The sequence below is a fragment of the Protopterus annectens genome, chromosome 3.part0 (genome assembly GCF_019279795.1).
Source record: "Protopterus annectens isolate FY-2018-M chromosome 3.part0, PAN1.0, whole genome shotgun sequence".
In the NCBI taxonomy this organism is placed as follows: Eukaryota; Metazoa; Chordata; order Ceratodontiformes; family Protopteridae; genus Protopterus; species Protopterus annectens.
The window spans coordinates 1,550,761,239-1,550,833,327 of record NC_056731.1 but is presented as its reverse complement, the minus strand read 5'-3'; positions in this window follow the sequence as shown (position 1 = coordinate 1,550,833,327).

The following is a 72,089-nucleotide window of genomic DNA, read 5'->3' as shown; positions in this document are numbered from 1 at the left end:
TGTATACAAACATGAAGGTACCTGCCTTGGCAGTTCCAGAAAGGGGAAAAAAGAGCTTATCATACAGATTGGTCATAATGGAGAGATTATGATGGGTATTGTGCTGCAAAATAAGTGGATCCTGTTATCAGGTTCTGGGTTATTACTATGAGCCTTAAGCCCAGTAGTGAACATTGTTTGGGGAAGCTCATCAAGAACATGGAACCTTCCCAAACCCCTTTGTGGTGGCTTAAATGCCAGGCTGAATGCTAGATAGCTTAGATGGAAATTAAGACTAAGGTGGTATTTGTAGTCCTTGAACTTATGTTTAGCAGGAATTTAGGTGAGTTGTGCCTAAGCTCAGCTTCATTGAAATTCATAAAGGCAAGCTATGCTTAGGCACAGCCAGTTTAGTCAGAGTAAGAAAAACATATGCAGAGGAGAAACTAATAAGATGCAGATGAGGAATGGCTTAAATTTATGTGACTAACTTATGTAAATTAGTTTTTCCTTCTTATGCGCATCTTGTACAGTGCATACACACTGATAAAAGGCAACATTGTGCCTTTTTTATCTGCTTTCCAGCCAGCAAACATGATTGTTGCAGATGCCAGTCTGGCTATTTCTCATTATGAGTTGCTTGTCTCAGCTACACCAAAATCACAGGCACCCAGTGGCACTCACCAACCTTGAAGGAGCAGGCATAGGCAAAGACTGAAATCCTTGACAGATTCAGAAAGGAGAGGGATATTGTAAAGACTTTAGTAAGTTTGTATTGCCCACAGAAAAGGGCTGGAGAATGTGGTTTTCCTATATATATGAACTCAAGGGTATGTATAGCCCCCACTATGCTTGCCATAGAGACTTTCCAGAGATAAACGGTGCACACTGGTATTTCTCTGGATTCTGTCTCAAGAATATTTCAGCAGTTTAAAGGCATACTCTTGATACATGTGGATCAATATATTTATCTGCCAGTGTCACCTCAGGACCGATCCAGAAACATGAGTGACTTCTATAGGATGGCACATTTTCAGACATTCTTTGTGTGATAGATTGCACCCATGTTGCCATTAGGGTCCCCTCTGAACCACTGGGGGAGTGGTATGGAACAGGAAGGTATATGATTCTATCAACTGACAGGTAGTATGTGATATACACAGGGGTGCATCACCATATTGGCTCAACATCCTAGCAGTACCTACAAGTCTTACATCTGGCACACAAGCTCACTGTACTGGCTGTTTTTGCATGGCTTGATACCCCATGGTCACATTATTGGTAAGTGCAAAATGTTCTAGTTATGCTATTTTCTGTAGATATAATTTGGTAAATGTTTTGCTTACTAGTATCCCCCTTTTTATGTCTCCCCCTTTTTTCTTTTGCAGGTGAAACAGGCTACCCAGTAGAACCCTGCCTGATGGCACCAGTCTAGAGGAGCTAATAAAGAACGCTTTAACATCACCCTGTCTCAGACATGGATTGCCATTGAGCAAATATTTGACTTTTGAAAGCCTGTTTACATTGCCTGGATGAGCCTGCAGGTGCCATTCACTATGATCATATTACTGAATGCAGGACGTATGTCAAATGCTGCATTCTGCGCAACATGATTATGTGATGGTTGGGTACTCAACTGCTCCGTGATGGCATTGCAGCTTCCTGTTATTGTTCCTTCAACCAGTTATGACAGTTTTGACAGCCAACAGCAATAATCATAAGATCCCATGCAGCAGGCTTGTGCATGATAAAGCTCCATGGGCAAAGAGGCAGCATCTAGTCCATTGCTATGGACAATGACATTCTAGTAGTGTTACTTTTAATATTACATAGCTTAAACTTGATGGAGGCAGCGTTAGCTGTGAGCTAGGCTGTATGGTGCATGGACTTTTGTCACTGTACATCAAACCATTCCATTATTATTTAAAGAATTTTTTATCCACAACATATCGATTACTGTATGTATTTTGTTTGCCATAAAAAATGAACAAGCACAAGAATCTGTCTAGTTCCAACCTAACCACCGCTATTGTTAAGTTAAAAATAAAAAAAAAACAGAGAAACTAGTGGTCTTAAACTTTCTAGAAGAGCTCAGTCACAATAATTTCCGAAAATTATGAAACCCAGGTAGTGTTCCAAAGCATTAAGCCTTTATTTGTCACAGTGATCCTCGGTAACAAAAAATCTGAAATATTTGCCATCATTATGTTGATTGTATGAGCCAGTATCACTATTTATGGAGTTGTGTATCTGCTGTGGGGTGGGGGTCCTGCCAATATGCTTTGCGATTGTGTGACAGTGTCCTTAGGCTGTGTGATGAATATGAGAGTTATGACATCACTGTTAATAGCCATTTTCTTCTCATGTTCAGTCAGTTGTGCTGGTGTACTGGAAGTGGTTGGCTCTGATGCTGAGCTTTGGAAGGAATAAGTGATGACATGCTGAGACCTCTGAGGACCAAAAAATTATTTATGTAGAAACATATTATACAGGCACTTACCATGCAAACAGTGTGAACTTTCTTGCATACTTGATGTTGATGGGGAACCTGGTGATGGAAAATATAATGAGTTATAATACTTGGGTATCCTGGGCAGTATATGACAGCATGAACTATTGCCATTACCCATGCACAAACATTCTTGTGTGCTATACTGTGGCTGCTACAGTGGTCTGAGAATAATTGTGTCTAATCTCCTCTCTATAATTCCTGTGACATTGTCATCTGCATCATAGTCATCACACTTTATGGAGAGAAGGTATTCCTCATCAGGTGTTAATGGCTGGATTGTGGAAGGGCCCTCAGTAATGCTGCTGCTGCTACAGGCAACTGTATTCTGCCAAGCTTTTGTCCTTGGATGTTCCACTAGTTCATTTGTTGTCTTCCTACACTGTGCAAATGTGTGGTTCCTTCCCCATGTAACATTAATGTTAGCCATTATTTGATCAATGCCTTAGTTCTCTCTGCCTACTTTGGTCCCCCTTTTCCAAACAGACATTTCCCATATATCTTGAGAGCATCCATTAGGATGTGGTTCTCTTCAGGTGTGAAGTTGTCTCTCCAATGTCACCTCCCCTTTCATCAACACCCCAACTGGTGTTCCCCAAGGATCTATACTGGGTCCCCTTCTTTTCAATATATTCATAAACGATTTCCACAACTCTATCCCTTTAACTAAAATTATCCAATATGCAGATGATTCAACTATTATCTGTTCTGCTACCTCTATCCCTACACTGCTAAAGCTTACTCAAGATGCATTCTCAACCACCGAACAATGGATGAAAACAAATCACCTTGTACTCAATGCCTCCAAAACCAAAGTAATGGTATTCACCCCCTCTAAAGCAACCTTTTTCAATCCAAGTAATTTCACTATTACTAGTCACAGCAATACACCCCTAGAACTGGTATCTGAGGCCAAATTACTTGTGGTCCAAATTGATAATCAGCTTAAATTCAATTCCCATCTTCAACTAAATATAAAAAAAAAAAAACACCAAAAACTTGGCATGCTCTACAGACAGAATCGTTATCTTGCATCCTCCACCAAACTCACCCTATCTACCACATTTCTCATCTCATCCCGCCTCTATGGAGCCCCACTTCTAACTAACCTACAATCTTCTCTCAAAACACAACTCTCCTGTTGCTATAACAAAATTGCCAAGTTTGCTACCTCCAATAGGTCCTCCTCACACCACTGTTCGGCTCTCCACAAACTAAAATGGTTAGAACTACACAATTACCTCACCTACATCCAACTGATTCTTGCACACAAGCTCATCTTCAATCCCTCCCTCTGCCCATCCCTTTCCTCTACCTTCAAAATGCACCTCCCTGATAGAATTCTAAGATCTACCAACCAAAACGTAATTGAACTGTATAAACCAATTTGTCCCCCTGGAAAAAATCTCTTATCCTACAGTCTTGCTCGTCTCTGGAACTCCTTACCCCCATCCATTTGTACCATCACAAATCACTTCTCATTTAAAAAATCCCTTCACTCACACCTAATTTCCCAGTGGGAATGCTCCTGCTCCCACCCAACATAATCTCCTCATACTGGGAATTTCCACTTCTCCTCCCCCATTCATAATGGGAATTTCTACCTACTCTCCTAAACTCATAGATCTTGCTCTTGCTTGTATTAAGCTTTTTCTGAATACTTAAAGATACCAAAGTGTAAATATACCCTAAGATGTAAAAGATTCTCTGTTTCTATATTGAAAAAGTTTATGTCAACTCATATACCTTTCTCTTGCTTGTATTAAGCTACTCATCCTGAATGTATGAAAGATACCTCCAGTGTAACCCACCCTAAGTTGCAAAAGCTTCTCAGTTTCTATATTGTAAATTGTTTGCAGCTATACAAGATTGTAATATTTGTATATATTTGTACACTAGTCTACTGTATTTCCAAGTCCATAGTAATTGTATAATTGAAACTAAATACCTTATTGTAACCTTGCTAATTGTTTTTGGAGCTTTTCTCCCCAGGAGTCCATTGAAAACGGGTTCTTTTGGCCCAATGGACTATCCTGGTAAACCAACTGCCAATAAAATAAATAAATAAATGATCCCAGCTTTTGCAGCATGCTGTAACCTGAAAACATTAATCGGGGGCCACAATTTAACCAGACTCACACACTGCACCTGCACTGAAAAGGTTTAGCAGATGATATTACAAAAGTGTACTGAGTCTTATTTTAATTTTCACAGTTATTTCAAAAGTGTATTGAATCTTATTTTAATTTTCCAGTTACTATTTGCAATGAGTAATTATACATGTAGTGTTACCATAATCATGCTAAGTCATTTTATGCTGCTGCCCTACTTCTCTATAACCTTTATAAAGGCCACAAGGTACCAACATCCATAAGCACAGCTATCAAAATGGCACCTTACACTTCCCACTCCAGTAGTTCTTAACATTGCAAAAAATCATAGTGGTCATATCTCACTGGCAAATACATGCTTCTGGTAAATTGATCTTAGTGAATTTTACCAATTTTGGTGATTTTGCTAATAATTTACAACTATTAACCCTTTTAATAATTCCTTTTAATTTGTTCCATCTTTCTTCGGACTGTCAGTGACAACCCCATCTCAGTGCAGTGTAATATGAAGGACTTAAGCCTTTTGACATAAAACTGAGGCCAATTTAGAAAGTTTCTATGCAAATGAAACTCCGCCAAGCTGAGCTGTATGAATTGCACCATAGTACAAGTGTATATCCATTTCAATAGACATAAAATGCGTTTGGCTTTTTATCAACAGGCTTTGCTGAAAGGCATTGAGTGTAGGAAAATGCATCAGTGCATAGCATTTCTTAAGCACAGTAAACTATGCCATACATTTTGGATATATATGTAATATATTAACAGTTAGTAGAACTTTATTCTAACTTGCTTCTACTGTATCCCTAATACCCATATAATACCTTACAAAGCACTATCAATGACTTGCTTGAAAGTGGACACAAAAAAATGTAAACGTCTGGTAATGAACTTTTATTGACTGCAGCACAAAAATATAGGTTATGTCACCAACCTTAAGGTCATACAATCGTAACTGCTTATATTACTCAAAAAATACATTCTGTCAGGTTTTTCAACAGATTCTCGTGTATTGAAATGCCGCCATCCCAACACATCTGTAGGTATTACAGTACTAAAAGTTTTACAAGCGTATAACTTATTTTATTTATTTTGACATTTGTTAACCAGGCACGTCTGATTGAGCAAAAGCTAATTTTCAGTGGAGGCCGGGGGGAAAAGCCCCAAATAAATAATGATTACAAATAAAATGACAGTAACAGTTGCAATAAAGATTAACAACAATTACATAAGATGTTTAAAAAGATAGAACACAAAACAAAAATCATTAGAGCAATGCAGTTTGATATAAGGTGAATCATGAAGGAGAAGAGCAAAAAGAAAAAGATAAAAGAAGCGAAGTGGGGGTTACAAGATTGAAATGGAAGGCAGAGAAACAGGGTGTAGAGAATAGTGAATAAGTAGCCAGAGAAAAGAGAAGAATTAAGGTGACTGAAGTAGGAGAACTTATGCCTATTGGCATAAAACTGAGGAGTAAGAAGACAGAAACAGTAGTAGATGTAAGATGTTAAGCTGGGTTTTTAGCAGGAACCGATCTGTGAATTTTGTAGGTATTCCTTTAATAGTTTTTTGAAGCTATGAGTATGGGTTAGATTTCTAATGTTCAGTGGTAGTTTGTTCCATGCTAATGCAACTGAGTAGCTATATAAGTGTTGTCCGATGGATGTTTTAGGCTTATAGATAGTTAAGAGAGACTGATCAGAGCTCTGAAGAGAGCTGGTGGGGGAGCAAAGGGATATAAGGGAAGAGATGGCAGGGCAGGAGGAGGGATTGTTAAGAACGGAGTGAATCAAGGTCACTTGGGGGAGTAAAAGTAGATAAGGAAGTTCTAGCCAGTGAAGAGAAAGGCAGTGGTGAGTGTTGCATGGTTGGTTAGTTGGTTAGTTAACTTAAGAAGCAATAACACTGAAAAAAAAGTGGAAGTCCATGTGACTGGTTCATTTCACTTAATAAAGCAACATTGACACTGCTATTAGTTTCATAGGTACTACCCTATATGGTTACATTATTAGGGCATGCTCATGTCACACCTCTGACTATGTGGTTCACACCCTTTTATCTCTTGTCCTGCACTTACATCTTTCACTGTTTTACTGGCAGTTCATTGTATGGCATCTGTGAAAGCCCAGGGTTGATCACCAAGCTGGTATGAAAAAAACACTAAGAGCCATCCCTGCCTGTTCCAGAAGGCATACCTGCAGAAGTTGGATCAGGCTGTGGCCATCAAAGAATGGAAAAAACTGATATCTTACAGGAGTCTGGGGAGCACCTGTCATATCTGACAGGGACTCCCCAGTCTAGGCAGTAGTGCTGGCACAGCTATAATTACTTTCAGAGATGGAAAGGGGGACCACCTAGCCTAGTGGATAGCTCAGGTGCAGCAGAAAAAGACAGAATTCTATAGTAAGTATTTTTACTTGTCTCTGTAATGTAAAAAGGGTAATGAATATGTAAGGATAAGCAAAATGTTGCATGTATGCAGGAATACATAGTTTCACAGGTTCGTAGGTGCATACCAGGTTATTGACCAATAGGGGCTTTTTAAGCCTAGCCTTGCTTCCAAAATCTTTGACAAGTTCTGGTATCCTTGATAAGTGCAAGCAAGGGCTTGGGATATGAAGCATTTACAAGCAGGAGCCTGGGAGATGAACCATTTGCAAGCCACCTATGTCCATTGGAGACATAGATGCCAAACCAGGGACAAATTTCTTGTTCCCCATCTCATTGTCCAAGTTACACTTGAATTGGGTTATGAAGGAAGTCTGCATCACATGGATGGGGATCATGTTCCAGAGAAGGAGTAGTGTCTGGGATACATACCTGTTTCTCAGGCAGGTCCTTTTTATATTACAGGCAATGTTTAACTCTTTAGAATGGGTAATTCTGGTGCCATTTGTTTTGAGGATATGCAGGAGGCCCATGAGGGCAGGGTCTGACAATGCATTGTATGCCAGGCAAAGATCTCCCCTTTACAGCCTGTAAGAGACAGAATACAGGGACAGGGATTTGATGTGGTCTGTCTAATGCCCTATATTCTTTTACTGAGGAACCTCTGTGGACATTCCAGTTTTTGGATGTGCCTGGTTAGGTTATATGCACAATGTACTAAATGATAGGCCTAATGAATGCTGAATATGGTGGAGCAATGACCTTCTTGAATCTATATGTCATAACTTTGTTTATAAGTTGCACAACATTGAATGATTTTTTCACTACTGTAAATAAGTGATGGTCAAAGGCTAGATTATTGTCTATGTGCGTCCTGAAGTCCCTGACTACTGGGTTGACTCTTAAGGGTGTGTTGTCAATATGATAGTTATCAAGACTGGATGACTTCCTGAAGGATAGTGTTATGCACTTAATTTTAAGCCATGGCTTTGACACAAGTTATTTGTCCATGTCAGTCCTTCCTGGAGAACATTAGTGTCAGTGGAGGATTCTATGACTGCTCCTAATTTGCAATTATCTGCAAATTCAGTCAGTCAGAGGCCCTTGACATTGGCCTTAGCTTTAGGGAAATAAATACCAAAAAGGAGCAGTCCTACGACCGATCCCTGAGGAACTCCGCTTGTGACTGGTCTCTTTGTAGAGTTGGACTTCTTCCCTAGTCTAACTTCCTGGGTCCTGTTGGTGAGCCAGCTGGCTATCCACCGGGTGACATAAAGGTTTATATCTAAACTCTTGAGTTTATCGACAATGCCCAAGTGGGGTATTGTGCCAAATGCCTTGGCCAGGTCAAGGTAGGCAGTATGAACCATTTTTTCCTCATCCATTGCTTTGGTGACCTTCTCAAAGTTGAGTAGGCATGACCTGCCCTTGATGAAACCAAATTAGGTTGGCTCTAATTTTGGGAGGTTTCTTATAGCATTATTGATCATTTCCATTATGTATGAAACTACTCAACATATGGGTCTGTAGCTTCCAGGGTCTGTAGATGGTCCACCTTTGTACAAAAGGATGACTGTTGCTGTTCTCTATTCGTGAGGGGCAAAGCCTGTTTGGAGGCTACTGTTAAATAGCAATTCCAGAGGGCCTGATAGGTCATGTTTCATGCTATTTAGATGGCATTCTGAAATACTGTCTGGGCCCACTGATGCAACATTCTTGGCCTTAGACAGAGCATTAAAGACCCATTCCCTAGTGATAATAGGGGGAGTTATATTTGATTGTATTTCCTCAGGAGAGTTTGGGGGGAGAGAAAGGTAACGTTAGAGCCAAATTTGTCTGCCAGTAGGTTTGCAATATCTTCTTGCTCAGTATAGTAGCCTCCTTTAACAATGGGCTCTTCATACAATTGTGTATTGCCTTTGAGGTTCTGGGGGTTGTCCTTAGCCTGGGAGGCTAAATGTACTTCAGACTTGGCTTTGGTAAACGTCATGTTTCCTCAAAGTTGTTTATTTGTTTTGGTGAGAGTGCTTTAATCCTCCTAGGTGCTAAACCTCCTAATTTTTGCCATGATTTTCTTTCTTCTGTTATTAATGTTATGATTCCACCAGGGTGGCTTGTTTTTTGAATTAGTTCTATACTTGTTCCTGGTGGATACAGCTGCCTCTATGCAGCTATTAATGTGCTTGTATAGGATTTCTCTGAACAGTTTCGCATCAGCAGCAGTGTTCTCAAAGTTTATGGGGTTTGAAATTTTGCCAGGTTATTACTTCATTTTAGGAGATTAGCATTAGAATAGCTCCTGAACATTTCAGGGTTAGCTGCAGTTCTGGGTTTTATTTTTGCTTCTAAGGAAAGGTTAAGAAAGTGCAGGCCAATATATGTATGTATGTATGAATGACTGTACTGAATTTTCTATTTATGTGTGCATATAGTAACTTGCTTACAAACTTCAGAAGCAATCATTGTCCCCCAAGACATACTCCCAGTAATCAAAACTATTAGCTATTAGCTCACGGATCCTATAAATGCTGATTAAATCCTGTCAAACCTGACCCATGACAGAAATAGTTTTAGGCATATTTGAAGCACAGGACAAACTAAAGGGAGTCAGGCTACATGCTGTCTTAACAAACTGTAACTCATCTTTTATCAATCTTCTGTGCAATCTGTTGGGTGATAAAGTACTCTCTGTGTTGTTACTGATCATAAATGTCATCCGCAGCTGAGTATAAAGCAGGTTGTTAGCCAAGTGATTACCATTCTGAGCAAGTAGACAAGCTGGACAGTAATGCTCACACTTTCTCCTTATAGTATAGTGTGATACCCCTGCACTAGCCCAGTAATGAACGAGCCTCAATCCTCAACACTAACACCATTGAGGGACGTGCACATTGGGAGAATGACAGGTACACACACAGTAAAGTATAATTTCCCTTAAGAGCACACAGAGATCACAGTCAGTCTGGGGCTGGTTTCTCCCTCTCTCCAGATCCCCAATAAGACTTCCCACTGGCACAGCTATAGGGTTAAGATCTCAGCCGAATGGTCAAGCCAAAACATCCAGCACCCTCTCTGTTCAACCAGTGCTTTGTGTCCCTGCCGAAGTAGCTGACACACACACACACACACACACACACACACACACACACACACACACACACACACACACACACACACACACACACACAAACTTTGAGATTTGATTTATAAACAAACACACATACACTCTTGGGGAAGGCTGGCACAGGTTCACTATCTATGCTGCCTAGACTATAAGGTAGAAATCCCTGCCACCAACCACACTTTATCAGCTACTTAAGGCCCATACAAATGGTGACTAGTTCTTTACAACATTATAATTTAGATAGTCATTATCAGACAGTTTGGACAGAACAGTTACAGCTTTACCATGGAGTAAGGGGGTCAGGAACCGTACCCAGAGCCCTAGGTCAACATTATACTGTTTACATACCTTCTCAAACATAGGAATGTAACTATCAAAATTATCCCTCTCTGTAAATTGTGGAAGAAATTTACTGACCTTTGTTGCTTCTGGAGTTTGGTTACTCCCATCCCCATTACCTCCATGACTCTGGCAAAGAGTCAGCATCTTCTTTTTGTGCTGCCTCTGCCTCTCATTCTCCTCAGCTTCCAAATGTCTCAGCCTCTCTGCTGCTTCCATTTCCAAATGCTTGGCCTCCAACTCAAGTCTCTTTAGCTCAAGACGGATTTTTAAGTTCTCTGTGGAAAGGTTGAGTTGTCCATTTCCTGTGACTTTTACATCTCCACTTCCAGTCTGATCATCCTTCTGGTTGCTATTCTCTGATGCAGCTGTGACCAAAGCTGCCATCATGTCTGCTTTAGTCAGGTTTCCATCCACCAGTCCTTTAGCCTGGCACATCTCAGCCAACTGGCTCCTTGTCAGCTTGCCATACTCCTCTGATGACATGCTTACCTGCTCTCACTGACTAACTAAGCTAACAAAATAAATAAAACAATTGTGATATGAACTCTGAATGTTCACTGCATGGCTGATTTAGAGTACAATCACTGTCAGTGATCACTGTACACAAGCTACAGGAATTCAATATCCACACCACTACAAGCCAATTAATATGCAATGTGGCTATCTCACCACTATCAACCAATTAATATTTGATGTTGATATCCCACCACTGCCAAAAAATTAATATGTGACACCCCTGGACTGGCTCAGTAATCAAGGAGCCTCAATCCTCACCACTAACACCAATGAGGGATGTGCACAATGGGAGGATGACAGGTACACACACAGTAAAGTACAATTTCAAGAGCACACAGAGATCACAATCAGTCTGGGGCTGGTTTCTCCTTCTATCCAGATCCCCAATAAGACTCCCCACTGGCACAGCTATAGGGTTAAGATCTCAGCCGAGTGGTCAAGATCCAATCACAACCCATCTCCATTAACATAATTAATTAACATAAAGAGTTAAAAAATAAGGTTGTGATTGGATCTTTTCAATTCAAATTATTATAAATTAGCACTTCAGAGACATCAGCCCACATCTGAGGAAGTTTTTAAATGAAAACGTAATTGTTTTGAGCGTTAATGGTTTCTTGTTGATGGATTTGATTTTATATTAAAGTACATTAACTCGACTGTTTGCGAGCTTCATTGTGCACCTTCAGGGATCCAGTTTCTAGTTTATTAAATTAAGAGATAGTTCTTAAATTAATAATACACATTACTGCTGAGTTAACTAGATGACATCACTATTTGACATCTGCGTCTAGTTCCCAGGCTAAACATATACAAGCAGAATTTAACGTGTCTCTATGAGAAATACTTATCTCTTAGAAGGTAACACTTATCTCTTAGAAGCTTGCCTGAAACTGGAAGTTGTAAAACAATTAACACTTTTGCATTTTAAACCTAGTAATTATTTATGTCTCAAACAATAGAAAGAGTTTCCAGCTGTAGACATTCTGTCTTCTAGTTCTGGTAAACACACTCATAAAATTCTTTATTTTCTCCGAGTTTGCAAGTTAACTCTGTATGTCCTAACTTCTGCTATGAAAACATAAATTTGCACAGGCATATAGTCAATATACATGTTTGCTCTTTTCCAGCAGAGTGCACTGTGGTTACATTTTTGAAACTCTGCACATACCATATAGTTTAATCATAACATATAGTTCACTTACATTTGTAAGGCAAGCCTGTAGAATCAGATCATATTAATATTTACAAATGACATAGGATTATTTACAAAATTCTAACTAGCTGGGCTGGCAGCCTTCATATATAGCATTAGTTAAAAATGAGAGAACATGACAACTGAGATAATCTAACAGCTGTTTAAGACAAGAAATTCCTTCTTCCTTCTATGCTCATAGTAACCCGAGCTTGATTCTGCAGAGTATCTTTTATGTTCAAGTTCTAGACTACATCAAAGAGCCAGAACAGTATGGTTTCCTACATGGATATATGACAATTATAACCTTGCTTGCTTATTTATTTATTTATTTATTTTATTGCTAGTTATCACTTGTTATAAAGGAAAGCAGCTTTGTCCATGCAGTTCTTTTAGCCACAATCCAGGCTACTGTATATAAATATACTGAGAAAACTGATGCTAATAACTAACTTCCAGGAATTGCAGGAATGCACCAGTTTATGTATGTTAAATCATACAGAACATGTCTTAGTTAGGGACACGCAACAAAGTGAGTTTTTGAGAGGAATTAAAACTCAGATTACTTTCAGGTGAGCACTTCAAAAAAAATGTAAGTAGCTTAATTTCAGTTTAATATACCATTAATTCAAACAGCTTTTTATCAGCATAACTGATAAGAAAAAAAACAAAGTTCTACTTGGTGTAGCCCTGCTGATCCAGCGTTACAGTCTATAGAGTGAGAAAACGGCAAAGTCTCTTGTTTGCCTTTAACAATTATTGCAACATTTACACTGTCTAATCAGGCTTTTTTAAGCTTCAGCACAGTACCATGTAGTCAGGAAATATTACCAGAAATAGTTTTAGTCACTTATACAGGTTTCAGACACTGCTGACACTTACATATGAAAGTACGCTGAAGATTTTTATAATTTAACAGCTTCGTCCAAAGGCACCTTTAGTTTTATCTTACAGCAAACAGTTGTAAAGAGCACATTGTTTTCAGAGCTCATGATTTCACCACTGTTGCTACTAGCTTCTGATTTGGAAACTTATATGTCACCTTTCTTTCATTATGCTCTCTATTTACTTCTGTTTGCAAAGCTAGGCTAACTTGGACTTTTGGCATGACAGGAATGAGCTACAGATGGAGGATACAGCACTCCTAGCTTGGTCACTGAGATTTATGGATGATGCATCTGCTTCTGATAAGCAGAAGACTCTTTCACAAAACTTTCTCCTTAAATAATCATCTGGAGTTGTACTGGATGTCAAAAAAGACAAGAAAAGGGAGGACAAAGAAGAGAGAGCAAAAAGGATCTTTGGAGGTGGAAAATTTAAGACGTGTGGCAAGCAGAGCCCTTGAACAGAAGGAACAGAGTGTTCACTGTGTGGTTTTGCTGCAGGAGAAAACTGATTGGACATTTGAAGAAGTTTTGAAATCAAATGGAGCATCAGGAGATTATATTAAAACAATGAAAAAAAATGGGAGGAAATTGGAAGACACTTTTCTGTTACTCAGATGAGCTCCCAGCACTTCAGAAGATGGACTCAGATTCTAAAAAAATGGATAGCAGACCAGGAGGCAAAAAAACAGGAGGTTGGCATAATGGTTAAGGTATTTACCTTACATTTACAAGGTACCGGGTTTGATTCTCACATGGGGTAATTGGCTAGGCTTAAAATTGCCTAGAAGGGCTGCTAGCCTAGTACTAATCTAGGAACCTACTATGAACAAAGAGACTAACAGAAATGTTTCTGAGTTGGGGGACAGGGTTCCTAGGAAAATGTTGTTTTTTTTGCAATCATCCTTAGACAGTAGAAAGGTCAAATTGCATTGACGTTATGAAAAAAATAATTACTATTTGGGCTGAAATGCCAGAAGAGGAAATCTTAATTGACAGGTTCCATAGAGGTTTTCCAGGACATCTCTTGGGCTGATCCAAGTGAGCCTTCAAGCATATGCTCTACAAGGAAGAATTTTGTCAGCATTGTAGAAAAATGGAAAAAAATGTTGGTTTGAGGTATCAGATCTTTGTGGACAATAACTATTCCCATGAAACAAGGCAGGGAAGGAATAAGTTCCTCCCTGCTATTTGGTAATGCAAACAGAGACATCTTTGAAGTTTAAACCTGTTCACCCAGCAATAATAACATATTTTTTTCTGAGTAGATATAAGACATTTATGGCCTCAGAGTAAGCGTTGTAGGTCCTCATTAAGACCATAGCAGTGGTCAAGATGCCATAAGGTAATAGTCAGGAGAACAAGTGGAAGGAAAATACTATACAATAATCAAACTCAGCCTGAGCAGAATACTTGTCAAATATTATTCACTGTTCAAATGAAAGATGAAAGAAAAACAAAGAGAAATGTGGGACCTTCTCAGTAAAGAAAGACTTTAGATGCAGAAGGACTCACAGGCAATATTTAGTGGAGGACGACAGGGCAGAGGCGATGGAGAGAGTGCTAAAGGGTAATTTATCTTTGTCTATCTCTGGGATCAATGCATGGTATGCATCAACACATTTAACAATCATCCTGTAATAGTGGACAATAAATGGACATCAATAGCCTTTAAAAATTCTTATAAGTGTGTCTGACTGATGTTTGCTTAGATTTGTATGCGGGGTAATTTATGTGTGGAATCTGTAACTTAATTAATGAGACAGTTATTTATATAATGAACCAGTACTGAAGGTCATCTTAAGTAATGGAGTTTATAAGTCAAGCTTAGCTTGTAGAGGGTGGGCTGGGGACTTCTTATTCAAATTCTGGCCAATCTGACTAATGAAAATGATTGAAAGGATAAAAGGGGAGGTAATAAAATGAATGGAAGGGTGATGACTGGTTTGAATGAGGGCAAACATCAGGTGGAGAAATCAACAGATCAGAGGGGGTCTAAAGACTTTCATCCATGCAACACCAGGGATGAATTGGAAATTTGTCAGGGCTAAAAAATTAGTCCAACAAACATGCTGGCAATATAAAATGCATTACATCTCAAGTATAAATGTGTGGGCTTCTCACAGTCTTAAATATTCAAGTTTAGCAGAATACTTTGCATTATAGGACAAATTGCTCTTAACAATTTGTTATTATGGTGGTAGGGGATCATCCCACTTTAATGATAGCAACTAAAATACTGGAAAATGAAAAGGAGTGAAACTAGTAACACTGAACTATGGAAACAGCTTAGAGGCCATCTGCAGAATGGGGTTATAGTGCAAGGGGGGGGGTGTTCCCAGTCATGACTGTTGGGGAAAACAATTCAGAAGATTCAAGCTGAGGACATAAGAAAATCAAATATGATTCTAAACTGATGCAACCAGCTGCGCACATGGATACATTAAGTAGGCATGTGATCCAGCTCAGAAAAGAAGATCGTGACGGGGGTGGGTGGATAGAAATTTTTGGAGTCATAGGAAAATAAGAGAACAATTGCTCTATTTTTGGGTGGTAATGTCAGTATTGCGGTCTTCTGCACATTTAGAAAAGACAAAGAACATAAATTACTTATAAAAAGAATGGCATGCTAAGCTATACAGTACAGATAGGAGAAGAAAGAAAGAAAGAAAGAAAGAAAGGCAGAAAGAAGGGAGTACCCACCCTTATAAAAATAGTACATAACAATGTAACTAAGCAATAGAAAATACTCAGGGTAGGTATGTCACACCTCAAGGAAACTGGAAAGGAGAAAGACTAACAATAACAAATGTGCATATACCCTCAAAAATAAAACAAAATGAGTTGAAAGAAGTATAGGGGGAAACAGTGGTAAGTCAGCGGGATATGTTAGGTGTAGGAAGTGACTGGAATTTAATTATAAAAGGAACAGATATTTCTGGTGGCTCTAGGTGGCACAACATAAGTAGTGAGTCTAGATATTTAGGGAAATACTTGAAGGTGTTTGGATTGAAAGATGTAAAGGCAAGAGCAGGGGATACTATTAGTTTCACATATTATTCCCAACAATATAGGAGCTAGGCAAGACTTGATGGATTTTATGTATCATCTGAGCATATGAACAAAGTGTTAGCCTTTGAGACCCATCTGCTGATCATATCGGATCATGCCCTAGTAATAATGAAGGTAGGCAAGATACATAATGGTACTGGGCTTAAATACAGGCACTTTCTAGTTTATTCATTGAAGACCAGTTTTAAAAGTTGGAAGGCAGAGATGCTTAGACCATAGTTATTGTAACTAAAAAGGGGGAAGGACAGCATACTGGGTATATGGAAGAGAGTTAAGATGAGCTTTTAATAACTAATAACAGTCTCAGAAAGACGGGTTAGGAAATAGTGTGTTGAAATATTGAGAAGGATTAGAAAAAGTTAGAAAATATATGTTAATGAAGTTGGAAAAAGATTAGTGCAAAGGGCAAGGGAGGAAGTTGAAGAACATTTGAAGATTGTAAATGAGCAGTGTAAAATAGCATTGATGTAAATGTATTTTGATTCTAACCCTAAAAATATTACCACAGAAACTAAGGCAACAAAAAGTAGAAAGGTTATCTGGAAGTTAAAGAACTCCAAAATGGATGGTTCTTCTGCTTGGGTACATCTGGTGGGGCACTGCAATATGCATCTGAGACCTGCAGCCACATAGTCATAGTGTATACTTTATTACATAATTTGGTAGTATACAAGCAGATACAGCAGCACGAGAGCATTGCAGTACTACTTAATAGTCTTGTCAGAGAACCAGACAAGGAATTATGGGTAGAATCATAAGAAGAACAAACTACAGCTGCAACCTATGAAAGGCAGAAGGAAAGCACAATTCATTGCAACAGTGTGAAAGAATTGGTGCCTGGTTCACAAGTATTGTGACAACCCTCCACTAGACCAGTAATCAAGGAGCCTCAATCCTCACCACTGGCACCTGTGGGGGGACATTCACTGAGAGGATAAGTGCATGCAGTATTTCCAGATGCAGATCTCTGCATCAAGTGCAATTTCCCCTAAGAGCACACAGAGACCACAGTCAGTCTGGGGCTGGTTTCTCTCTCTTTTTCTCCAGATCCCCAGTAAGACTCCCACTGGCACAGCTATAGAGTTGAGATCTCAGCTGAGTAACCAAACCAAGACCTCCAGCACCCTGTCTGTCAGCCAGTGCTTTGTGTCCTTGCCCAAGTGGTTGACAGACACACTCTTTGAGGTTTGATTTATACACACAAACACACACACACACACACACACACACACACACACACACACACACACACACACACACCTGGGAAAGGCTGGCACAGGATTACTAGCTATGTCCCCTTCTGCCCAGACTATAAGGTAGTCCCCACTGCCACCAGTCACTTCTTATCAGCTACTTTAGGGCCCCTAAGAAAGGGTGTTCAATCTTACTGTGCAACATTAATATTAATACAAATGGTAGTTTGACTAAGAGCAAGGCTATTAGGAGTGGCCCACACAGTGTCACCAAATAAATATGTAAGTACTCTGAAAACTTAAATATATCTACACAGATCAGCCACAATGAACAGATATTTAATAATAAATAATAAAAGCACAAAAGAATACTCATTAACTCAACACAGTGACAATAGAGTTCAGAATCACAGGAAATATTTTAAAACAACATTGCAGAACAGTTTCACATAAATAGAGAAAACATCTAGACTACTCTTCCTATATTCCTATTTATCACTAAGAGATACTATGCCCTAAATGTCTTACTTACAGAGCCAGGCAAATACAGATGAGAAGTGCTGAAGAGATGCTTTCAGGTCCAGAACAAAATACAAAATGCACTGACTTTCTCTCTGAGATAGTTCTTAAATTAAGAGATAGTTCTTAAATTAATAACACTCCTTACTGCTGGGTTAGCTAGATGGCATCACTATTTGACATCTGCATCTAGTTCCCAGGCTAAACATATACCAACAGAATTTAACGTGTCTCTATGAGAAATACTTATCTCTTAGAAGGTGACACTTATCTCTTAGAAGCTTGCCTGAAACTGGAAGTTGTAAAATAATTAACACTTTTACGTATTAAACCTAGTAATTATTTATGTTTCAAACAATAGAAAGAATTTCCAGCTGCAGACATTCTGTCTTCTAGTTCTGGCAAACACTCTCATACAATTCTTTATTTATTTTCTCACAGTTTACAAGTTAACTCTGTATGTCCCAACTTCTGCTATGAAAACATAAATTTGCACAGACATATAGTCAATATACATGTTTGCTCTTCTCCAGCAGAGTGCACTGTGGTTATATTTTTGAAACTCTGCACATACCATATAGTTTAATCATAACATATAGTTCACTTACATTTGTAAGGCAAGCCTGTAGAATCAGATCATATTAATATTTACAAATGACATAGGATTATTTACAAAATTCTAACTAGCTGGGCTGGCAGCCTTCATATATAGCATTAGTTAAAAATGAGAGAACATGACAACTGAGATAATCTAACAGCTGTTTAAGACAAGAAATTTCTTCTTCCTTCTATACCCATAGTAACCCAAGCTTGATTCTGCAGAGTATCTCTTATGTTCAAGTTCTAGACTACATCAAAGAGCCAGAACAGTATGGTTTCCTACATGGATATATGACAATTATAACCTTGCTTGCTTATTTATTTATTTATTTATTTTATTGCTAGTTATCACTTGTTATAAAGAAAAGCAGCTTTGTCCATGTAGTTCTTTTAGCCACAATCCAGGCCACTGTATATAAATATACTAAAAAAACTGATGCCAATAACTAACTTCCACGAATTGCAGAAATGCACCAGTTTATGTATGTTAAATCATACAGAACATGTCTTAGTTAGGGACACACAACAAAGTGAGTTTTTGACAGGAATTAAAACTCAGATTACTTTCAGGTGAGCACTTCAGAAAAAAATGTAAGTAGTTTAATTTCAGTTTAATATACCATTAATTCAAACGGCTTTTTATCAGCATAACTGATAAGAAAAAAATAAAGTTCTACTTGGTGTAGCCCTGCTGATCCAGTGTTACAGTCTATAGATTGAGAAAACGGCAAAGTCTCTTGTTTGCCTTTAACACTTATTGCAGCATTTACACTGTCTAATCAGGCTTTTTTAAGCTTCAGCACAGTACCATGTAGTCAGGAAATATTACCATAAATACTTTTAGTCACTTATACAGGTTTCAGACTCTGCTGACACTTACATATAAAAGTACGCTGAAGATTTTTATAATTAAACAGCTTCGTCCAAAGGCACCTTTAGTTTTATCTTACAGCAAACAGTTGTAAAGAGCACATTGTTTTCAGAGCTCATGATTTCACCGCTGTTGCTACTAGCTTCTGATTTGGAAACTTATATGTCACCTTTCTTTCATTATGCTCTCTGTTTACTTCTGTTTGCAAAGCAAGGCTAACTTGGACTTTTGGCATGACAGGAGTGAGCTACTGATGGAGGATACAGCACTCCTGCTTGGTCACTGAGATTTATGGATGATGCATCTGCTTCTGATAAGCAGAAGACTCTTTCACAAAACTTTCTCCTTAAATAATTATCTGGAGTTGTACTGGATGTCAAAAATGACAAGAAAAGGGAGGAAAAAAAAGAGTGAGAGCAAAAAGGATATTTGGAGGTGGAAAATTTAAGACGTGTGGCAAGCAGAGCCCTTGAACAGAAGGAACAGAGTGTTCACTGTGTGGTTTTGCTGCAGGAGAAAACTGATTGGACATGTGAAGAAGTTTTGAAATCAAATGGAGCATCAGGAGATTATATTAAAACAATGAAAAAAAAAGATGGGAGGAAATTGGAAGACACGTTTCTGTTACTCAGATGAGCTCCCAGCACTTCAGAAGATGGACTCAGATTCTAAAAAAATGGATAGCAGACCAGGAGGCAAAAAAACAGGAGGTTGGCATAATGGTTAAGGTATTTACCTTATATTTACAAGGTACCGGGTTTGATTCTTACATGGGGTAATTGGCTAGGCTTAAAATTGCCCAGAAGGGCTGCTAGCCTAGTACTAATCTAGGAATCTACTATGAACAAAGAGACTAACAGAAATGTTTCTGAGTTGGGGGACAGGGTTCCTAGGAAAATGTTGTTTTTTGCAATCATCCTTAGACAGTAGAAAGGTCAAATTGCATTGACTTTATGAAAGAAAACAATTACTATTTGGGATGAAATGCCAGAAGAGGAAATCTTAATTGACAGGTTCCATAGTGGTTTTCCAGGACATCTCTTAGACTGATCCAAGTGATCCTTCAAGCATATGCTCTACAAGGAAGAATTTTGTCAGCATTGTAGAAAAATGGAGAAAATATGTTGGTTTGAGGTATCAGAGTCTTTGTGGACAATAACTATTCCCATGAAAGAAGGCATGGAAGGAATAAGTTCCTCCCTGCTATTTGGTAAAGCAAACAGAGACATCTTTGAAGTTTAAAACTGTTCACCTAGCAATAATAAAATATTTTTTTTCTAAGTGGATATAAGACATTTATGGACTCAGAGTAAACTTTTTAGGTCCTAATTAAGACCAGAGCAGTGGTCAAGATGCCATAAGGTAATAGTCAGGAGAACAAGAGGAAGGAAAATACTATACAATAATCAAACTCAGCCTGAGCAGAATACTGGTTAAATATTATTCACTGTTCAAATGAAAGATGAAAGAAAAACAAAGAGAAATGTGGGACTTTGTCAGTAAAGAAAGACTTTAGATGCAGAAGGACTCACAGGCAATATTTAGTGGAGGAAGACAGGGCAGAGGTGATGGAGAGAGTGCTAAAGGGTAATTTATCTTTGTCTAGCTCTGGGATCAATGCATGGTACGCATCAACACATTTGACAATCATCCTGTAATAGAGGACAATAAATGGACATCAATAGCCTTTAAAAATTCTTATAAGTGTGTCTGATGTTTGCTTAGATTTGTATGCGGGGTAATATATGTGTGGAATCTGTAACTTAATTAATGAGACAGTTATTTATATAATGAACCAGTACTGAAAGTCAGCTTAAGTAATGGAGCTTATAAGTCAAGCTTAGCTTGCAGAGGGTGGGCTGGGGACTCCTTATTCAAATTCAGGGCAATCTGACTAATGAAAATGATTGCAAGGATAAAAGGGGAGGTAATAAAATGAATGGAAAGGTGATGATTGGTTTGAATGAGGGCAAACTTCAGGTGGAGAAATCAACAGATCAGAGGGGGGCTAAAGACTTTCATCCATGCAACACCAGGGATGAACTGGAAATTTGTCAGTGCTAAAAAAATTGTTCCAACAAACATGCTGGCAATATAAAATACATTGCATCTCAAGTGTAACTGTGTGGGCTTCTCACAGTCTTAAATATTCAAGTTTAGCAGAATACTTTGCATTATAGGACAAATTGCTCTTATAGATTTGTTATTATGGTGGAAGGGGATCATCCCACTTTAATGATAGCAACTGAAATACTGGAAAATAAAAAGGAGTGAAACTAGTAACACTGAACTATGGAAACAGCTTAGAGGCCATCTGCAGAATGGGGTTATAGTGCAAGGGGGGATGTTCCCAGTCATGACTGTTGAGGAAAACAATTCAGAAGATTCAAGCTGAGGACATAAGAAAATCAAATATGATTCTAAACTGATGCAACCAGCTGCGCACATGGATACATTGAGTAGGCATGTGATCCAGCTCAGAAAAGAAGATGGTGACGGGGGTGGTGGTGGATAGATATTTTTGGAGTCATAGGAAAGTAAGACAGCAATTGCTTTATTTTTGGGTGATAAAGTCAGTATTGTGGTCTTCTACACAGTTATAAAAGACAAAGAACATAAATTACTTATAAAAAGAATGGCATGCTAGGCTATAGAGTACAGATAGGAGAAAAAAGAAAGAAAGAAGAGAGTACCCACCCGTATAAAAATAGTACATAACAATGTAACTAAGCAATAGAAAATACTCAGTCAGGGTAGGTATGTCATACCTTAAGGAAACTAGAAAGGAGAAAGACTAACAATAACAAATGTGCATTTACCCCCCAAAATAAAACAAAATGAGTTGAAAGATGTATAGGGGGAAACAGTGGTAAGCCAGCAGGATATGGCAGGTGTAGGAAGTGACTGGAATTTAATTATAAAAGGAACAGATATTTCTGGTGGCTCTAGGTGGCACAACATAAGTAGTGAGTCTAGATATTTAGGGAAATACTTGAAGGTGTTTGGATTGAAAGATGTAAAGGCAAGAGCAGGGGATACTATTAGTTTCACATATTATTCCCAACAATATAGGAGCTAGGCAAGACTTGATGGATTTTATGTATCATCTGAGCATATGAACAAAGTGTTAGCCTTTGAGACCCATCTGCTGATCATATCGGATCATGCCCTAGTAATAATGAAGGTAGGGAAGATACATAATGGTACTGGGCTTAAATACAGGCACTTTCTAGTTTATTCATTGAAGACCAGTTTTAAAATTTGGAAGGCAGAGATGCTTATACCATAGTTATTGGAACTAAAAAGGGGGAGGACAGCATACTGGGTATATGGAAGAGAGCTAAGATGAGCTTGTAATAACTAATAACAGTCTCAGAAAGACGGGTTAGGAAATAGTGTGTTGAAATATTGAGAAGGATTAGAAAAAGTTAGAGAATATACGTTAATGGAGTTGGAAAAAGGTTAGTGGCAAAGGGCAAGGGCGGAAGTTGAAGAACATTTGAAGATTGTAAATGAACAGTGTAAAATAGCATTGATGCAAATGTATTTTGATTCTAAACCTAAAAATATTACCACAGAAACTATGGCAACAAAAAGTAGAAAGGTTATCTGGAAGTTAAAGGACTCCAAAATGTATGGCTCTTCTGCTTGGGTACATCTGGTGGTGCACTGCAATATGCATCTGAGACCTGTAGCCACATATTCATAGTGTATACTTTATTACATAATTTGGTAGTATACAAGCAGATACAGCAGCACGAGAGCATTGCAGTACTACTTAATAGTCTTGTCAGAGAACCAGACAAGGAATTATGGGTAGAATCATAAGAAGAACAAACTACAGCTGCAACCTTTGAAAGGCAGAAGGAAGGCACAATTCATTGCAGCAGTGTGAAGGAATTGATGCCTGGTCTACAAGTATTGTGACAACCCTCCACTAGACCAGTAATCAAGGAGCCTCAATCCTCACCACTGGCACCTGTGGGGGGACATTCACTGAGAGGATCATAGGTGCACACAGTATTTCCAGATGCAGATCTCTGCATCAAGTGTAATTTCCCCTAAGAGCACACAGAAACCACAGTCAGTCTGGGGCTGGTTTCTCTCTCTTTTTCGCCAGATCCCCAGTAAGACTCCCTACTGGCACAGCTATAGAGTTGAGATCTCAGCTGAGTAACCCAACCAAGACCTCCAGCACCCTCTCTGTCCAGCCAGTGCTTTGTGTCCTTGCCCAATCGGCTGACAGACACACTCTTTGAGGTTTGATTTGTATACACACACACACACACACACACACACACACACACACACACACACACACACACACACACACACACACACACACATGCCTGGGAAAGGCTGGCACAGGTTTACTAGCTATGTCCCCTTCTGCCCAGACTATAAGGTAGTTACCACTGCCACCAGTCACTCCTTATCAGCTACTTTAGGGCCCCTAAGAAAGGGTGTCCAATCTTACTGTGTAACATTAATATTAATACAAATGGTAGTTTGACCAAGAGCAAGATTATTACGAGTGGCCCACACAGTGTCACCAAATAAATATGTAAGTACTCTGAAAACTTAAATATTTCTACACAGATCAGCCACAATGAAAGGTTTAAATGTATTTAATAATAAATAATAAAATAACAAGACGATACTAAATATATATTCACAGTGACATCAGAGTTCAAAATCATAGGGAATATTTAGAACAACATTGAAGGACAGTCTCAAATAAATAAAGAAAAAGAATATCTAAACTAAGCTTCACTATATTCCCGACTGAATCTATGATAATTGCTATACCCTAAAAACTTACTAATAGAACAAAGCAGATAATGTGGTGAATGGGTTTTGTTGTTGTCAGGTCCAAGACAGAATGCAGAATGCTCTATCTCACTAAGAAGCTTTTCAAAATATTATCTAAAATATTGCTATCGAAATAGCTTACAGAATGACATAATTTCTGATCATCTGACTTCTAGTTCCCACTCCCAGGCCAAAACTCCTATTGCTAGAAGTTGGCAGTATTTAGCATCTAGCTGTAAAAATACCCAGACAAGGGCTTTTCCTTAGATGTTTGGCAGGTGCTGGAAGTCATAAAGCAATTGCATTCCTTCTTGCTTCCAAAGTAGCAATTAGTTCACAATAAAGAAAATACAGAAAGCTTCCTAGTACAGACTTTGTGTCTCTAGCTGCATTGACTGCATTGAAACCTGTGATATAGCCTCTTTATGGCCTAGCCTATAAAGTCATTTAATTTAAAATATTTTTCTAAAGTCTGCTGGACTGAAGATAACCCTCTGGTTTCCTCTGTTAACATATACATTTAAACAGTTACAATAGTGCATGTACATTTCTGTTCTCTTCCAGTAGGGCACACTGTGGATACATTTTAAGCACAAGCACTTTTCAAATACCTTTGCAACACAAACATCTGTACAAAGCAGTTTGATATACAGCTCTAATACGTTTCTAACACAAGCATCTTGTATAAATTTGTTTGATATTCACAAATGGCATACAATTATTTACAAAATTCCAGTTAGCTGGCAGTACCTCTTTTCGTCACACTTCTTCCCCCCTTCAAAGATTCAAGCTAGTTTTTCAAGTGACCCTTGAGAAATGTTGCTTGAGAGGGATGAGTCTATCTATCCCATACCCTGTCCTGAGATCCCAGCTGCCTTTGTATTGCTAACCTCATTACATCGTTGCAGTGTCATATCATCTGCCTGCTACCCTAGGCTCCACTGTAGTAACTTGGGATTTTTCTGTCTGACTTGCTGTAGCCATGGATCCCCCTCAGAATCCTCCTGCCTCCTACTGCAAATACTTAGCACCAGGGCTTCCCTGTCACAGTAAGATTTCATGGCATTAACATGGTACAATTTGTGTTCCTGCCTAGCAGTTCTATCATGTAGTTAACATTACTGACCTTCCTTACCACTTTGAAGGGTCTCTCCCAAGCTGCCTGCAGCTTGTTGTGTCTGACAGGAATGAGAACCATAACCTGCTCCCCCTCAGCATACTCTCTGGCTCAAGCATTCCTGTCATATCAGACCTTTTTTCTGCTGTTGGGCTCCCTGCCAACTTTTCCTGGGCCAAGCCCATGAGATCCCTGAGCCTTGTCCTGAGGTTTAGAACATACTGAACAACAGACTCCTTGTGGGATTCACACTCACCCACCCATTCTACATGAATCAAATCTAAGGATCCCTTCACCCTGTGGCCATACAACAACTCAAAGGGTGAAAAAATGGTTGAATCCTGGGGCATATCTCTGTAAGCAAACAATAGATGGGGCAAATATTTGTCCTACTCCCTCTTAAACTGGTGTGCAAATGCCCATAGCATGGTCTTTAGTGTATAGTTTAACCTCTCCACCAGACCATTAGTCTTGGGGTGGTAGGGGTGGTCTTTAGGTGCTTTACCCACAGTGCTCCCACAAACAAGCCAGCAAGTCTGACATGAGATTGGCACCTCTGTCAGTTAGTATTTCTTTAGGGAAATCTACCCTGCTGAAAATATCTAACAAAGCATTTGCCACCTTTTCTGCCACAATGGAGGACAGAGCCACCACCTCAGGATATCTGGTAGCATAATCTACTACCACTAGGACATACATCTTTCCTGTGGAACTTGGTTTACTCAGGGGCCCCACAATATCCATAGCTACCCTCTGAAATGGATCTGTAATCTCAGGCAATGGCACTAAAGGAGTTTTGATCTTGTCTCTTGCCCTGCTTAACTTTTGGTACTGCTCACAGGTCCTGCAGTACCCTGTTATATCCCTGGAAATCCCAGGCCAATAAAAGGTCTGCATGATACATCTCTTTGTATGCTTTATGCTGATATGACCTGCAAAGGGAATCTCATGGGCTATGGCTAGAAGTGCCAGATGGTAGGCTCTGGGCACTACCAACTGTTGTATTCTCTCATCCTCTAGTTCTCCCTCAGGGATCCACTATCTATACACTATCTCTTTGTCCTAGTAATCAGATTCCCACCTTCCTTGAGAATCAGGTGCCTCACTAGCTACCTCCCTCAGGCCTTGTAATGTAGGGTCTGAGCGCTGAGCCTGTCTCAACTCTCTCTTTGTAACCCTTCCCAGCTCCCCTTCCACAGGAAGTCTGTTATGCTCTGACATCGGTGCCTCAATGTCTCACCGGGGCTACTAGTCACCTCTGCCCTTGCAGTTACTCGGTCCAAGGGAACATCTGTACCCACCAGTAGCTGTGGCTCACGTTCAGTCTCACTGTTACAGGGTCACTCCCCCTCTGAAGTAAACACCTCACCAGTTCTGGCTTCAAGTGTGCAGTCTGTCCGTGTCCCCCCCAGGCTACCAGACCCACATGTCTGTCTCCAAGCCAGACTGTGTGTCACTGTATGAACACAAGATGCTGCATTATCAAAATCATTCCCTGTCAGCACATCTGCAGGGATATCCTCAAACACACCTACATGCTTGATTCCTTTTTCCACCCTCCCAGTCAAGATTAATCCTAGCCAAATATATTAGGAATGGGGTCCCTCCTAAAGCTCTGACTGGACTAGACTGCCCAAGCAAGTAGTGCTCCTCTTTAACCATTGCAGACTTCACAATGGTTAGTTCAGAGGCTGTGTCTCTCTTAGCAGTGGACTGTTTTCCATCTACTAAGATAGGATATAAGATAGGATATAACCTCTTGTGGTAGCTTGGTACCCTTGTTGTCTCCAGACAACTTACCACTGGCATTCTGTCATTCCCACTTGCTGGCTCCCCCCACCATTTGTTCCTCATCTTGCCTCCATGGACATCTATATGTACATGGCCCTACTGGATACATTTAAAACATTTAACCCTTGATTCTGGCCATGTACCTGAACTAGTGGCTTCACCTGTTACTAGCAGACTCTGTTGGGGTAGTGTAGGTTGTCCACCATGGGTTCCCTTAGACCCATGTGCAGCACTGGGTATCCCCTCCTTGTGCAGTGATGCCCTGCTTGCTAGGTATAGGTCTCCTTTTTTCACCAACTCATCTGAGGTGTTGCATTCTCTATCTGCCAACCAGATTCTCATGTCCTCAGGCTGAGTGCTAAGGGTTTGTTACCTCACCAAAAGGTCTGCCAGCCCTTCAAAAGTGGTGACTTGACACCCACTCACCCACCTATGATAATAAGTGCTTAACTCAGCAATCTCAAAATGCACTCACTTGAGGCACTCCTTAAAATGGAGAACACTGATATCTGAGCAGTGACTGAGACCTGGTTCAAGGCTCTGGAGAGCACCCCTGCATTACCAGGCTATAACTCATACCACCCATTTCGTCCATCTGACTTGGACCGGAACACCAAAGGCGGAAGTGTGTCCATATTCATTAATGATATCCACACCTCCAGGCTAGTTGCTCATCATAATGCATCTGAGGTTATCCAAGTGCAACTAACTCTGGGCAAAAATGCAATCCAAATTGTATCTTGCTACAGATTCCCCCACCATGCCCCAGGATCCCCACTCCTCTTTTCTTGATATAGTGGAAAATATTAGGGTTCAAGCAAACACCCTGATATAGGGCAATTTCAGCTACCACACCATTAACTGGGAAAACTACTCATGTACCAACTCCTTTGCTCAGCGCTTTCTGGAATTCATAAATTCCAGTGCCCTGGATCAACTTATCCACACCCCCACCAGGGGCAACAATATCCTAGATCTAGTCATTACCAACATGAGTGACCATTGTTCCACACCTGTAGTCAAATCCTCATTGGTCAGATCCGACCATAAGCTAATCACCCTAGATATCCACATCCCACTCCCACCCTCCATTAAGGAAACCATGGCAAATAATTTCTCCAAAGCCAATTTCATGCTTCTTAATACAGAAGTGGCGAACTTCATGACACCCATGCAGATGGACAATATAGTTATGACTGCTGAATCCTACACAAATGCACTCTTTAAGCACTTACACAAGTGCATGGATCGTGCTATCCAAAACAGAACCAAGACGCTATCCTTCAAAAAAAGGAAGCCAATCAGGTGGTCCAAACTCTATAACAGAAGGAAGAAACTGTTGCAAAAGAGAGTAAAATCCCATGAGTGGAGGAGCTCCCTGGTCAGCCTCAGTAAAAAGCTGAGATCCCTTATAAGATCCTCCAAAGCTAGCTACAAAAAACAAGATCACCATTGATCCTAAGGACAACCACAAACCATTCTATAGCTATGTCAAGAATCTCAATGTCAACACCCAGATCTGCTCTGAGTTACAATGGCACAAAAATTATAGAACCAACTGATATTGCCAACATCCTGGCAGATAGGTTCAGTGCTAACGTTACCCCCTCTCACCCACTAAAATGCCCATATCTATACAGGAAGAATGCAGAGTCCCTGTAATCACAACTACGCAGGTAAAAGCAGCACTCTCTGAAGCCAAAAACACAGCATCCATGGGACTGGACAACATCCCAGGCTGCGTTTTACACGAACTTCAGAACAAACTGGCTCCCCACCTAAGCACCATGTTCAATCATAGCCTCACATCAGGCTTTGTGCTCACTGAATGGTGCACAGCAGCAGTTATCCCACTCATACCTCTCAACCTGGAAACATCAAAAATCTGGACAAGGCCCATGAAAAATAGGTACAAATCTGTATGCTGATTAACGTAAAATGTGCATGCATAATTAAGTAATTCCACCCACTCCAATGGGATTGTGGGATATCAACTTTCAAATGCAAACTGAAGAACAGACAACCAAAATATGGCACCAGAGTCCCCCTGCAGCCATTCCAATGTCCCGTTACCTGGCTATTTTGCCCCATTTACCATAAACATTAATGTGTGCATACTGCTTTACTTCTACAATGATTATTTGGATTTTATTTTTACATTTTATAGCACAATGCAGAAACACTAATAGCTATCTGCTAAACAACTGTCTCACAATGAAAATAGACTTGGCATTGAAACTTCTCTTCCCTTGAAACTCACATTCATTGAAATAGTATTGAAACCCACACCACATCCAAAGAAAATGCATCTGGCCAGTGATGGATAAAGATTACCTTTGGGCTGTTTTCAAAATGCAGGCCCCTGGCTTGCACACAAAACAAGAAACGTATATGCATTCTTTGATACACCTTTCTGACTTTATTAAATTATGTTCCTTGTATAATACAGCACACTTGTTAGACTTAAGTTAGAGAACATTTTAAAATTTATTGTTTGAACATTTTTTCAGTAGACAATGAAACAAAATGCATGAACAAATATTGACAAAAATACCCAATTCAGAACATTTCCATCATAAAAGTATACTTCCATTTATAATTAATAAGTTTTCAATAGACAAGCAATGTAATGTTGCAGTCATGTTTCAAGGTATTTACAATATGCAGCAAGCTTGTAGTTAGTTGTACAACCTAGGTGGATGACTGATGGTGTTACCAGGTCAGAAATGGAAAAGATACAGAGATGGGAAGAATAAAACAATGTAAGTATAAAATTATTGAAACCAAACAGAAGCAGACTGAAGCTGATACCAAGATTAACGTATTTACCCCACTAGTTAAAAAATATGTCACAGCTGACGCTGTACATAGGACTGGTAAGATATTGCCAGGATTTACTACATTACCTCACTAAGGTACTATCCTGGAGCAGTTATCACAGGCATGTTATATTCCACACTGCTAGAAACTATACATGAAGTGCACCCAGGAGAAAAAGTAAAAACCCTTACTCAATGTTCTGTGTAGTCACCCAACTCTGATATTGAAATTAAATAGTATGTCACTTTGGCAAAAGTTATTTTGGATATCAGTGTTCCCTGATACACCAGAGCCATCATCTATGAATCTTCTTTAATGGCCTTCATCTTCATTACGTAGTGTATTTATATTGAAGTTTTGGATTCTTCCAGGGGCTCACAATTCCTAAACATAGCGGATAGGTATTCAAACTGACCAGAAGTACAGCAAGGTATCAGAGAGGAATACAAAGACAACAGAAGTATGGCAAGATATCACAGGGGGGTACAAAGACAAGAGAAGTACACACTTAGAAAATTGATATAATAACAGGTTTTGCATTAGCATGAGTTTTCTGAAGGGTGTCAAGTCTAACACTCAAATGTCTGTTATCAATTTCTAACTTCAATCTTTAATAATTTGCCACTAATTTGCCATAAAACTACAATTTTATGAACAACAGATGAAAAATATGAGGCAGAAATCTGGACATTCTGCAAAATCTGTACAGCTGAGAGGCAGAAAGTGCTGACCTGACCAGATACTATAGAACTGGCAGAAGGCAAATAATGCTGACTGCTTCTATGACTACTTGTCAGACTACACTAGTGATGTAGACCATCACACATGGAAAAGACCCTTAATCAATTTAGAAAATATTAAACAGGTGGAAAGACCACAACCAATTATTTGACAAATGAACACAGAAAAGCACTCCAGACAAACAAGATGATACCCCAGAAGTAATAACTACCCAGCACCCAAACTTTGTCGGGCTACATAAAGCCCAGAGCTGTACCCAAGATAAATTCTCGCCAGATCTTTATCCACAAAAAGAGATATCAGCTGATTCCTGTACCAACTAATGTCTTTCTTCATCTGTGTTCTACAATGAATTCTCTGTGCTAATATTTTCTCCTTTACAGTAATATCACATTCCCTACTTGTCTAAACAGCTTCAGGTATTTAATTTGGCTCCAAAGACTTAAAAGCAAAAGAAAAACTTAACAGTTACAGTTCAGCTAGAAAATGTAATGGCTCAAAAGCAGTCGCATACACATTAATGGCTCAAAACTTAACATCAGCTTCAGTTCCACCTTGAACAGCTTCAGTTCACACACAGGTATCTTATGAAAACTTAACGGCTCAGAAGCAGTCGCACACACAGGAAAGCAAAGCAGTTAAGCAAAAATACCTGAGCAAGCAGTCGCTCAGTACACAAGTATCCTTAAAGCAATTGCAGTTCAGCTCCAAAGACTAAAAAGCAATATAAAATGAAAAATTAACAGCTCAAAACTTAACCTCAGATTTAGTTCCCACCATGAACAGCTTCCGTTCACACACAGGTAGCTTATGAAAACTTAACGGCTCAGAAACAGTCGCACACACAGGAAAGCAAAGCGGTTAAGCAAAAATACCTGAGCAAGCAGTCACTCAGTACACAGGTATCCTTAAAAGCAATTGCAGTTCAGCTTCACCTAGAGCAGCTTCAGTTCACACACAGGTAACCTACGAAAACTTAACAGCTCAGAAGCAGTCACACATAGAGGAAAGCAAAATAATTAAGCAAAATACCTGAGCAAGCAGTCGTTCTATTTGGCTCCAAAAGCAAAGACTTAACACAATTAAAACAAAAACTTAACAGCTAGGCAAAAGCAGTCATGTCCATGCTTGCCCCTTGAGCTCAATTCCAACAGGCTGACAGAACTGACGTAATCGTGCATGTGATGATGTTGCTCCAAAAGCATGAAAGGAATAAATAAAAAAAAAAATCGGGAATGAAGGGGTGCCACTCGGGAATCATGGCACCCCATTATTTGGACCCCAAAACTCAGTAAAAACTGAGCAATTTGGTACAGTTGGGAGGTATGATCCCACTCCACAAAGGGGAAGCCACCACTGATCCTGGGAACTATCACTCTATTAGCCTGACGAGCCTGATCTGCAAGGCCATGGAATGTATCATCATGGAATTCATAAACAAAGACATTAGTAACCTCCAAACTCTGGACCCCACCCCATTCAGGTTTGTGGAAGGCAGATCATGGCTCCTGAACCTGGTCGACTTCTTTGAGGCAGCCACCAAAGGCGTAGACTAGAGTAAGGTGGTTCACACAGCCTATTTTGACCTCGCCGAGGCTTTCAACACCATCCCACATTCTGGAATTATAGCTAAACACACTAAACTAGGTATAAATCCCTATGTCACAAGATGGGTTGCCAACTGGCTCACTGGCAGAACCTTCACTCTAATAGTTGCAGACACAAAATCTGACTTCAAACCAGTGACAAATGGAGTACCTCAGAGTTCAGTCCTGGAACCTCTCCTGTTTGGTATCTACTTCTCTGAAGTACAGGCTAACACAGAAGGCCTCTGGCTAATGAAGTTCGCAGATGACTGCAAACTAGGAGCTATAGTTGAGTCCCCAAATGATGTGCACATCCTACAGAAGGGCTTCACTGAGACAGATGTCTGGTGTCAGAGCCATGGCCTCAAGCTCAATGCCAAAAAGTGCATTGTTATCCCCTTTGGTAAAACTCTGTACCCATGAACTACCACATAGGTGGCAGTCTTCTTAACGCCAAATGTGTAATAAGAGACCTTGGGACCCAGATGGACAGGAATCTCTCCTTTGATAGTCACATTGCCATATTAGTCAGGAAATCCTTCTAACACCTCATCTTCTCATCCAAGAAAAAAAGGTCATTGTTCCCCTCTACTCGACACTCATTAAACCCATTATAGAGTACAATGCCCCTTTTGGAATGCACCTTACAAGACATCTGCAGCAGCTGGAAAGGCCACAGAAGTACCTCACAAAGAGGATTACTGGCCTCAAACAGATGCCCTACAATGACCGTCTCAAAAAACTCCAGCTTTACTCTGTAGCACATCGCCTACTCCGAGGTGATCTCTGCCTAACATATAATGCAGAGCTCCTCCAATATCGAGATCAGGTATGGTGACTGCAGACTATTAAACAATGACAAGATTCTCAGTAAGCTTGTAGGTGTAGGACCTTGTGCAAAGCTCCTGCAATACTGAGGTCAGATGAAGTGACTGCAGGCTATTAAACAATGGCAAAATTCTCAGTAAGCTTGTAGATGTAGGGCCTTGTGGCAGAGCTCCTGCAATATGAGGTCAGATGAAGTGACTGCAGGCTATTAAACAATGGCAAAATTCTCAGTAAGCTTGTAGGTGTAGGGCCTTGTGACAGAGCTCCTGCAATTTTGGGGTTAGATGTAGTGACTGCAGGCTATTAAACAACGACAAAATTATCAGTAAACTTGTAAGTGTAGGGATTTGTTGCAGAAGTCCTACAGTATCGAGGACTTGCTATTAATGACAAGATTCTCAGTAATCTTGTAGGTGTTGGGCCTTGTGGCAGAGCTCCTGCAATATCAAGGTCAGATGTAGTGACTGCAGGCTATTAAACAATAACAACATTTTCAGTAAGCTTATAGATGTAGGGCCTTCTAGCAGAGCTCTTGCAATATTAAGGTCAGATGTGGTGATTGCAGGCTATTAAAGAACAACAAAATTCTCAGTAAGCTTGTAGGTGTAGGGCCTTGTCGCAGAACTCCTTTAATATCGAGACCAGATGTAGTGACTGCAGGCTATTAAACAATGACATAATTCTCAGTAAGCTTGTAGGTGTAGGGTCTTGTGGCAGAGCTCCTGCAATATCGAGGTCAGATGTAGTGACTACAGGCTATTAAATAATAAAAAAAAAAATGACAAAGTTCTCAGCTTGTAGGTGTAAGGCCTTGAGGCAGAGCTCCTACAATATTGAGGACTGGCTATTAATGACAAAATTTTCAGTAAGCTTGTAGGTGTAGGGCCTTGTGGCAGAGCTCCTGCAATATCAAGGTCAGATGTAGTGACTGCAGGCTATTAAACAATAACACAATTTTCAGTAAGATTATAGATGTAGGACCTTCTGGCAGAGCTCTTGAAATATTGAGGTCCGATGTAGTGACTGCAGGCTATTAAAGAACAACAAAATTCTCAGTAAGCATGTAGGTGTAGGGCCTTGTCGCAGAACTCCTGTTATATAGAAGCCAGATGTTAGTGACGACAGGCTATTAAACAAAGACAAAATTCTTAGTAAGCTTGTAGCTGTAGGGTCTTGTGACAGAACTCCCACAATATTGAGGTCAGAAATAGTGACTGCAGGCTCTGCTCTATGAAGGAAGCGGTTAAAGGCCATGTCACACTGCATTAAGAATTCTGCAGTGTGACATGTCCTGTAACTGCTTAGCCATGTATTAGGAGCAGCATAGAACTAATATTCTGAGAAAATGGTAAATTAGTGTCATCCCATTGAAGGCAGCACTCATGCTATGGGACTGTAATGAAGGGGCCATGCTAGTATGCTTCATACAGTCAAAATCACAAGACAAGTAAGAAAGCATTCACAAGGATATAGGCACTGGAGTGTGCAATGAAGCTCCTCATAGCTGCAGCTTGGATACTGTGAGCAGGTAAAGAACCAAAACATTTCATGATATTAATGGGGAGGACAGAGGAACATAAAGGTAGAAAAGGGGAATAGCAAGCATCATAGGTCAGCAAGGTTGTGTTAACGAAAGTATCCATGACACCGGGTCATGTACTATGAGCTTAACAGGACATGAGCAGAGGCAAACAGGCTAGACCTGCTTGGATGGGGTCACATAATAGGTTAGAGTAGTGATTTACAGACAGTGGCATTAAATTCCTTCAGTAACATACAGAGATATGAGGTCCATTTTAGTGTGAAATTAGGCACTGTTTCACATATTGTGGGAAATTGCACTATGATGAGCAAGTTAGAAACCAGAATTTCACTAAAATAGACATTACACTTTAATATAGGTAAACTGAAGCAATACAAGACATCTAGTAATGCATCTCTACACTGTATTGAACACAAATGGTAGATGTCAGCAACAGGGCCAGAGGCAACCAGCAGTTTTGGGCAATGTAACACAGCACAAGGACATGACAGTTACTTCAGCTGCGGAAGAATACTGGGGCAGGGAATACAGCAAAGAGGCATGACAGTTATTTGTCCACTCATGCACAGTGAAGGCAGGACGTGATATAGAGGATAGAATGGACCCTGTATAGTGGTGAAGGGATGTCTACACATAAAAAGGGTGTGGAAGTTGAACTTCAGCTTTTTGTCTGTGTGAACACTGAGTAGCTTGGTGTGAGAGAAAAGATCAATTGTTGTATTATTTGAAGAGGTAATAGGCAATAAAGTTTCTTTGGCGTCCTTTTTGAGTGGCCTATTTTAAATCACTTCGACCTTAGTTTGGTTTTATTTTCTTGGTTCTGAATCCTGATTAGGGTTGCCAACACTTTAAAGAGAAAATCCAGGGAGATAGATATCCAAGTGCCAAAGGCACAAGAAAAATATTTGGAGGGGCTACTGGGATATCACCCCCAGGAAATTTTGTAATTTTGCTTTATAAAATGCATGTTTTAGAGCAGTTTTGTGACAGTTTTCTAGCATACAAAACTATCACATAACTACTGCAAAATATGTATTTCTAAAAAATTATTTGTGCTTTTTTGCTTATTGGATTGGATATTAGGTATTCTAGAAACAACAAACAATACGCTTACAGTAAAATCCACCACGGCCAATGAATGGATCCAGGAAAGTGTAGCCTAACAGCAACTTGAGACAGATAATTAACCACTTAATACCTTAATTTTTCCTGGTCTAGTATTATAGTAGTATCTATAATTCAAACAACAGTACAAGCAGCATATGTCAAAAACAATTCGGCATTTTGCACCAAGTGAGTAGAGGGACTGGTTTGCTACAGTGAAGAGTAAAAAAATAGTAATGGCAGTAAGTATAAAAACAGCTAAAACAACTATATGTGCACAGAATTGCAAACAGAATTACAGGTGAAAATTTAATGCTAGGCCTAATAGCGTTTAGATAAGACTTAGTCTGTTTCTTTGGTATGGTTTCACTCAAAGTCATTGGGTGCTTTCTCCAATAATATTTCTCGCTGCTTCCTGCTGATAACAGCAGGTTGTCATCATGCAAAACGAGTTCATAAAACTCACTGCAGGTCATGCTGTTAGTTCAGGAAAACCTGTTGTTCAGCTTTCACCAAAGCAACAGAGGCTCTGTTTCATTCCAAACGCCACTTGGCATTCATTAATGAGAAAACTCTTTCTGGAAAGGCATTGCTTCTGGGCAATGACAATGAGACTGACACAACATTAAACAAGTTAACTGGAAATGCTTCAGCAGTAGAGGCTGCACTGAAAATCTTCTGCCATTTTTCACATGGAGATGGCAGAGTTGAATTAGCAGCAATGCGTATCAAGTTTTCTTTGTACACTGAATTTAGCTCAGCTAATGTGTCCAAGTCAACTTCCTGCAATAAGCCTATGGCATTGCATGCAGTTTTACATGTTTAAGTTCTAGTAGTTTGCTGAGCAACAAGTGACTTAGTGCAAAAGCGATACCATCTTCTGACTCTGAGAAATTAAACCACTATTTCATGTACATCAAACCCTTTTCAAGACTAGTGCAAAATTTTTCCACTATAACCACATGAAACAGCATGTGTTTTGAATCAAAAAAACTTATCTGCTATGTGTGATTCAATTTTCTTTCTCAAGTCCTACATAACCTGAAACAGCTCAACGAATGTAAAATCTTCCCGTTCCACTTTCTGAACAGATAATTCAGAATCATTGCAGCATAAGTAAGTTTTCTTGATGTTAGTCTTCACCAATTCATGATCATGTTTGTCTTTTTTCTATGCCCAGATTTGCATGAACTGTCTTAAGGCATTCACTGCTTAGAGAAATGAAATATGAAATGATCACTGGCCAAGATTCCAATAACCTATCGACAGCAGGACCCAGAGACAACCATTTGGTTGGTACATGTCTCAATAGTTCATAGTACTCCAAGTCCACAAATTCAAAAACTTTTGCAGGTCCATTCTGTGGTTTACTGATATGGTGAATGACTATAAACAGATGTCACCCTTGTTTCAACATCACAGTCCAGTTCATCAATTACCTTCTTAAGCATGTTGTGAATCCTGTGTGCATTGCAGTTAGTTTTGATGATCTTGTTGTTTCTTTTCAGCAACTCTGTGAAGACTGACTGCTTGTGCCCATAACTGACACTGGTATTATCAGCTGAATATGACAATATGTGCACAATGTCAAGACTGTTGTCAGCTACAACCTGAAATATCACATTTGCTACAGAGGTAGAATGTTTGTTGTTGAGCTCAACAAAGTCAAGAAGTTTTTTGTTAAAGGCAGTTTCCTCAGTAAAATACTGGACACATACAGGAAACATCTTGCAATTCTTCAAATTAGATGCATCTGTTGACACAGAAAATCTTGATGTGTTATTAGTAAGTAAAGCCCTTAATGATTGACTCGACTGACATCGGAGCAAGGACACCGATCACTAATGTATCTTCCTTACTGTGGCCACAGGTCATTTTCTTGTAAAAGACTGAGTCCGGATACAGCTAGTGATCAGGTTAAGTGCCACAGTCTGCAGCATTGTAAGAAATGTGATGGTGCACGGCATGATAGATCCTCAGCAACTCTGTTGCTGTTGCATCTTTATTAATTCCAGTTAAGATGCTACTGTCTTGAAAAATACTGTCAATGGCAGCTGATTTCATGGAATGGTATGCTTTTATGTATCTGCAAACAGCTGTGAGCTAGCAAGTTGCTTTTTTCACAATATGCCACTAATATGCTCTTTTTACAAATCATACAGTGAGCAGTGAACATGTTGTCCTGGACTGCTTCCCACCATAGAAAATCACTTTGCCATTTGTGCTGAAAATGTGACATTCTCTTTTTAGCTTTCTTGGCCTTTACCTTCTTGGGTGGCGTGGCCATGCAAGCCTGGTCTGAATCGCTGTTGATGCTTGCAATGCCTTTGCTTGCATCCATTAAGAATACAATACTCAATGAAATATGCTCAGTATCATGAAAATAAAAGAATAAGATTAAAACAGTAAACAATGGAGACCGAAGCTTTAATGTTGTTATTCGGCCAAAACAAAAAAATTGTAACTTTTAAGTACAACCAATCAAAAAATGAATTACCAGTATTTACAGTATGCTTTGAATGGGCAGCATAGGTCTCAACCTCTTAAGGGGCCAATGTGGAATATAGACCCTAGCAATGTGTGACAAATAGTCAAAATGTGGAACACCCTATTTCTGCACTGCTCAAAAATGTACAGTTCCTGTGTGGAATGGCTGAAATGGTCTTTCTGCCAGAATTGAACACTTTACAGGTTTTGCATCAATTTACACTCTGTAAATAAGCACAAACCTCTCTACTTAGACATCATGGAGACTGCAGTACAATTACTAAATTCAATGTAATTAATTACACAAGTTACTAGAACATATTTTTATCAACCTACATTTGCTACACAATAAGTATGACACTATAGAATGGTATTACTGATCACTCATATTAAAAAAATGCATTTAACTCAAAATTAAAACCATAGTCCACAACAGTCTTGCATCAACTTAAATTTGCTGAGCTGTAATCAGCATAAAAATCACTTCTGTTCTACAATAAACAGCCAGTTCACACAAAGTCAGATTACCCAGTCTGTCTGATGTTTTCGCTAATCAAATGTCAATAAATAAAATAAATTATAGCTGCAGAACCAATTCATACATTGCAATCTGTAATGCAGAAATACTTCTACTTAGCAGAAAATGACTAAATAACATTAATCAACTATTTAAACAAACAAAAAATGCATGTACTAGTTTTTCTAATCCGTCCACATCCTCTCCTTTATCAACTAAACCTATAAAGTGTTCAGTTACACAAGTGACTAGTCTGGAGACAAGCTACCCAGTCAGACTTTCCCAGCAATCAAATGTCAATAAATAAGTAAAATAATAAACAATTATGTAAATGCTAAATGACTTTATGAAGTCAATAACAAATGAGCCCTACTTCTATCTTGGCAGTTGGAGCCATACAATGTACCTCTGCCTAAGTGAAGAAAGCAGCTCTAGCTCTCAACCTTCCATCTCCAAAATGTGGAACACTTACTAACAGCTTACCAACAACTTCAACTAGTAAACTTGCAGGATAGTTAATTAAAATGCATTGCTTTATAGTTATAAAAAGTAATTTTGATCATACCTCTCAATTGCCCCTGATTTTGCCTGAAATCTTAGCTCTGTCACTCTTAATCCCTCCTAAAACTGGTTAACTTTTGCAGAAAAGGTGCTGGGCTACTCTTAATAAATAATGACAATAATTACAGTTCTAGATTTCTTTTACTTCAGAAAATGTATAGTAATTCACACATTCTTATTCAATGTTTCATGTTAACAGTACTAATATTTTAAAAGTGTCCCTGATTATTTCTGGATATGTCCTTGACTCTGATGAGATTTGTCCCTTATTAGTTGAGAGCTATGATTTTGATGAATTGATATGATTCAGGATTATTTTTTATGAATATGTAAAAAAATAAATCTTAACTCTAACAATACTGTGTGACAGACCCTATCAATGTGGAGCAAAATCAAAGTGATACAAACAACATCAGAAAATCAAATATTCAGTTATTTCAGGCATTTTCAGCAATTGTTAACATTAAATAGCTTACCTTTCTTATTCACTAGTTTTTGTAGTTATCTTGTTATAAAGGCACCATCACTTCAGTTCCACAAGTCTACAACCCTGTGCTAGACAGAACACAGGCAGGATCATGAATTAAAAAAAATCCAAATACAACAAAAAAGCCACCAAGATTATCCAGCAAATGGTTTCCCATAATACCCTTCTCAAAGGTATTGTAGTGGTGCAAAAATTCTACCAGAACGCCATTGGATGACTTCTGTGTGTGTTCTCATTGACTCACTTTGTGTTAGAAGTTATCAGATTTGCTCATATACTAAAACATAAAAGCAAGCTAACAAATGTTTAACATCACGCCCGCAATAATAAGAAATCATAAATCTAACACTAGAAATTTACTAGAAATATATTATAATACATGTTCATCAAATAAACTTTAAAAAACCTATAATGAACAGTCAGCATATAACTAATGTTAATGGTAACAGCTACAGTGAATTTCTAGTGTTAGATTTATGATTTCTTATTATTGCGGGCGTGATGTTAAGCTCGCCTGGATTTTGTCCACTTGCGTTATTTATACCAGTCACAAAAAGATGACTTTCAATGGGGAATAGTTCTTTAAAGTGATTGTTGTTGATTGTTTTAACATAATTAGTATGATGCACTTGCTATATGATGTTGCTTAATTGGTTTGTAGTATGTCTGAAGAAGGAAAGGTATTAGCCTTTCCGAAAGCGCTAATTAAACAAGTCTGGTTTGAATTTTACCACTCCGTCTGTTAGCTCGCTTTTTTGTTTTACTTTAAACAGTTTCGTGTTTCTTTGTAGTTTTAATATTTGCTCATATACTGCAATGTCGATTGGCTATAATTGTGGTATATGAGGCAATCAAAAAACATAAAGTGGAACGTTCAGTGCGGAACAGTGGAAAAGTGACTCTTGGCTATATAAATGCAGAGTGTTCTGCACAATCTGGAGTGCTTGGCTGGTAAGATGGGCAGTGCAGCAAGCAAACTATACCTGGTACTGATAATAAAATTTAAAATCCAGTTGATTATATGCCAAACCACAAATCCGGGACTTTTTACATCCTGGATGGGCACTGTCCAGGACACTGGACACAAGCAGGACTGTCCTGGAAAATCCAGGATGGTTGGAAACACTAATTCTGATTAGTATCATCAAAATGCAACATGTGATAATGCTAATTTGAGATGCAAGAAGCAGTGTGTGTTTCATGCTGTTGAGGAAAGTAAGGTTTTAAAATTATTTTTTAAACTGTTACTCACCGGCATTTTGGCTAACATAAAATGGCACAGAAATGCTAGCAAGATCAGAACAGCACTTCTTTTCGTGCAAAGAGACTTACCATAGACCTTTGGACATAAACATATGGCAGCACTGTTCACCTAACAAAAGCATGCTTATTTGAAAACAAGAAATACTTGAAAAAAGCTTGTGTTAATAGAGATGAAACAATCATAGCAACTGTTGTTTTATTTTTTTTTTCCTGAAGAGGAAAAGGCAGAGTGCTCCAATTAAACATAAGAGTTGTGTGTTACCCAGAAAAAAGTTTTAAGTCAGTGAAAGAAATCACTACAGAGACTAGTAGGGTAGAAATTCTTAGTGCATGGGAAAATGGAACATTGTTAAAAAGATTTCAGTCACTAAGACAGTGAATGATGTTTGTGGGGAGAGAGAGAGACAGGGAACAATCCACAGTGATAAACTCTCTGACAAAAGAAAGGGAACCTGAACAAAGACCCAGTTCTGTTAGAAATGCTACATCTAAATCCCAATCCCTCCACACCACATGCTCCAGAGACCTCAACCTCATTACCACAATCAACAGAACATGCTGGAGGGACAGGTTCATAACCCAGAGACTGCCCATGCTATGGAATAGACTTCCCATACATGTCAAGCAGAGCACCTCACTGGCCCTCTTCAAGTTAAATCTTGATGAGTGGATGGGAAATAGGAAATTCATGCCAGGGATTACTCCAGTGGCTCTACTCAACAGAGGCACTAGGAACTAAGGTTGGGTGGCATGATACCAGGGTAATCCTATGGGCTAGGCTTGTAAAGGCTCCAGGGCCATTAGCCTAGTACACACCTATGAACCTAGCTTTTCCTCTGGAACGTTAAAACAGTGCTAGTCAGAAACAATGCACTCAGTAGCATGTACTTAAAGAAACAGAAGTTACTGAGGTGAATGTTAAGGAACTGCCCAAACCAAAAACAGAAGAAATTTACTTTTGCAGATTAAGAAAGTACAGAGGAAAGACCTGTACCTGTATTCTTAGGTGAAGAGGCTATACATTCCACTTCATGTCAGTGTACTAACAAAAGTGGTCCTGACTCTGCAGCTTTGCAGATAAGCAAGGAGATTTTTTTATAAAGTAAAGTGTGTGGATGATACACTGAGCAAGGCCAGAAAAAATACAGCCAAAGAAGAAGGAGAAACAAATGGACAGGGTGGACCATCTCATGTTCGTATGTTGAGATGAAAAGTGACCCTTTAGGGTGAATAAAGACAAAAGAAGTACTATAGCAACTGTTATTTTTAAAAGCTTTTTAGAACATTTGTGATAAAATTGACACAGTAATATTTTTTGGGGGACACTTTGGTGGTGGACAGAACCAAACCTAAAATTCTACCAGATTTTTATCGGCCTGGTATAATGAAAGACACAGAATTTCTTTGCAGCATGTCCATAATATCAAAAGACTGCATTAATTTCTGGGTTCAGAAGTTCTCTGATACCTATGTCTAGTACTGAGGCCCCATTTGAGCAGATACCCTTGGATCATATAAGTCCCTCAAAGAAGGGTATTCATGGCTACCAGTACATTATGGTGATTATTTACTGTGCTGCAAAATTTGTTGAAATTGCTGACTTCTGCAGAAAAATCAATGCTACATCATTAGCTGAGAGCTAGTGCTACTTTTCTCCAAGGTAGGGATACACAAGGAAATACAGTCTGGGAAATTCCATTTATGACCAGGGTGCTGCATCAGTTTAGTCAATGTTTTAAAGAAAGCAGTTAACAATGTAAATGTATCGCCCTCAAACCCGTGGATTGTGAAGTACTTGAAGTCTATGATGGGAAGGACAAAGAACAAGATGGAAAAAACTGGGATCAATTACTTCCTTTCCTACTGTTTGCTGTAAGAGATGTCTAAGCTTCAACAGGGCATACCCCATTTAAGTTAATATATAGGAGCCATCCCTGAAGCCTCCTGTTGTGCATTGTTAAGGATGTGGGAGAGAGAGAAAATCCATTTAAAAGTCTAATAGCACACTACACAAAATTACAATGTAGACTGAAAATTGTTATGCTAATAGTGAAGAAACATAACACACAGAAACACAACATACAGTGTATAACAAGAAAGTCAGGCTCAGGAAATTTAAAGCAGGGTACAGAGAGTTAACATTAGCCCTCTCTGCTGAAAATAAATTCCTAAAAAGATGAAAAGGACCTTTGAAATGATAAAGAAGTTAAACAATGTGAACTACAAGATAATCTGGAAAGAGAAGACCAGAAATGATGCATCTTATAACTGAATTAAAACCATGCAGGGAATCTGAAGCTTCTGTAGAGTGTGTGGGAGATAAGACAGATGTCAGTAGTAAGGTACCTGGGAATTCTATCCTGTTCACATAGCTGCAACTGTGTGTAAGGCCCAGAAACAAGATGTGAAAGAGTTATTACAAAGAAATAAAGAGATTTGCCTGAGAAAATAAATCTCAGCTGTTTGGTAAAACAAATTTAATTCAACATCATACTGAAAGTTCAACTTTGCCTTTTCTCTGGCAAAGTTTCAGCATCATACTGAAACTTTGCCAGGGAACAGGTAAACCTATAACTGTGCGCTGTGTGTGTGTGTGTGTGTGTGTGTGTGTGTGTGTGTGTGTGTGTGTGTGTGTGTGTGTATATATATATATATATATATATATATATATATATATATATATATATTTATATATACACAAGACAAAGAGGATATAACTGCTAATGCTGCCAAAAGTAAGCCTTGTATGACACAAGTCATATACTTAGGATATGTGATTTGAAAAAGGATAGTTAAACACCAAACAGAGACTAGAAGCTGTTAAGAACTGATCAATACACAGTATTAATCATCAAGGGAGCACATTATTAGGCTAGAAGGCAACAAAGTTCCTACCCAGCCTTGCTACCAATAGGCTGTCCTCTAACAGACCTTATGAAAGGTAACGTAGGGCTCCCATCCAGGTAATGTGGATTGTAGCTGCACATGAGGCTTTTGATTATATTCTGCTGCTGTACCTATTAATGTTTGATTTCTTAATAAAGTTTAATCTTGGGAAATATAGTACTCTGTGTATAAGGTGTGATGTTTTAGATAATAGACTTGAAATTATGTATTTATTAATGTTTTTGCATCTTTCTGTTAATGTCCATTTTATTGCAAATGTGTAGGTCTCCTTACCATTGTACACTATATACTTATACATAGGTTCATAGGTTCATAGGTTCATACTAGGCTATCTGCCCGAGGGCATTTACAAGCCTAGCCCATAGTTTTGTGGCTTACGCCACCCCTTTAGTATGGGGAACTATACCCATTATTTTGCTGTGCCTCTGTCGAGCAGTGACACTGAGGTAATATCTGGGGTATATCTGCGATCTCCCATCCATTGGTCAAGATTTCTCTTGAACAAGGCCAGCGAGGTGCTCTGCCTCACATATACCGGGATCTTGTTCCACAGCATAGGGAGTCTTTGGGTGATGAATCTATCCCTCCAGCACATCCTATTAATAGCCGTGTTGAGGTTTAAGTCTCCCGCCCTTGTGGCTCTGACGGATATAGATTTTTTGAGGTGAAGCATATTCATCAAATCTGGGTTTGACATGGCCTTGTATGTTAGGCAAAGGTCACCTCTGAGCAAGCGGTAAGCGACTGAATAGAGCTGGAGTTCTTTCAGTCGGGCAGCATAGGACAGATGTTTGAGACCCTTTATCCTTTTGGTGAGGAACTTTTGCGGCCTCTCCAGCTGATGCAAGTGTCGGGTCAGATACATTCCGAATGGGGCATTGTACTCAATCATTGGTCTGATGAGTGATGAGTATAGGGAGACTATGACCTCCCTTGATCTAGATGAGAATCCCTTCATGATAAGGTGGGCAATGTAGAAGGTCTTCCTAACTACTTTAGTTACATGGGTGTCGAATGACAGACTACTATCAACCTGGGTCCCCAGGTCCCTGATAACTTCTTCTGTGCTCAGTGGATTGCCACCTATTTGGTAGCTAGGGGTAACCTTGTTTTTCCCGAAGGGTATGACTATGCATTTTTTGGCATTTAACTTTAGGCCATGGCTCTGGCACCAGTTATCCGGTTCTGTGAGACCCTTCTGAAGGATATCTGTGTCAGATGTGTTTTCTACTATGGCCCAGTTTGCAGTCATCTGCAAACTTTGTCAGCCATAACCCTCCTGTGTTTGCTTGTACTTGGAAAAGTAGATGCCAAACAAGAGTGGGCCCAGGACTGAGCCCTGTGGTACACCACTTGTGACAGGCTTTGAGTCTGACATGGCGCCAGCAACTCTGACCCTGTGGGTTCTGTCACTCAGCCAGTTTGCAACCCATCTTGTGATGTATGGGTTAACATTTAAGCTGATGAGTTTTTCAATGATACCCGAGTGGGGTATTGTATCGAAGGCCTTCGCCAGATCGAGGTAGGCTGTATGGACTGCCTTTCCCTCATCAATGGCTTTGGTGACTGTTTTGAAAAAGTCAACCAAGTTTAGAAGGCATGATCTGCCTTTGACAAAGCCAAACTGAGATGGATCCAAAGTCTGCAAATTCCCTATGTCTTTATTTATGAGGTCCATTATGATCCTCTCCATGGCTTTGCAGATAAGGCTTGTCAAGCTAATGGGCGGTAATTTCCAGGGTCGGTGGAGGCACCGCCTTTGTGAAGTGGGACCACAGTTGCAGTGCGCCACTCCCTGGGCACGTATCCAGAGGTAAGACTATGATTAAACAGCTGTCCTAGCTGTGGGTTTAATTCCTCATTGAGTTCGTGGAGCACACAGCCGGGGACACCATCAGGTCCCATGGATGCTGTGTTTTTGCTTTGGAGAGAGCAGTTCTCACTTGGGCATTGGAGATGTTTGGGGGGCTGCAATCGCTTGGTATAGATATCTCTCCTTTTGGGGGGGTTTGCACTGAACCTGTCAGCCAGTATGTTGGCAATGTCTGTAGGATCAGTAATCTTCACATCATTTTGAACTAGTTCTGAACATATCTGGGAGTTTCCTCCCAGGTTTCTAACATAGCTAAAGAAGGCCTTATGATTGTCTTTTGAGTCTTTAGCTATTTTTCTCTCAAAATTTGCTTTGGATGATTTTATGAGAGCTCTTAGTTTTTACTTATAGTGATCAAGGGTGTCTTACCTTTTAAGGATTTTGCTCTATCTTGTAGTAGCTTCCTCCTTTTGTTGTAGAGTTTGTTTATGGCTGGGGTCCACCAGACTGGACGCTTGCCTTTGGTACAAAGAGTCTTTGTTTTGCTTGGGATTGCCTTATCCATGCAGTCCTGCAGGTGCTGGTAGAAGGCATTTGTAAGTGATTCAGCGGCTTGAGTACTGTTTTCCGCCGGCTCGGGGGCCTTAAAGGAGACCACACTAGTCTTTAGAAGTGTGAAGTCGGCTTTCGAGAAGTTCTTTACTGTGGTCTTTTTTATTTCAGCTGGGGGTGGGATGAGGACCTCCAGTGAGATTAGTTTGTGATCTGATCTCACCAGTGAGGGGTATACTTCCGGTGTTGAACATTGTGCTCCCATGTTCGTGATGATGAGATCAAGTATGTTTTCTCCTCTCAATAAAGAACCTAATATTTAAAGACTTAGGTACACAGCTCTGCTTATTTTGCTTAATATTGATTTTTTTTGTTTGTTGTTCTGTGTTGATATACTTTTTCTGTTGTAATTTTCTTTTTCTTTTCTAAAAACAGTGCTGCATATACTGATTCCATATTGTTGCCTTTTGCTAAAGGACAAGGCTAAAAAGGGCCTTGGACCACTATATAACCCAGTTAAATAGTAAATAAATACATAAATATGTAAAATTTATTAAATAATTTTAAGGTGCATGGATTTTGTCAGTATATCATGAGTACCGCTAGACCGCGGTGGTGGTGCTGCGGTAGCGTTGTCGCCTCACAGTAAGACGCTGTCTGGTTTGATTCTCATCTAGAGCGTCTTCTGCGTGGAGACATGCGTGAATGGGCGTAACTTTGTTGAAGGTTGTGCATCAGGCCTGGCAAGCCGGTACGTAAAAATCAACTGCCAATCATTAGCGGACCGGAGTTCCACTGTGGCGACCCCTAACCTGGAAAAACCGAAAGACACAAACAAACAAACATCATAAGTACCGCTGGATTTACTGCATACATCTGAGGATTATATGCTACTTTAACATGTCTTTCCGCATCTCATTTTGTAAACATGTTTGCATATGATAAGTGGGTTGAGGACTTGGCCTATGTTAGGGACCCATGCTAATAATGGGAGGGGTCTATGTGCCGCTGTTGGCTAGTTTGTACCTGACATAAAGCCTAATAACCCAGAATTAATAAGCTACAGGCAGGCCGGTGTCCAGTTGCCCAGCCTGGATTACCTGCATAGCTCTGTCAAGCAAATAATGGATGTAAAACCAGTCAACCTGCCAAACATGAACTAAGGATTGCTACACTGAATATAGGTTCATTGACAGGATGCAGTTTGGAATTGGATGACATAATGTTAAGGAGGAGGCTGGACATCCTGTATATCCAGGAGACAAGGTGGAAGGGAAGTGCAGCAAAACCACATGGCTTGGGATCCAAAGTCTACTACAGGGAGAGGACAGACTAGAAATAATTTGGGAATTGTGTTCAGGGACAGTCTTCTGAAGACAATTATGGATGTCATCAGAATTAGTGATAGCCTCATGGTGAATCATACTCTAGTGGAAAAATAAAGCATTACTCATCATTTAAGCTTATACTCCACAGCAAGGTTGTGATGGTGAGGAAAAGATTCCATTCAAGCAACATTTGCAGGACCTACTAGATAAAGGAGGACAGCATTAGTTGGTATTGATCATGGGAGGCATAAATGCTCATATCTGGACCAAAGAACAGCATAAGAGGACTGCCTGGGTCTATCTGAGAATGGCAACAGGAGTAAATAAGGGGAGGCCATTCAAGACTTCTGCCTGGCAAATGGCTTGATGGTAGCCAACACATGAGTCACTGAAATAGATAGCTACAAGATCATATACAAGACTGGTCAACATCTCAGGCAGACTTCCTCCAAGTAAGGAAATGGCACTGAGGTAGAATCAGAGATTACTAAGGCTTCCCCAATTGAAACAGTTGACCCAAATTGTAATCCACTAGTGTCCAAATTCAAATGTGAGCAGTGGTTAGAGAAGCGTCTAAGGTCAATAGAACCTACATTGAAGATAGGGAAATTAACTGGAGAGAAAGCACAACTGTTCAGGGAAATACTCAGGGCTATTGCACCTTAGGCAAAACAGAAAAAGGGGGGAGACAAAGAAGAATGGTGGCATCTGAAAACAGCAAATTTGAGACTACATAATAGGCATTCAGCTGAGCTAGGTATGAAAATAAGGTATATATGAAAAGCGGGTGGTACAATGCAGAAGTTCAGGAAGTTATTAAAAGAAAGATGTGCATGAAAGAATGGGAGATAGAAAAGACAGAACAGACTAAAAAAAGGATACTGGTTGGCTAATAAAAAGGCTAAGAGAGCAGTCACAATAGCAAAAACCAAAGTGTCAAGAGGCATTCTTTCAGCTCCAAGAAAATAACTTGACAAATGACACAAATAAATTCTGAGCATGTTACAAGGCAAAAAGAGAAAGATAAAGAAAGTAATCAGACGCCATTTAGAAGGGATACCAAATCAATCCATTCACCAGTGCATAGGACATCAAAGGGAGAAGTAAGGAAGGAGTAGTAATAGCATGTACTGGAGAAAACCCCCCACAGAATCTGTATTGCCCCTTGCACAGCCTATGAAAAAAGAAGATGAACCCACCCTATAAAAAGAAAGAACAGCATGAAGGAAATTATGTCAGGGAAAGCAGCAGGATCACATGAAGCCATGGCAGATACAGTTAAGATTCTGGGTGAGCTGGATGAGAAATGGTTCCTCCACTCATAGTGGTATGGAGAGAAAGGCACATACTAGATAACTGGAGAGTAAGAGTTCTAATGCCAGTGTAGAAGAACAATGGCAACATTCACAGCTATGCACAGTGCAAACATATCAGACTCCTGCCACACTGCATCAAAGTATGGAGAATGTGACTGATAAACATTTACTCAGAGTTATAGAAAGTAAGATGGGAGATGAACAATTTAGATTCAGATCATGGTGCAGCACAAATGGCCTGATGTTTGAATTGAAACTGATAGTGGAGAAGAACCTGGGAATGAGGAAAGCTACCAAGTAGGAATTTCTAATTTTGGAGAAGGCATATGACAATGTCCGAAGACAATTGATTTGGGCAGTTCTGCAATGGTATGAAGTCCTAAAATTATTGGTAGAATTAGTATAGGCTATGTACAAGAACCCAATGACACAAGTGTTAACAGTGTTGAGACTCATAGCAGAGTTCCCATTGGGACTGTGTGCATCGGGGTTCTGCTCTGAGCCCACTACTGTTTATAATGGTGATGCATCACATTAGCAGACATGTTGGATGGGACAGATCAACAAAGCTGCGATATGCAGACAATGTAGCATGATAAGCAGACTTTGAATGAGAACTTCAGTAGATGATAGGGGAATGGCTAACAAAAAGGGAGTAGTCAGAACAACAGAGAACAAAGAGTCAGAGACGTTACAGTGTCAGCCTTTGGAAGTCACTAAGTAATTGGCACAAAGAAACTCTATCAGGTTATAAGCCAAAGACAGAGAGATAAAGATAGTAATCAGATACCATTCATAAGGGATGCCATCAACACTCTCTTCAGTAGTCCACAGGACATCAAAGGTGAAAGGAAGTAAAAAATACTTCAAGCAACCTTCGAATGATGAAACTCCACACAAGCCATACTCCTCCATACACAGCCTATGAAAGAAGAAGACCCACGCAAACAGAATTACGAACAGCACTGAGAAAATAAACTCGGGGAAAGCAGCAGGCCAGATAAACTCGCAGGAGATATGATTAATATGGTGGGTGAGTTAAAGGGGAGGACAATCATAGCAGTATGGAGAGAAAGGCATATATGATATGCCTGGAGAATAAGCATTCTAGTGTCAGTCTATGAGAACAATGGGGACATGCGCAGCTCTGGAGAGTACAGAGGCATCAAGCTCCTGTCACACGACAAGAATGTGCTGCAGAGGGTGATTAACAAACAAGTACTCAATATAGCTGAAAGTAAGATGCAGCAGAACTGACCTCATGTTAACAGTGAGGCAGATAAAGAAGAAGAAGCTGGAGATGAGGAAAGGGTCCAAATGGGCATTCCGACACATAGACAAAGAATATGACAAGGTTCCAAGAAAGTTGATTTGGGCAGTCCTATGATGGCTTGAAGTCCCAGAAACATTAGCAACATTTTTGCAGGTTATGAATAAGGATACAATGACACAAGTGCGAATAGTGTTTGGACTTACAGCAGGGTTTGCAGTAGCAGTGGATATGTGCAGGGTTCAGCCCTGAGTCCATTGCTGTTCATACTGATGATGGAATACCTTAGCAAACAGGTCACAGGGACCAGATCAACAAAGCTGCTGTATGCAGATGATTAACAGGAACATCAGAAAATAATAGGAGAATGGAATACAAAAAAGAAGGCAGATGGGATGAAGCTGAGTAGAGATGTGATAGGTGTCATGGCAGCAAATAAGGGAAATCAGAAGAAGCTGAAAACTGAGACAGAAGGGAAAATAGTAGAAACGTTTAACAGTTTCAAGCATCTGGGAGGAGTCTTTGAGGAGAAGGAAGTCTAAATGTGGGCATTAAAGCTAAAATCAGAAGAGTTGCAGAAACTGGCACAGAGTATTAGGGGGTTGTGTCTGACAGATACAAGACAAAGAAAGTGAAAAGTAAAGTGTATCAAACAGTGGTGCAACCAGTACTTCTGCATATGATATAGAAACCTGAGCAGTGAAGGTAGAGCAGTTGGGGAAACTAGAGGTGATGAAGATGAAATGTTTGAGACACATGGCAGAATGCACACAGTGGAACAGATGAAGAACTGATGACATCAACGCAAAAGCTAAAGTAGCTCCCATTGCACAGAAAACAGAGAAAAGATTCAGCTCCAAGTACAGGAAAGCAAAAACTGATTTTGTGAAGAAGATGGGAGAGACAGAAAGTAGGTGAGAGGAAATGAGAATGTCCACCAAAGATGGATAGAGTGTGTGAGAGAAGAACTCCGACATTCAGGCATGACTGTTGAGGAAGGGAAGAGAATAGCACTGGACTGAGAGGTGGTGACATTTGATGTGACATCCAACCCCATGTTGAAAAAAACATGGGGAAAAAAGTGTTGAAGATGATGATGATAATGACGATTATGATGATTTGTTGTTTTATTTCTCTCCATTTGTTATTATTTTATGCAGTGTCCACCACATCTGGGTCTGTGGCATGGTAGCAGTCACCACACTATTGACCTGTCCTGTCATCTCCTGTTTAGGGTGGAATAAGTCATCAAGCAGTGGGAGCAGCCTGGAGGGTTCCAGTGTGGCCTGCAGTGGTCTATAACCATGGGGTGGTATAGTCATAATCTCTGAGGATGCCATCATAAAGCCCCAATATATTACCCAGTATGAGTTGTAGGAGGTGGTGATGGTAGTTGTAAGCCATTGACTTGACATCCACATTGGACATCTGGAGAACATTCTTGTATAACTGACAGAATCACACCAATGTCTGTTCCTACCAGACATACCGAGAATGGCAAGATGCAGCAATGAGGGCAGTTGTGGAGGGACTCCCTCTGTTGATCTTTGTTTTCTGTGTTTGTTTAGATGCCCTTGCTACCATCCCCATGCCTTCTTTCCTGGCCACACCTTCATTTTCCTTCTTTCTCTGTTAACCTTCTCAAAGAATGGTAACTGTCCTATAAAAAGAAAAGAATACCCTTTCTGCCCACCATATTTCCTTCTATGTATCCTTCTGTTTGCTGTTCACTCTTTCTGAATATCCTATCCTCTCCATCTATAAAAAATAAAATGAGAGTGTACTTTACTGAGTGGCCCTTTTTATTGCTCACATTCATAAGCACAAGTATGGTACATGCTCATTACTAAGATTCATGGGCCACACAACTGGTGTTGCAGTATACACCTCTGTTTGCTGACAGTTCAGTTTTTGCCATTAGATTCCTTAATTACTCATCACTGTGATATAATTTTCTTCTACTGCATTATTAATTATGTTAGGGTTTCAGCACTAAACTTTGACTATAAGAGTTATTCATTGTATGGCCATATAAACAACGTTTCTGAATCCCTAAGAATGTGCAACTCATTCACATCTACAATTAATTGAAGTGATACCTTCTAGCACTTGAGAGCGTCCTGACTGGACAGTTTTCACTTTAGCTATTTTACTGAAAATACAAATACGATTATTACATCTGCCTTTAAACCAATCAAAATATCTTGAGAACTGAAAGAGTTACAAAGGAACTAGGAAGCTTGTTCAACACAGAGGCATCTTCACAGTGATTATACTCATTTCTCAAGTGGACATAAGCCTAAATGTGATGTTGTCCTATCTCGCCTTCATTCTTAACTGGCGGGTTTGGAACCGATCCTCAGTTCCAACTCAGCCATTTTCAAAAACTTGAGGTCTTCCACTGGCTCGTTGCTGCATCCCTATCCCATCATGCCCTAGGAAAGCTCCCCAGATCTCATTTGATGCTAAACAGATCGAGTATTTCCATTTTGGCTCTGGCTAAGTTGAATACATTTTTCTCCAAATTTTTAATATAGTTGCTGGTTTTGGCTGTTATTTGGTTAGCAATTAGACCTTAAGTAGTTTTCTCTCAGTTTAAGAGAATTTGGTCTTCTGTTTGCTTCTGGGCGTCGTTTTTTTCTCATCAGTCCTGTGTTACTCCCTATCCCGGCTTAATTTTTAGTGTTAAAGCCCTTTTACACACTCATTTTAATTAGAGAGTGTTGTTAAGTAAAATTGTTGTACCTGTTGCTTATTTCTAACTAAAATGGCACCTCTTTTAAGTTAGAGGGCTGCCATTGCCCTTTTAAGTTATATTTTCTCCCTCCTTTTTGAACTTAGCAGCTTTGTTTCACTTAGAGAACTGCCACCCCTTCTCCTTTTTCTATTGTGATTGTTATATATTTCTTCTTCTTTTGTTAAAAAAAAAAGATATATTTAGAATTGTTTTGATTTTGTTTTGTTGAATCTCATTTCACTGAATTTCATTTCACCCTGACAACTTTGCTGAAAACACAAATTACTGAAAACTCATTTCACTGAATCTCATTTCACTGAACTGAACTTAGCATATATGGCACTGTGCAGAGTACTGTAAGGAAAGTAAAAGGTATATGCCCTATTCCCCACTGTAGTTTGATCCTAGAGTTTGTATATATAGTTGGGGGTGTGCGGGGCATAGCCCCCCAATTAGTTTGAGTACATATTGTCTTCTGGAGAGAGTTAGTCACTGGTGTTATAACTATGCATGTCCATTGTTTAAATATATTGTTTTGAAGTTTTTGGTAAAATACAATATAAAACAAACAAGGTGGGGAGCTACATCCCCCCCAATGTGGGGGGCTGTGCCCCCCACACCACCCCCAAACTATATACTAACTCCAGGATCACACTTACAGTGGGGAAAGGGCATATACATTTTACTTGCCTTACAGTACTCTTCACAGTGCCATATATACTAAGTTTAGGTCAGTGAAATGAGATTCAGTGAAATGAGTTTTCAGTAATTTGTATTTTCAGCGATGTGGTCAGGGTGTAATGAAATTCAGTGAAATGAGATACAGCGAAACTTCATTCACTGAAAACTCATTTCACTGAATTTCAGTTCACCCTAAAAAATCGCTGAAAGCTCAAATCACTGAAAACACATTTCACTGAATCACATTTCACTGAATGTAAGTACTGTTGGGCAAATAAAATGTATATGCCGTTATCCCCACTGTAGTGAAATCCTGGAGTTAGTATATATAACTGGGGGGGGGGGGTGGTGACGTAGCCCCCACCTACTTAGCTTTTATATTTCCTTTCACTGCAAGCTAACAATATAAAACCAAAAGTTGGTGGGGGGCTATGCCCCCCACATACCAAATGTGGGGGTCTGTGTCCCCCACACCCCCTGACTATATATACTAACTTCAGGATCACACTACAGTGGGGAAAGGGCATATACATTTTATTTGCCCAACAGTACTTACAGAGTCTATATTAAATCAGCGAATGCTTAAAATAACGAATGCTGATTTATCGACCCTTTAAAAGCGAAAGCTTGAAATCCCAAAGACACGGAACAGTGATTTTTTTTCCCAGAGAAAAAAATTGCCGGGCCGTTTTTGGGACTTTGCCATTTCCTCCACTGTGGTGCCATCACAGAGTTGGTATATTTAAGTAGGCACAGCCCCCCACATTTTATTTAGTGTTTTGAAGGGTTTTTTTTTTTGTGGAACAGTCATTTTTTTCCCAGGGATTTCGGGATTTCAAGCTTTCACTTTTAAAGAGTCGATAAATCAGCATTCATTATTTTAAGCATTCGCTGAGTTAATATAGGCCCTACTTACATTCGGTGAAATTAGTTTTCAGTGATTTGAGCTTTCAGCGATTTGGTGTGAGTGGTTTGAAATTCAGTGAAATGAGTTTTCATTGAATGAAAGTAGACCCATATATATATATATATATATATATATATATATATATAGAGAGAGAGAGAGAGAGAGAGAGAGGGAGATTTAGAGTATAGTGATATCTTCTTATACTTCCTGTCAGGGTCTATATTATATACTCAAAGTTTTATAACTTTGAATACCAATTGATCGACACCATATGTTCAAAGTTATAAAACTTCAAATATATAAAACAAAATAAAAGAACAAACCCTAAACTAAGGGTTGTAGGCAGGGGGGCAAGGAGAAGATTTCCCTTTACTGCACTGTACTGTGATCTTGGAGTTGTTATATTTAAAGAGTGGGAGATGTGGGGGTGCAGGGGGGCTTGCCCTCGTGCTTTAACCCATTAGGTTACTTTATTTATTTATTTATTTATTACTGTTTGAAGTTTTATAACTTCGACCATATAGTGTCGATAATATGGTATTCAAAGTTATAAAGAAGTATTTAATACAGTAGAACAATGGTTTACACAACATTGCCTTCTGTTGAACCCCAAAAAAAACGAAACTCCTTCTTTTCAATCCTACTCGTAAGACCGTCCCAATAGATTTCTCAGTTATATCCACAAATGGTACTCCCATATCACCTGACCCAACTACTAAACTACTTGGTATTACCATAGACAACAATCTTAACTTTGACACCCATATCAACAATACTATAAAAACCGTTAATAAAAAGCTAGGCTCTCTCTACAGAATCAAACCGTTCCTTTCACCAACAGTCAGAAAAACTATTGCTTATACCCAGCTAATCTCTAAACTGCTCTATGCCTTACCCATATTTATTAATTTATCTAAAAATAACCTTGCCAAACTGGAAATCGCCTACAATAACATTGCCAGGTTTGCTACTGGCAACCCATTCAGAACCCACCACTGCTATAATCTTAAGCAGCTAGGATGGTTAGAAATTCAGAATCTGCTTAAATTCCACCAACTAACCATTGCCCATAAGACTCTTTACCAACCTTCCAGTACTCCTATATTAACTAACCTCATCTATCCCTATAAGAATCTGAAATCCTTGCACTCATCACACAAACTTCTTGTAAACACCTCTAAATCTAATAACAAGGCTGGGGACTCTCTTTTCAGCAACACTGTTGGAAAATCATGGAACCTTCTCCCCAGTGAACTTTCCTTAGTTTCCTCCACGTCTCTTTTCAAAAACAGACTGAAACTTTTCCTAAGAACACACTGGCTATGCCCCTGTACTAAACCTGACTGATCATTTTTCTACTTTTTCTACTCATAACAGGTACTGCCTACCCACTACTTCCCTATAACTAGCTCTACCTTCCTTCTTGCCACTTTACCTTTTTCCTATTCCTTACCCTTCTTTTCATCCCCTAAGCTTACTCATAGTGTGAAAACTCTTTTATTTATATAAAAGACACACTTATGCCTCTTTTATTTTGACTTTCTGTATTTTACCTGTAATCTGAATTGTACCTGCCTACTGCACTGTAAAGTATTTCTGCCCAGTCTGTAATTTTTCCACTGTACCTGCCTTTGGCACTGTGAACTATTTCTGTCCTCTTTGATTTTTTCCAGCCTAACTTCTAATGTTCTTTGTAAATATAAAGGTTTTATTTCCTCTTATCCCAGACCTATTTCTCCCAGACTATAGTATATTATTAGACCTATTTTAGTATTGTACCCTAATTTTAAAATGGGAGGTACTTAGACCTCTATGATAATTTCTGTATTAACCTGTAACAACATTGAAAATAACATGCTTGGAAGGATCAAAAACATGTTCCTGTAAATAAACACCAACTTTACTCAGAAAGTGCCAAGAATCTTTAACATAAGATGGTTCACTCACTAAAATAGAACCCAAAATCAAGTCAATCACTAAGGAAATACCTTCAGTGATGGAATGTGGACATGAAACTATCGGCCTAAGTGGAGGATTGTTAACATCTTTATGGGTTTTTGGAATTCCAAAGATCACCCCTATACGTGGCTCTGCCACAACACAAAAATCATACACCTCACTTGTAATGTCTCCTGTCATGAACAAACCATACAACTCAGAGTGTATTAAACGCACCCTACGTTTGTACTCAAAAAGAGTAATGCTTTCATATTCCTCTGAATTGTTAATAATTTCCAACATTTTTGTCTGGTAAATGTTCTGATCCATGATCACAATGTTGCCCCCTTTGTCGCTTTTCATGAACCTGAAGCGATGACATAAAGACTTCAGGTTCGTGAGGGCAACCCTTTCATTCCTAGTTAAATTGTCTGTGACATGCCTCTTTACACTCAAAACTTTGTTAACATCTGCAATACATTGTTCCTCAAAAACTCTAATTGTATTATGCAAATGAGGGGTAAATGTAGAAGGTTTCACTAAAGACTTTTGAGGTTGTCCCTTCTTAGTTAAAAAATGCAGTGTATATTGTACATTCAATTTTCTAGAGAACTTTTTAATATCAATAATGGTGTTGGTTAAATTTGCCCTAGAGGTGGGAATAAAATTCAAACCATGCTTCAAAACATTAAGCTCACTTTCAGAAAAACAATGCTCTGTCAAATTGATAATGTTAAACTGGTCAAAAGTCCTTTCTAAGTTTCGTCCGCTGAAGAACTGGACCCCAGAAAGGTCCGACTGCGAGTCAGAACAGTGTTCCTTTGATGTTGGCCTCCCCTTTTGTTTAAAAAAGTGGAATGAGAATTGCAACCAGAGTTGATATTTCCCACTGTGTTGTTACTGGTCTTGACTTTAGGTCGAACTGACCCCTCAGCATTAACATCTTGCCCGTTGGTTTCAGTGTCCGTCACGTCAGTATCTGTGATTACATCGTCAGTTGAAAAGTTCTTGGCATTAGAAGAGTCAACGCCTGACTCCTTGGTCAGTCGCCTGTCAGGATCATTTCTGATTAAATTATTCTCAAAATGCTTGACATTACGTACCACACCATCACTGTTAGCCCCAACTGAATCAGATACTTTAGAAGTGAAAGTAGAACGACCAAAGGCATAAGAGGTCTGCTGCTTGGAGGTGAAACGGTGATTTGTTTCACCTCTTGAAGCCTTTTGGTAGTCCTTGTTCGCAAAGTTGTCATATGCTGTGCCGCTATCGTAAGCGATAGTGTCACGGGTTATCTTAACCCGTTTGCGGCTGATGACCTCAGCAGTGTGTTGTTCCAATTCTTTGTACAATACAGCTAGAAGTTCTCCAGCCTTAATCTCACCCACTAATTCATTAAGTTCATTTTCTAACTGAATAATTTCAACTTTTAAATCAGCCATTTTAGTAATGTTATTATCAACTAGCAAATTTAAGAAATTCATGCCAGCAGTGTTGAAAAAACTAGTTAAAGTCTTAAAGAAAGACGAAGCTTTAGTAACTCCGTTAGGGCATTTGAAAAATCTGAGGCCCTTGGGAACCATCCCCAAATCAATGCAGTGTCTAAAATAACTATTTTCAATGTCCAGAGAACGGTGTCTCTTTAACAAACTCACAAGCAAGTTTCGTTTATTACTAATGTCAATATGGTTCAAATCACGTTTGTCTTTACCTGAATTGCCGAAAGGATTCTGAATTTCGTTTAGAAAACCTTGTATTGTTCGCCTTCATTCTTAACTGGCTGGGGGGGGGGGGGGGGGGGGGGGGGGGGGGGGGGGGGGGGGGGGGGGGGGGGGGGGGCTAGGGGGGGGGGGGGGGGGGGGGGGGGGGGGGGGGGGGGGGGGGGGGGGGGGGGGGGGGGGGGGGGGGGGGGGGGGGGGGGGGGGGGGGGGGGGGGGGGGCGGGTGGGGGGTGGGGGGGGGGGGGGGGGGGGGGGGGGGGGGGGGGGGGGGGGTGGGGGGGGGGGGGGGGTGTGGGGGGGGGGGGGGGGGGGGGGGGGGGGGGGGGGGGGGGGGTTTGGAACCAATCCTCAGTTCCAACTCAGCCATTTTCAAAAACTTGAGGTCTTCCACTGGCTCGTTGCTGCATCCCTATCCCATCATGCCCTAGGAAAGCTCCCCAGATCTCATTTGATGCTAAACAGATCGAGTATTTCCATTTTGGCTCTGGCTAAGTTGAATAAATTTTTCTCCAAATTTTTAATATAGTTACTGGTTTTGGCTGTTATTTGGTTAGCAATTAGTGCTTAAGTAGTTTTCTCTCAGTTTAAGAGAATTTGGTCTTCTGTTTGCTTCTGGGCATCATTTTTTCTCATCAGTCCTGTGTTACTCCCTATCCTGGCTTAATTTTTAGTGTTAAAGCCCTTTTACACACTAATTTTAATTAGAGAGTGTTATTAAGTAAAATTGTTGTTCCTGTTGCTTCTTCCTAACTAAAATGGCACCTCTTTTAAGTTAGAGGGCTGCCATTGCCCTTTTAAGTTAGAGATCGATTTTCTCCCTCCTTTTTTAACTTAGCAGCTTTGTTTCATTTAGAGAACTGCCACCCCTTCCCCTTTTTCTATTGTGATTGTTATATATTTCTTCTTCTTTTGTCAAAAAAAAAAGATATATTTAGAATTGTTTTGATTTTGTTTCGTTGAATCTCATTTCACTGAATTTCATTTCACCCTGACCACTTTGCTGAAAACACAAATTACTGAAAACTCATTTCACTGAATCTCATTTCACTGAACTGAACTTAGCATATATGGCACTGTGCAGAGTACTGTAAGGAAAGTAAAAGGTATATGCCCTATTCCCCACTGTAGTTTGATCCTAGAGTTTGTATATATAGTTGGGGGTGTGGGGGGCATAGCCCCCCAATTAGTTTGAGTACATATTGTCTTCTGGAGAGAGTTAGTCACTGGTGTTATAACTATGCATGTCCATTGTTTAAATATATTGTTTTGAAGTTTTTGGTAAAATACAATATAAAACAAACAAGGTGGGGAGCTACACCACACCCCTCCAATGTGGTGGGGTGTGCCCCCCCACACCACCCCCAAACCATATACTAACTCCAGGATCACACTTACAGTGGGGAAAGGGCATATACCTTTTACTTGCCTTACAGTACTCTTCACAGTGCCATATATACTAAGTTTAGGTCAGTGAAATGAGATTCAGTGAAATGAGTTTTCAGTAATTTGTATTTTCAGCGATGTGGTCGGGGTGTAATGAAATTCAGTGAAATGAGATACAGCGAAACAAAGTAGACCCAGGTCTACTTTCATTCACTGAAAACTCATTTCACTGAATTTCAGTTCACCCTAAAAAAATCGCTGAAAGCTCAAATCACTGAAAGCACATTTCACTGAATCACATTTCACTGAATGTAAGTACTGTTGGGCAAATAAAATGTATATGCCGTTATCCCCACTGTAGTGAAATCCTGGAGTTAGTATATATAATTGGGGGGGGGTGTGATGTAGCCCCCACCTACTTAGCTTTTATATTTCCTTTCACTGCAAGCTAACAATATAAAACCAAAAATTGGTGGGGGGGGCTATGCCCCCCACATACCAAATGTTTGTGTCTGTGTCCCCCACACCCCCTGACTATATATACTAACTTCAGGATCACACTACAGTGGGGAAAAGGGCATATACATTTTATTTGCCCAACAGTACTTACAGAGTCTATATTAAATCAGTGAATGCTTAAAATACCGAATGCTGATTTATCGACCCTTTAAAAGCGAAAGCTTGAAATCCCAAAGACACGGAACAGTGATTTTTTTTTCCCAGAGAAAAAAATTGCCGGGCCATTTTTGGGACTTTGCCATTTCCTCCACTGTTGTGCCATCACAGAGTTGGTATATTTAAGTAGGCACATCCCCCCACATTTTATTTAGTGTTTTGAAGGTTTTTTTTTTGTGGAACAGTGATTTTATTCCCAGGGAAAAAAATCGCTGTTCCGTGTTTTCGGGATTTCAAGCTTTCACTTTTAAAGAGTCGATAAATCAGCATTCACTATTTTAAGCATTCGCTGAGTTAATATAGGCCCTACTTACATTCGGTGAAACTAGTTTTCAGTGATTTGAGCTTTCAGCGATTTGGTGTGAGTGGTTTGAAATTCAGTGAAATGAGTTTTCATATATATATATATATATATATATATATATATAGAGAGAGAGAGAGAGAGAGATAGAGAGCAAGAGAGAGAGAGAGAGATTTAGAGTATAGTGATATCTTCTTATACTTCCTGTCAGGGTCTATATTATATACTCAAAGTTTTATAACTTTGAATACCAATTGATCGACACCATATGTTCAAAGTTATAAAACTTCAAATATATAAAACAAAATAAAAGAACAAACCCTAAACTAAGGGTTGTAGGCAGGGGGGCAAGCAGTAGATTTCCCTTTACTGCACTGTACTGTGATCTTGGAGTTGTTATATTTAAAGAGTGTGGGGTGTGGGGGTGCAGGGGGGCTTGCCCTCATGCTTTAACCCGTTAGGTTACTTTATTTTTTTATTTATTTATTTTTTACTGTTTGAAGTTTTATAACTTCGACCATATAGTGTCGATAGTATGGTATTTAAAGTTATAAAGAAGTATTTAATACAGTAGAACAATGGTTTACACAACATTGCCTTCTGTTGAACCCCCCAAAAAACGAAACTCCTCCTTTTCAATCCTACTCGTAAGACCGTCCCAATAGATTTCTCAGTTATATCCACAAATGGTACTCCCATATCACCTGACCCAACTATTAAACTACTTGGTATTACCATAGACAACAATCTTAACTTTGACACCCATATCAACAATACTATAAAAACCGTTAATAAAAAGCTAGGCTCTTTCTACAGAATCAAACCGTTCCTTTCACCAACAGTCAGAAAAACTATTGCTTATACCCATCTAATCTCTACACTCCTCTATGCCTCACCCATATTTACTAATTTATCTAAAAATAACCTTGCCAAACTGGAAATCGCCTACAATAACATTGCCAGGTTTGCTACTGGCAACCCATTCAGAACCCACCACTGCTATAATCTTAAGCAGCTAGGATGGCTAGAAATTCAGAATCTGCTTAAATTCCACCAACTAACCATTGCCCATAAGACTCTTTACCAACCTTCCAGTACTCCTATATTAACTAACCTCATCTATCCCTATAAGAATCTGAAATCCTTGCACTCATCGCACAAACTTCTTGTAAACACCTCTAAATCTAATAACAAGGCTGGGGACTCTCTTTTCAGTAACACTGTTGGAAAATCCTGGAACCTTCTCCCCAGTGAACTTTCCTCAGTTTCCTCCACGTCTCTTTTCAAAAACAGACTGAAACTTTTCCTAAGAGCACACTGACTATGCCCCTGTACTAAACCTGACTGATCATTTTTCTACTTTTTCTACTCATAACAGGTACTGCCTACCCACTACTTCCCTATAACTAGCTCTACCTTCCTTCTTGCCACTTTACCTTTTTCCTATTCCTTACCCTTCTTTTCATCCCCTAAGCTCACTCATAGTGTGAAAACTCTTTTATTTATATAAAAGACACACTTATGCCTCTTTTATTTTGACTTTCTGTATTTTATCTGTAATCTGAACTGTACCTGCCTACTGCACTGCAAAGTATTTCTGCCCTGTCTGTAATTTTTCCACTGTACCTGCCTTTGGCACTATAAAGTATTTCTGTCCTCTTTGATTTTTTCCAGCCTAACTTCTAATGTTCTTTGTAAATATAAAGGTTTTAGTTCCTCTTATCCCAGACCTATTTCTCCCAGCCTATAATATATTATTAGACCTATTTTAGTATTGTACCCTAATTTTAAAATGGGAGGTACTTAGACCTCTATGATAATTTCTGTATTAACCTGTAACAACATTGTATGTAAAAATGTTTTTTGCTATTTTTTGCACGGAGCTTATCTCCCCAGGCCTCTACTGAAAATGGACATGTATCCAGTTAGACTAGCCCGGTCAACAAATGTAAAATAAAAAATAAATAAATAAATAAATAAAATAAATAAATAAAATTTCATTCATGTAATATAGACTTTTGCTGTTATTGTTGTTGACTTAATATACTTGTTCTGTCTAAGAAACATAAACAAAGCAAACCCCCTGGATTTAAGAAGTGTGTGAAATGCAACCAAAAAATATCCATCATGGATGGACACACTATTTACATATACTGTTTAGGAGCTGTGCATCTGCAAGAATTCTGTTCTATTTGCCACTCTTTTAGTTCAAGAGTGCTGCTTGAATGGAAAACAAGCTTATAATAAGAGGTTTATTGAAGTCACCCTTCACTGAGGCATTAAAAGCAGGTCAGGACACTTCTAAATTGACCAAGTCTCCTTCATCCAAGTCTGACAAATCTGGAAAAAATTAATTTCCTTCTTCTGGCCATTTGGAGCCAGCAAAAAAGCTGACCAAAGTTACTTCTTTGGACCTAAATATTGCTGGGCTTGAAAAATATTCATCATCGGCTCCATCAGCATCAGTGTCGATAGAATTTGAATTACAGAGCCACTCCCCGGAATTGGTACCAGTCTCGCCTACTTTAAGGTCACCTCTTCTACAACTGGTAAGATCTCCTGCATCCTCCTCTTGGTCCTCTGGGAATCTTTCTGATGATGATGTGGATCGGGTGGTGTGCAGACTCTTAAAGACACTGGCGCTGGCCAAACTACTATCGGCTCCAACCCAGAGAGATTCTGAGCTGACCATGACCTCCCCTTTGACATCGATTCCTCCTCCAAGCCAAACTCAGACCTCAGAGCCAGAATGTCTGGAACCTTCCATAGTGGAACCATCAGCACCAAGACCTATTCCAGGTTCTTTGGCCTGACATCTGCTCCAACATCCTCAATTCTGTTGAACTTGAGGAGTCTATGCTCTCTGGTTGGGTCCAGGGAGGGGAGACAGATCGGACAGCTCGGGGCTTTGGCATGGGTGAGCTCAGCTCCTAATATGGCCTCAGAGCCAACCCCCTTGGTTCCGGGGATCCCTTCTGACTCTTCGGAGCTGGAGTTATCATTGGATCAGGGGAGGATGGCTTTCAGGGTGATGAAGAGAGTACTGTCTCCACAGACACCTCCACTCTTAGCTATTGACATTCTTCCCCCAAAAGCACTGGCGTCTGTCTTGGCACCACACCATCCACAGACATGCAGAAACCGTAGGCCTCAGGATACTCAATTCGGTAAACCCCTCTCTTCAGAAACCTTTCCAGAATACCCTTCTGAAGAGGTCCCTCATAAAAGACTTTGTAAGAGGAAGCATTTAGACTCCCCAGAAGAGTCCATCACATCTGATACAGACCTCGACGAGTCTGAAGGGTTCCCACGGTCAGCCTCTGAGGATGTCTCCTTTGCAGACATCCTGGAAATCCTTAAGCAGAGTGATGGCTGGAAGCCCATTAACCCTTCTGAGGATGAGTCTCTATACCTGAAGGCTTTTGGGTCTCACTCTTCCTCCGCTTGGGTGTCTCTGCCTTTCGACGAGCTCAAGCAAGTGGTTAGTCGAAAAGCGTGGGAGTCTACAGACTCAGTGGAACCTGTTTCTCGGAAGCCAAACAAATGTATTACTGCACCTTCAGACAAGGAATTCCTTACTAAGGGTATCCCAGTAGATGTTATGGTGGTGGTGGCAGCCACAAAAAAGGAGCTTTCAGAGACATCCTCGTCTGTCCATCCACCAAACAAGGAGTCTTGTATGATGGACAGATACGGGAAGCACATGTTCTCTATAGCGACATTTGCACTCAGATCACTGAATTACCAGACTCATTTTACTAGGTTGCAGAGGGATCTCTTGAAAGAGCTAGGAGATACTCTACAAGGTCCAGTAGCTGCAGGGGTTTCAGACAAAGTTTCCTCTCAGCTCTCCACCTTAAACTCTGTGGTTAACTCCTCCATGAGGCTTATTTCCTACACAGCAGATGGAGCAAGCAGGGCAGTAGGTTCAAGAACTTCCCTGAGGAGCCATTCCTGGATGCACTTGTGTGACTTTGTGGAGCCTTTTAAGTCTACCTTTGTTAATGTCCCCTTCGATGTCTCGTTTCTCTTCAGGCCAAAAGTTAAGGACACACTCACCAGGTGCTAGCAAGAAGGAAAAACTCTGTCTGCTGTGGGAGTCCATTTTTCACTACCTTCCAGACCTTACCCAAAAGGTCAAAATGGAGTAAAGATGTGGTTCCAAAAATCCTAGAGAGCTTTTCAGGACACACATGGTGACTCTTTCCCCAGGGGCAGAGGGGGAAGTAGTAATGGGAGACACCATGCACATGGCAGAGAGGGTCCGCAAAATCAGGGCGACAGGGATTCATTCTGTGGTAGGCCCTTTCAGTGCTCCTGAAGGTAGGACCGCCTGTCCATCTCTGGAGACAGTCGGGGTCACTTATCTTTGTACCCAGAAGCCTGACTAGAAATAAGAAAAGACAAGTGGGACAAAGCGTAACATCCAGAGACTGCTCTATACCCTTTTCCTTCTCTTCCCCATTCCAAACATAAAGAACATCCTGGACATCCCATCCAGTCAAAGGGAACAGGCAACTCTAGAAATTCAAAAGATGCTAGACAAAAGAGTCATCCAAACAGTCCTCACACACCAAATAGGATCTGGAACTTACTCAAGGTTCTTTTTAGTTCCAAAGAAAACAGGGAACTGGAGACCCATACTGGATCTCAACAGATTGAACATATCAGTAAGGAAAACAAAGTCCTGAATGGTAACACTGCAGTCAATATTCCCTTTATTGTGAAAAGAAAATTGGATGTGCTCTGTAGACCTCCAGGATGTGTACTACCACATAAAAATGGACAGGCCATAGAGGAGTCATTTGCGCTTCCAGCTGGGAGCCAGTCACTACCAGTTTCTAGCTCTGCCTTTGGTTTCATTACAGCCCCCAGAGTGTTCACCAAGTGTATGGCAGGGATCACGGCTCACTTGAGATGTCTAGGATTCTGAGTGTTTCCGTATCTAGATGACTGGCTCCTAACCTCCACCACCAAGCATCTACTGATAGAAGCAAGAGACACCAATTTACAGCTCTGCTCTCATCTAGGAATCATGATAAATTACAAAAAAATCTGCCTTGTTGCCATCTCAGCAGATCGTTTTTATAGGAGCAGATCTAGATACAACAAAAATAATGGTAAAACCTCCCCCAGAAAGAGTTCAAGTCCTACGACATCAGGTCCATATCCTACTGTCCAAGAGGAAGGTTCAAGCAAGAGCAGTTCTGAAAGTCTTCAGAACCATGGCAGCAGCAATAACCCTGATTCCAGTAGCACATCTGCACATGAGAATTCTACAGTGGTTACTGTTCACTCAGTGGTCCATGCAAAAACTAGCCACGTCCCACCAAATTTTGATAATGGAATCTTGCAAGAAAGACCTTTGTTGGTGGCTTCAGTCCACTCATGTGACATTAGATTGACCCTTTGTTCTCCCCCAGCCATTAGCCACAGTGACCACGGATGTGTCCCAGATAGGGAGGAGGGGAATTATCTGGGAAGGATAATCCAAGGTACTTGGCAGGACCATGAGGTCCATTTGCACATCAATGTCCTAGAGATGAGAGCAGTGCTTCTAGCGTTGCAAGCACTTCAGGACTCTCTTCCCCTGGGAACTATTGCAATACAAACGGACAACATGTCAGTTGTTTGGTATATAAACAAACAAAGAGGAACCAGGTCCTACCCCCATTGTTGAGAGGCCCTGTGATTATGGAAATGGGCAACCTCCTCCCAGAGCTTTCTGATAGCAATGCACGTCCTGGGGAAATCCAATGTGATAGCAGACTGAGCAGAGCAATTCTGATGCCTCACGTGTGGTCCCTAAAACCGGAAGTAGCAGAAATGATTTTCCACAAATAGGGCCGGCCTTGCTGTGACCTTTTTGCCATATCCATGAATGCCAAATGCAGCAGCTATTTTGCCCTAATCCTCCCTCCAGGGGAGTCACCAAGGGATGCACTTGTACATGATTGGCCCTTGGGTTTCCTCTATGCCTTCCCTCTTTTTCCCCTAAATCCCAAGGTTCTTCAGAAAGCCAGCTTATTGGGAAGCAGTCTGATTCACGTCACCCCATACTGACCTCATCAAATCTGGTTCCCCTTCCTCTGGCCTCATCTCCAGGAGAGGCCGTGAATTCTGGACCCAGTTCCGGACCTTCTGACTCATGCATCAGGGATGCTCCATCCCTCTCTTCAAACCCTCAAATTGACAGCTTGGCTGCTTTGATTTCAAATATAGCTAGGCTCCCTAACCTTCTTCATCTGTGAAGCATATATTGATCCTGTCCCATAAGGCTTTAATGAGGAGGTTATACATGAGTAAATGGAAAAGATTTTCTTCTTGGGCATTAAGTAACCATATTGATCCCTATTCTGCACCCATAAATTCCATTCTTGAATTTTTGACAAAGCAGTTTAATGAAGGTGCAGCTGCAGCTACCATTCAAGGACAGTTGGCAGCAATATCTAATTTTCATATAAGTGATTCGGGCCCGAGTCTGATGTCTCCAAGACTATGCAAAGCTTTCTAAAGGTGACCTTTTTATTAAGGGCACCCATTAAGATGCCTTTACCACCATGGGACCTAAACTTCATTCTGTCCTGTTTGATTCTCCCACCTTATAAACCTGCATCATCCTTTGATGTAAAGTTCTTGACATGGAAAACAATTTTCTCGATCGCCATCACTTCTGCTAGAAGAGTTTCAGAGTTGCAAACTTTATCGATACAGTTCCCCTACATGCTTTTCCACAAAGACAGAGTGTCCCTTTGAACAAACCTATCCTTCCTACCAAAAGTATGCTCAGAGTCTAATTTAAATCAGTCCATAGAACTACCAGTGTTTTTTCCTAACTATGGCAACAATGCAGAATATGCGCTACATCAACTGGATGTACATAGACAATTACACTTCTACTTATACAGGACAAAGGCCTTCAGAAAATCTGACCAATTATTTGTTTCCTTTTCAGAATCTAAAAAAGGTGCTCCTGTATCTAAGGTCACACTTTCGAAATGGGTATCAGATTACATTATCTTTACATACAAAGCTCATAACAAAGATCTACCCTTTAAGTTAAAGGTCATTCTATGAGAGCCATAACAGCCTCATCTGCCTTTCAGGCTAGACTACCTATTGACACCATTTGTGCTGCTGCAACATGGGCAAGACCTCATACCTTTATCTCTCATTACAAAGTGGATTTGGCCTCCAGGAACAGGGCCTCTTTTGGCTCTACTGTTCTGGAGAATATTCTCCCGTGAGCCGCCCAAGAAAGTGGGTGCTAGGGATGCTGTCCCACCAGTTAAGAATGAAGGCGAGATAGGACAACATCACATAAAGAAGTTATGTACTCACCATAACGTTCCATGTATGTTGTCCATCTCGCCTTCATTCTTACATCCGACCCGCCTTCCCCCAGCCTTTGGCTCTTGGAGGACAGAGTGGTCAAGTCTGGGAAAATATGTTCTCTAACCTTCTTCTCTACTGTTAAGTTTGAATAATTTTCTACTATTACATATTGTTTTATCAGCAAACAAGATCTGGGGGCTTTCTAGGGCATGATGGGATAGCGATACAGCCACGAGCCAGTGGAAGGCCTCGAGTTTTTGAAAATGGCTGAGTCGGTTCCGAACCCACCAGTTAAGAAGGAAGGTGAGATGGACAACACACATGGAAAGTTATGGCGAGTACATAACTTCTTTGTTTATACTGAGGAAAAATAAATAAATAAATAAATAAAAAGTATAGCAAAAATAATTTCTCTTATGAGAACTAATAAACAACTGTCAGGTTATCCCTTATCATAGTAGTTAGACTCCCAAAATTGAACACGTTTTGTTTATGCAAATCTGTCCTGTACTTTTCTGTAAAGCTATTATGTTAATGTCACTCTATTTTGGAGACATTTACAAAAATAAGGTATTTATAGATATTTTAAAAGTTGTAAGGCTGGACAATTTAGACACCAGATATCAGTGAGACTTTTTCCAGAATATCATAAGCTTTCATTTGTTAGTATGAATTTCCATGCATACTTCCTCCAGGTCAAATAATTTATCAAAATACTAGCATATAGCATTTGTTCCTAATTTTTGCATAGAAGTAAATTATGATATGTCAGTTACTTTGTATCCTGTTTGGATTGTACCCTCTGCTTATCGGTGTGATGACTAGGTTAGTGACATGCAGTTCAGCAATGTTTTCAAATGCACATATGCACACAGGTTTTAATCTACTTATAGGAATAATTTATACTGTTATGATATTTGCAAAATAAATGCAATTAGCCTGGCAGATGAATGTGATGTCATTTGTATTCACACAGCTAGCCTGTAATGAAAGTACTGCCTCAGCCACTCAGTTATGCAGTACATTAAATTATGTAGGTGTCATATGCATACTTACATAATTATTAGCAATAAATAGTAAATATGTCTACAACTGTATTCAGTCTAACACCCACTAGTAGTGCTAAGTCTGTCTTAAGTGAACACAAATGTAACATCTTCCAACACCACCTAGCATAAGCTAGTTTCATTTTATTACTTCAAATATGAACATATAAGATATTTTTATAATTGGCAAAAAATCAGTTATAGCTTCTGTTCCTACTCATCCCATTTGATTCTTATAATATTCCTTCCGCACTGACCGGCACTTTCACATGAAGATCAGCATTGCTACTGAATGGATGTTTTCATAATTTTATATTTAGGAATCAGCTACACATTCCTCTTGCAGGCAGCACTGCACTTAGATAACAAATCTCTTTGTTGTTTCTGCAAAATGAATGAGACAGCTCTGCCATGAATGCTTACTATTACACACAGTTATGCACTTTTATTAAGAAGTCATGCACATCACTATATTTTAATCAAGTAATCCATGTGTCAGCTCTAGAGCTATATAAGTCTGACACAGTTATCAGTGTTAAACTTGTTTGTCACTATGTAAGTTTGAGTTCAATAGGCACCATTCTGGGTTATCAAACTAAATATTAATGTTCAGTACATCTTCAAAACTGGGCAGAAAATCAGTAACATTTCTCTTCCCATTCTTCCCCATTTTTTGTTATATCATGGACAATACAGCAAATGAAGTCTAGAGAAAGGATGCAAAAACTGCACATTTAGCAAAGTTAAATACATCTAACCTTGATGGAAGCAATTATGAGCACAGGACTGACTCTTACCCAGTTCAGACAAGAACACAGGTCTGACTTTTACCCAGATCAGGCATGACTTTGGGCTTGACCGTTATCCAGTTAAGACATGAATACAGGCCTTACTCTTATTCAGGTCAGACATGAATACAAGCCTGTGTTTTACCCATGTCAGACATGAGCACAGGCCTGATATTTACCCAGATCAAATAACATGTTGATAGCCACAGATATGTCATAATGTACTGGATAGCCACTTACGACATCAAACCTGTCCGGTATTCATACATGGACACTGCCCCATGCCCCCTCCATCTTCATTTTGTTCCTGCAATGAAGTTACAGGTTACCTGTTTACCAGAACCACTTTATAAAGGGAACAAAAACTGCCATCATGGAATGGACATTAGCAGGCACCCACCAAGTACATACCTTGTTACAGCACCAAGGAACACAAAGATTATGACCACTGTACTTGCATCAATGAGTTTTAACCAGAAAGGCATCCCTACAAAGATAGCTACACAGAGTCATTTTTATAGTGCAGATGTGATCAACATGACACAGAAGACAACCTTCTAAATTTGTTCTAAAACAGACTTTCGTAAAATACTTTTCAATATTATGCAAGCACTCATCACTTTGTTCATTTGTATAACCATTTTACCTGCAAACTTTGGAATGTATATGAAAAAGGACTTGGAGAACACGGGGGAATAAAAATAAATATATACAATGGTTTAATAATTTGTATCACACTATCTACTGGACACAACTCTTTGGTGTATTTAAAAAAAATGAACAGGGAAGACTAACCATCCCAGCCCAGGCACCGCCAGTTATACGATCATCTCGGTACAATACATTCCTACAAGGAGGCTCAGCAAGTTAAGAAAGCTATAATCCTACAAACAATGCTGATGTGCATTCAGCTACTCCAGTTTTCTTCACAAACATTTCTGAACACCGTAGATTCAAGCCCTGCATTACTAAGAGTTAGCCATGACCTTGGTAGTTATGTAGTGCAATATTATGTGACACACTCTACTCTCTGATTATATTTTCCATATGTTTTCCCAATGATGTGTATGTGTGTCTCAAGTTTTGTAATGGTAAACTCTGGAAACACATACCTGGAAGTTAATGGTAATCATCAATTGTGTTTGCTGTACCATTCACTGCACTGGGTTCTATTACAATTTACATTTCTTTTTCTGGCAGCCAATTGCTCTCCATGTCCACCACAGCATTTAGACGGAATGCAGAAAGCAGAATGAGACAGGTAAAGGATGCATACCTTCAGAGATGGACAACTTAATAAAACTTTTCCACATTAACTTATATGATGCTTTCATAACACTGTGTTCTGTTATAATGTAGGTGTCTTTTCTGGCATCCTGTCAATCACACAGTCCAGTGGAGCACAAAGTAATGACATAGTCAAAGATATTGGTAAAAGGCAAACTTCCAAACCAGGATGCTTAACAAAGAGTCTTCTGCAGGAACTCATCTAGAAGTGTTAGAACCATCCAGAGAGCTGTACAGTTAGCTTGTCATCTGATCGGTCAGTTATGAGATGATAGCAAACATCTATGCAGCTGAATGTAGCCTCAGGTGATGCATTTATCTCAAGCAAAATGTGGACTAGAAGTAAGAAGTCCTCTAAGGGAAAAAAAAGTGAATATTTATATATTGATGTATGGTTGCCTGCAAGATAGAGTGTTATTGGGCAGCAGACATATTGCTTATGCAGCTGCAACAGTGGTGTCGGGGGATAAAGCTCTGACTATGATCTAGGTATCCCTTGAACAGGGAAGGAGGATGGGAATGCATATTATAGGATAGAAGGGGCTGGTTGGAACACACTTGAGCTGAGGATTTCCTTGATGGTGATTGGGAAAACATTGTGTTTGTGTTGCTAGAGAGAGGGAGAAGCAGTCTTGATAGTGATAAGCTCCTTGTGGAAATGAGGGCTGGACTGGCGCTGACACCACTTGTACATCCCCCTACAGGACATTGTTAAGATAGGGTTGGAAAAATACTCCCAGTAAAATTCCTCAGCAGCAGTATGACATTGCCCCAGGTACACTGATCTCCTCACCATCCCCAAACATTGATCAGAGTTAGAACAGGGGAAGATAAATCAGATTCAGTAGGTATTTTGTATATAGAGAGGGCCTTGCAGCCACAGATGGTCAGCTGCAGGGAACCAAAAAATGGCCAGAAGGAAAAGCATTCTACCCATGTTGCAATGCTTGCCCCTAAGTGTAATGTGCATTCCTTTGGGCTCTGATGGGTCAACTACATATGCTTGACCATCCCATAATAACTTTCAAGTTTTATTTTGTATTTTCCTACATTAAGCACTGTGCTCTTACACATGTAGTTGAGGATACATGATTATGGAACTAAAATAACATAATAGTGCATCTCTAGGTGCTCACCAATGGGTA